The sequence below is a fragment of the Chenopodium album genome, chromosome 21 (assembly GCF_948465745.1).
Source record: "Chenopodium album chromosome 21, dcCheAlbu1.1, whole genome shotgun sequence".
In the NCBI taxonomy this organism is placed as follows: Eukaryota; Viridiplantae; Streptophyta; class Magnoliopsida; order Caryophyllales; family Amaranthaceae; genus Chenopodium; species Chenopodium album.
Genome location: NC_137854.1, coordinates 40,438,759 through 40,510,847, shown reverse-complemented (window position 1 = coordinate 40,510,847; position 72,089 = coordinate 40,438,759). Strand labels below are relative to the sequence as shown.

Sequence of the window (72,089 nt, the reverse complement as noted above, 5' to 3'; positions counted from 1 at the left end):
ACATTCTAATCCCTACGGAAAATTATTTCGTGACATGGTATCGGAGCCAAAATCATACTATGGAAAATTATTTCGTGATACTTTATGTTCATCAAGTGCACAATGAGCGTTATGCACCCAAATACATACTCTAGCGAAAAAAATTATTGGAGATATTGTTATTAACAGAAGAGAAAAAAATTTATGAAGAAATAGCGGGCCATTATATACAGTGCTTAATTACTCCTTATAAGTTATACCCGAGTACATACTCTAGTATTTAAGGACCATTGAATGCTTTGTATGCTATGGGGTAATATTTAATCACAAGGGCGAAGCTCAAGTCTTTGTCAGTTATAATTGGTATACACGACACTTTGATTATTGAAAACAAACAATGCCAAAAACAATTTAAGTTTTGAAATTAAGTACAACTAACAACGAGAATAATTCATTACAAAATTGCCAATATTGCTAAAATTTGGATGGATAAAATAATAATCCGTATGCAACTAAAAGCATAACTAAATCATAAATTAATGTTTGATCAATTGATCATAATCGAACTCATTTTCCAATGGCTTGTGAATAAGATCCTCTATTTCATTTTATGTGAATTATGTCTCGTCATTTTATATAAGTCACATCATCTACACTTACCAATAACTACATGATTGATGTTAAGTAATTCAATTGATAACATACAAAGAGTAATAAAGATAAAAATAAAATAAAAAATGTGATCCCAATTTCCAACCCAATAATTAGATAACTCCAAATATTATGTGATCCCCTTTCATCTAACAAGTCCGACATCTATTTTAAACAAAGCAAGGACTTGCTTCTTTGCTAATTAAGGAATTCTTTAGCGTTTAGCTATCAACTTAATGTGCATCCGTTTTAAATTTTGAGAAGAAAAAAGATACACGAATGTCAAAATTGTCTTCTTCTTTGTTTCAAAAAAAAAAAATGTCTTCTTCCAAAAAAATTTTAGCCTGTAATACTTTTTCATGTCTGCCTCGATGTATATCAAATAATCAATATCAATACTATGAAGCGTTTTTGACCTTTTTGTCAATGTTTATGTATTATGTGCCACTCTTCATCATTTCATGTCATTGACTTACCGAGTATATTTTAAAGATTAGATTTATAATCTATATAAAATTCCAACTTATAACCTCAAATTTCAACAATGTAAATTATCTAATAAGCTATATCATATTAATGTGTATTTTTTACAAAATTATTTAATATATTGAAGAGAAAATATGTTTTATATGACTACTTAATATTCATGTTAGCTTAGGACATCATCTGAATTTAAATACAAGTTGTTTTGTATTAATAAACTAATAATTATGCATTGAAAGGATATCAACTAGTGGTCTTATCTTTTGCCCACCTATTCCATAAGGAATTAAGGAGACTTCTAGTTTAAAAATTTATGTTTGATATAGATTCCCCAAAATTTTAGGTGATACGGCTGTGGTATGGTCATATACTAGTTCCAGTAGTAACTTACATCAAGTTTTCTTAACTAGCTAAAATAATTTTACTTTCTTTTCCAAAAAGCTTTTGTTCAAATTATTCCCTCTAATCTCTCTTTTAATACGTTAAAAAGCGACTGTATGTATGGTTGAAATATTTAGTAATATTGTCCTATTCAACAATTTAGCTCGTGGGTTCGAATCTTTACTTGACATGAGGAGGAATTCAATCCAATTTATATTATTTAAAGTATGTAAGAAGTCGTCGCAATTATACTTTACAATATAATTAAAATAAGTCAATCAAAATCAAATCAAAACCTCAACAAGACCGAAGAAACATCGAAACAATAATCCCAAGTAATATAGAAGATCACAAGAGTACTTTTCATGAATGATTACCAACCATAAACAAAGAATTAGTGGAGAAAAGGTTATATTAGTGGTCAAGTTATTAGCAAAATAAGGTTAGCCTAATCTTAAAGAAGAAGAAGAACAAGGAAGGGAGATTAACCATATCTTACGAATCAAATTATGCCTCGTAGTGGGGTTCATGTGGCCTCCCATACTCCCAATCTGCCACGTGTACACATTTCTCTCCTTCTAAAATTTTAAAAAATAATTTAAAAACACCCTCCTATTTTAAGTAGTAGACTCTGAGACATATTTATTACCTTCTCAACAACAACTAACCCCACCAAACACCCCCCTTATTTCCCCCCATAAACCTTCTTCTTCTAAATCTCACTGCATTACCCAAACCCTCTTCCTTTTTCTCCCACCATTTCTCCCTTTGCTCCCTTTACCCAAACCCATTCATAACCCGACCCAAACCCATTTAAAACCCGACCCGTTTCCTCAATGGCTATGGACTTCATAAGTGGGCCCACCGCCGCTACAACCACCGTCACTCCTCGAACCCCCGACTCCGACACCGATACTCCTCCGCACCCTCCGCCTGCTAAGAGGGCCCACCACCATAGCTACAACATCCACCACGACAACATCAACAACAACAACGAAAACGAGCAACAGCAGCAACAGCAACAACAACAACACGTGTCATACAAGGAGTGCATGAAGAACCACGCGGCGAGCATAGGAGGTCACGCGCTAGACGGTTGCTGCGAGTTCATGCCGGGTCCCACCGCTAACCCTGTGGACCCCACTTCACTGACCTGCGCAGCGTGTGGCTGTCATCGTAACTTCCACCGCCGTGACCCTGACGACCCAACCCCCCTCCACCACCTCATCCCGCCTTCCGCGGCGGCGCGTAGGCCTCACTCGCCTCCCTCCGCGTCTCAGCTTCTCCTCTCCTTAAGCGGCCATACTCACAGCCCTTCCGATCACGAAATGGTTCATAATTCAACCGCCTCCGCTGCTGCCAACACCGGACAAGGGGTCGTGACGGGGTTTTACTCCAACAATGGCGGTAGCGGGGGAGGAGGGCAGAATGGTAATTTCCAGAGCAAGAAGCGGTTTCGAACCAAGTTCAGTCAAGAGCAAAAGGACAAAATGTATGAATTCTCTGAGAAAATAGGGTGGAGATTGAAAAAAGGGGAAGAAAGACTAGTACAAGAGTTTTGTAAACAAGTGGGTGTTGATAGAAGTGTTTTCAAAGTTTGGATGCATAACAACAAACATTCCGGCTCCGCCTCGGGTGCTGCTGCTGGTGCCGGGATTATTTCGGTTTCGGGTTCGGCTTTAGCCTTACCTTCTTCATCTTCGGCCTCGCCGCAGCGGAGAGACAAATCTGGTATAACAATTGCTGATACTACTGTCACTTCTAGTAGTAATGGGAATCATGGAACTGCTAATATTAGTAGTAACAATAACAATACTAATACTAATAATAATAATAGTAATGTGGGATTGAATTGTGGGGGAGTTCTTGGTTCGGCTCTTGAGTTTAATTTTGCTAATTGTGGTGGTCAAGAAGCGAAAGCGCAATGATTAATTTTTAATTACCTAATTTTAATTTAATTTGCTCATTATTATTTTTGACTAGTGTTGTTTTAGTTATGCACTATTTGTTACTTAATTAATTAATTATCATTAAAGTTAATACTAACCAAAGTTTTTGGTTCCATGTTTAGAGAGATGATGATAGAGAGGTTGATACTCTGATGAATAATGTAAAAAGATCTTGAATTTTTTTTAAAATGTTTTAATATTTGGATCGTATGACTCATGAGTTGAAGATTTTTGAATGTAGTCATTATTATTGTTGATTCGACGTGGTTACGTGATGATGAAAACATGGGTTTAACTTCGATATGAATAATGCTAACTTGTTTAGTTGTTACATACTGTGTACTTCAGGATCAAATCTCGTTTACAACATTGTGTGTAGGGAGTGAGTTTACTTATTACGTACTCCAAATCATGTATAACTATTTGGTGTTGGATCAAATCTTGTTTACAAAATTGAGCTTATTACAATACTACAGTAGTTATTATGCTTGCACAGTTGCACTCTTTATTTAAGCGAATAAGTTAAGTTTCATATAAATTGTACAGTACATTTTTTGTGGTGTCATTTTTGGACCGTCATGTCATCTAAGGAATCATGTCTCAACCAAATTATGAGTGACATTATGTAGATTTGTCTTTCTTAGTAGCTAGGTGTGAACTGTAATTTGGTAAAATACAACTGTATGCACAATTTTGCGGCATAATTTTTAATAATACGTCAAAAGAGAGAAAAAATAAAATTAAGTGCATAATTATAATTTATAAAACTGCAATTCGCAAAATGTCCAAAAGATATACGAAGTATATGTACGTTACGGAGTATTAATTTATGTAAAGAGTGAAACTTTTCTTTTTGGGTAGTATTTGATTTCAAAATTCAAAACTAACAACCTTTTGAAATTCAAATATGGAGTTAAAAAAAATAAGAATCACTTGTAGATTTGTTTGATTTACTTCCCTCATCCCAAACAAACACCAACTTATGTTATTTTGAGATGTTTGAAATGATGGCTGCATGTACTAAAATGGAAATAAATTGTAGTTGAATTTTCAAACATACTTCTATTTAAATTGATGAATAGAAATAGATTGTGGCTAATTTCCAAATATGTTTCTATCTAAATAAAGTGGAGCAAGATAAAATTCACGGCTATTACAATGTGAAAATCATTTTGCAATAAGGATGAATATTATTTTGCCATTCGACATGTTAAAAAAAATAATAAATAAAATAAAATAAAAAAATCTTTAAATTATCAAATACTGTAACAATGCAAAAACATTATTTGTAATTAATTTAAATAGAATTATCATAAACATGTTTGAACACTAATTAAAATAACAAATAATTGAATATATATGTACTACAAAACATTAGGGTAAATAACTAAATACACATATCACATGATAGTCATCTCTTCAATAAATTTACCTATTTTTTGTACTTAATATTCTTATAATATGTACATGGGATAAAGCATGATACTGTTGTGTTTAATCAATACCTTTTGAACTTAAGATTAATAACTTGAGTACTTCTATAACGTTAGTATTAAAATTACCAACTACCCATAATAACAACGGAGATTAATTTTTATCGATAATAATCAACCACCATCCTAATGATCTTTGACTATGCACCTTTGTTTCGGCAAAATAGTAAAGGTAAATAGGGCTTTTTTTTTTTTTTTTTTTGACCATCTACAAAATTGAGAGTTGCAACCATTGCATTGATTCAATTTATCTATTTGTGTCTTATTGTACTCTTAATGAAAAAATTCAACAATTTATACAAGTTTGAGCAATATGTTCCACAGTTCCACTTCATGTTAAATTAGTAATATCTAGATTCACCCGTAATGTGTCTACCGAGCGTGAGATACCCTCCACATTTCATTCATCTATTCATAAATATCATTATTTTATGTGTAGCAACTAATTATTTGCGGAAAATAAAAACTTAAAAAAATAAAATATAGTAGGATAGGCTCATATTATTACACCACATTGCTAATGCTATTATACTTAAAATTAGAACTACTATTTTCTATTATTTGTATTATACGCTAATGTAGTGCAATGAACCATTACAACATAAATACATAATGGTTAATACTACTGTAATAAAATGCAGATTCGTCCATAAAATCATCTACTGAGCGTGTGATACTCTCCGCCTTGCATTCATCTAGTCATATATACGGAGTATTTTAAATATTGTAAATTTTTAGGTTAATATTTATTAGATTTCGGGAAAACTCCTTGGGTTGGAGTGTGTACCATTGAATAATATATATAGTGTTACAATACTAGTCCTAATCTTGTTAGGAAACCTAGTACGATAAGAATACAAACTATATCACAAATATATACAAATATATCCTACTCTGTGACAAATATTATAATAATCCTATAATATCTATCACACCCCCGCAGTTGTAGCGGGAGGAGGGCGTACGCTAAGACTGGACCTAAATTCCAGAAATAAATCTCGTGGTAGACCTTTGGTGAAAATGTCTGCAAACTGATATCTAGTAGGAACATGCAAAACCCGAACTTGTCCCAAAGCAACCTTTTCTCGAACAAAATGAATATCCATCTCCACATGTTTGGTGCGTTGGTGTTGTACCGGGTGCCAGGAAGGTAGATAGCACTGACATTATCACAATAAACAATAGTAGCTTGCCGTAGAGGACAATGTAACTCAAGTAAAAGATTACGAAGCCAACAAGCCTTTGAGACAACATTTGCGACGCCTTGATATTCCGCTTCTGCACTCGACTTTGACAAAGTATGTTGGCGCTTAGATGACCAAGACACGAGATTGTCCCCAAGGAAACAACAATAGCCCGATGTGGAACGTCGGGTATCGGGACAACCTCTCCAGTCAGCGTCAGTGTAAGTAATAAGTCGATGAGAAACAGTCGGATATAAATGTAAGCCGTGATTAATGGTACCCTGAACATAACGCAGAATGCGTTTCAATGCCTCAAAGTGAGGTTCCCGAGGATCATGCATAAAAAGACACACCTGTTGTACCGCATAGGCAATATTCGGCCTAGTGAAAGTGAGGTACTGAAGAGCATCTGCTAAACTGCAATACAAAGTCGGATCCCGAAATGGTGGTCCTGCATCTGCACTAAGTTTTGACTTAGTGTCAACTGGAGTAGCTGCAGGTTTACATGAGCCCATACCTGCACGCTCTAAGATCTCCTGTGCATACTTTTCCTGTGAAAGTAGCAAATAAGAGGGAGTACGGGTTACCGCTATCCCTAAAAAATAACTCAACGGACCCAAATCAGTCATAGGGAACTCTATCGTTAGGAAACCTAGTACGATAAGAATACAAACTATATTACAAATATATACAAATATATCTACTTTGTGACAAATATTATAATAATCCTATAATATCTATCAATATTGTTACACAAAATCGATATTATACACTATTCCAGTCAAAATTAAAACTAACTTTAAAAAAATTAAAAAAAAAAAAAAATTCGTCTTCAAATATGCTAACATATCTAGTGCTATGGACCATTACAACATAAATACATATGCTTAATACCAAAGCAATTTCAAGCAAAGTTCTTTTGAAAATTCTTGTAATATACCACTATATGATGAAATTATATTGTATGCGGAACCCTAAAGCTAAATGAAATCATTGACTAAAATAATAGAATATAAAATTTACACTTTTTTTTCATCTATGACGTTGATTAGAGCAAAGCTCCTCAATGATTAGGTGATATTTAAGCTTAAAAAGAAGATAAAAAGTACATAATCTTAGTTGCCTCTAAATTCGAACCCAAAACCACTTTTTTAACAACTTACATGTACTTTAATTTAATTTATTTTTATTTATAATTTTAGAAGCAATAACATAAAATAAATTGTCCTAAGTTCACTTTATTTATTCCTATATTCAGTAAGATAGAAGGAAAAAAACGCCCACCTTTCTCTACCATAAGACCTTATCTTATCAAAAAACTTATCCCAAGGTTATAATTTGGTCCCAAAATAATTCAAAAATAAAAATGGTGATTTAATTTTATTATAGTATTAATATTATTATTGGTTAAGGCACGTCGTTTGCAATATTTGTCCTTTAGCATTAAAATTTGGGTGCAAATCCTGCACAGAAATCTCTCCACTCATTTTTATCTTCTGGTGTCATTTTAGGCTCGACAATTATGACTCTGCCAGAGGGGTAGTTGAACACTTATAATATGAGTAATAATTTTATTATTTTTTTTTTTCATATATAAAAAAATCTATCCATTTCAAAATACTCTGTATTAGTTACTCCGTAAATACGGAGTATTTCGTTTCCTATATAATATTCTTTTCATGCCGAAATATCTGCTTCAGATTAATTAACATACCCTATTAATAAAAAGTCAAATATGTCAATTACTTTTAAATGAAAAAGTAGGTAACTATTAAGGATATCATAGGGGAAAAAAAAACCGTAATAGTTGAATATTGTATTAATAAAAAAGAGTACTAAAACAAAGCAAGATTTATAAATAAGTACTCATAATAAAACAATACAAGTAGTAGAAAGGGTATAGACTTTGTTCTAATCTATTAAGTTGTTACTTGTTTGAATATTTTTGGTCTAATTTAACTTTTATTATTATGGTTTGGTTTATTCTTTATGAATATTGTTTGATTTTGGTCTATTTTTTTCTTGTTCGATTTGAATTGATTTGAAAAAAAATAAAATACTCGTAAATATAAAGCACGTAATAAGAATAAATTGAAGAGGAACGAACAAAGCCTTATCCTATTATCGTCGTGGTCAATCGTCGATATAACTATTACCGAGTAATTTTGAAAAACTGAGGAAGTATCTAATCATAGTCCATATATGATCATCGGTGGAACCTTGATGTATACAATACATGAACATGTACCAAATTACGTGTATATGGAGTAAGCAGTAATTGGTTATGCACTTATGCTGAAATACATTAAAGTATGTGGAATATTGATTTGGCTGCTTGCTGCAAATTAAATACTCGTAAATAAACATGATGGCCCATATTTATTGCATCCTAAATCAATACTCGTACAAGTACTGATGTGTTATTTTATCATAATAGTATATCCTGTTTGCTTCTGTATGTTCACCCCTCTCATGTGAATTATTTGTGATAGTCTTTGTGACATTTTGCATTTTTAAATTTGAATTTCAGTTACCTACCATACATGTTCAAATTTCAGGATTTTAATATTTTACACTATTGGAGTACCTCCCTACTTGTATTGTAGATTGAAGTTTTGGATTTTAATAAAACAGTGGTTATTTCAAATGTTAAAAAAAAATCCAGAGATTTTAATAAAACTATGAGTGAATGTCGGGTGAATGGGTGATAGTCAAACAGGTAAAGAAATGGCCATATAAAAAAGAGGTCAATAGGCAAAAACCATTTATAAAACGTCAACTTTAACCCATTTTAAGGTTTTTTTTTTTTTTTTTTTTTTTTTTTTTTTTTTTTTCAACTGCAACTTTAGGTATTTTACATTTTTTAATGTACATACATAATTATATACTTTGTATATATATTTTTTTCTGATATATATTAACCACAAAAGATGGTCAAAAGCTGTGTATGAATAGTAGAACATTGGAACTAGCCCATTGCAATGGTCGAAAGAGAACTCTTAAGACTTGTAAAATAATAGTCCAAGCCTGGCAGGCCATCTACTAGAATCACCATTATTATTTTTAATAATAATCTACTGTACTTTGGAATTTTCATAACAACTTATAATCTGATCTGAATACAGTGTACGAGCTGTAAACTAAAGTGAATTTATACAACTTAATAAGTTAGCTAAAATAGTGAGGTAAACAGTTAATTTATCATGTGTGATCTAGTACTACATTAAATAATGTACGCGTAATGACCCTTCCAAATAAATTATCTTAATTTCCTTTTCAAATAAGATCAAAACTATCCTACACTTTATTACAAAGTACTTTATAGAAATACAATGTCTCTTTTTTAACCTCAGCTCAAACACACCATAATTAGAAAACTATAAGAAATATTAATTTGTATCATTCTTCTTTTATTCTTTACAAATCGACCATTTAATTAATTAATGTCATTCCCCTAGCTAGGTTGAATTGTATACTCGAGGAGAAAAATTTAGACTCTATATACATAATATGGAACAGTGTCATACCATAAGACCGAATAAGATTCGCTCTATAATTATCTACTATTTAATTTTACTATTACTTATATACGGAGTAATATAAGTACAATCGTTTTCTTATATACGGAGTAGTATACTTATTACTTTACTCGTATCATACAATCGTTTCACACAAGAATTACTCTACGGAAAAAAAAAAAAAAAAAAAAAAAAAAGGAAAACTTAAGACAACGGTTTCCCTTGTAGTGGAAGGCAAAGTGGCCAGTATAGCTAAGAAGCATTATACAACACTTGAAAATAATGAGTATATTTGCATGGACCATAAATAGAGTAAAAAATAAATAAATAGGAATATGCAATAAGCTTACTTATTTCATCCTTGGTGCTCCCTAAGACGGGAACATTACACCAGTAAATTAAAATAATTATTTGGTATCTTCTTTTACAATGGAGTTTTTTTTTTTTTTTTTTTTTTTTTTTTTTTTTTTTTTTTTGCGATATGTAGTGGATTAGTAGTAATAACACAGAAAAAGTGCAATCATTATATAACATTATAAATAAATTATCCAAAAGAGGTAATAAATCAAATTAATATAAATATCTGATCTTAGAAGACAAGTTGCCTTTTTCTTTAATTACGAATTATATATAGTGATGAAATGTGTCGAATTTTTGTTGGTTATTAAGTCGGTAAACACTATCTGATTGCCCATCTAGAAGATTATAATGAAATTTCAATATTGAAATGATTAAATATGAATTCTAATTTGATGATCATTGGTATTGAGCATAGTAGTTGACAACTTGTAAACCAATTGAGGGATATCACTAAATAAAATCAAATTACTATGGTAGCTAGTCACGTCAATTTCTGTCAATCGTGTCATCGTCTTATAATCCTACTCTTTTTTCTTTTTCTATGTTGTCATTGTTGTTTATACTTTCTCTTCTCTTCAATCGGGTTTTAAAGTTTAGTTGTCATATTATTAGTTTAAATATATAAATTTCATATACAATAATCAAGTATAATAATGTGAGTAAGGCAGGGCCGTCTTAAGTACTTTAGAGGTCCTGTGCTACCACAAAATGTTGGCTCTATCAGATATGCTGTTAAATTTTATCGTTACAATAAATTTTTAGCAAAAGGATCCAAGCTTGACTATTCAAACCTCCGAGAACACATACATGATCTCTTTGACTAAATAATATACTTGTACTACCCCTATTTTGCTAAGTGTTACCCACTTGCGTTTTACACGGTTTGTAATCATTACTTTATTTGACTATTAATTTCTTATATTGTGCATTAGTACGAAGTAAAAATTATACAATGTTAATATATTAAAATTTCATATCAATATGAATATAATAAGATCCAACATGATAATGTTTTCATATATACACATGTTTAATCTAACTCAGGTTGTTGTATAAACCAACTAAAATGTAAAATTAACGAATTTTATTAGCTGAAACTTTGGATATCTAAAAAGGTTACCACATTAATGAGAGATTAGAAGATAAAAAGCTATAAATTTGTAACAATAAAACTATAAAGGTTTTTATAGAGAATGCAATAGAGTATGATTAGATGTGAGAAATATTAGTGCTTGGGATTAAAAAACTTTAAAAAAATAAAAATAAAATAAAAAAATAAAAAAAATTTAGGGGCTCTCCATAATGTGAGGCCCTGTGTAGAGGGTCTCTTTGCACACCCTCTTAGACGGCTATGGAGTAAGGGCATGTTCTCATTGACTGAACTGAGCTGAGCTGAACTGAACTGAACTCAGCTGAATTGAACTGAACTGAATTGAAATGAATATTTTATAAGAGAAGGAAATTAGGAGCTAAACTGAACTGAACTCAGCTGCACTGAAATGAGTTGAACTGAACTGAACTGAATTTTAACGTAAGAGAACAGACCCTAAGTGACGATATATGAATAAGAGAGTATCAAGAATAATAATGTGAGTATATGACGATATATACTTAAATTTCTCCCGCACTTTCAAAGTGTCTAATAGCTGATTTAGGTTAGGCCAGGTTAATATGGAGTGTGTAAGGGTTCTGGCCCATTAGGACAATTCCCCTTATCTTTAAAAAAAAGCTAATTTACCATGTGATAGAATAGAAAATAATACAGAGAAAAATAAAAACCATTTTTCAGAATCTAAAGTATCAGTATTCTTAAAAAGCAAGTTAAATTAACCAATTTTATTGATTCAAGATGTGAAAAATATCAAACTATAACTTGTATATAATGTCAGTTTCTAAAGAATCCATGAGACCATGACCTACTTGACAATTAAATTTAGAATACTTAATTTGGAAAATACTTAATTTTGAAATTTAAACACAATCAATTTAAAATAAAGAATTCATGTACAAACATAAAATGATGATCAGTTCTTAGTTATATGATGGAGCTTCAATTACAACACAAACGTATTAAACCCCAAGAGTTAATATTAGAATCAATGTAATTTTATGGAGTAGTACATACTGTACTTCTTAATTAATTTACTTATTAGGCTCCGATTTGCTGTTACTTAATGGGTTTTAAGTGACAAACATTAAATTGTTGATAAATTGCTTAGATGGTGGTATTAGATATTTAGATGCACTTTCTTTGTTGAAGATGTGATGCAATGTACTCCCTCCGTCCCTAAATTACATTCCTCATTTCTATTTTTGGTATTCCAAAATTACATTCCTCCTTTCTATTTTTGGTAAGTTTTTTTTTAGTAAATCAACTATATTTTTCTGTTTTATATTTAATGCTTTCTCACTCATCCTTACCTAATCTCACTCATAATCCTTGTGCCAAATTACAATGAATATGATTGGTTAAAAATTTTCAATGTTGAAGAATAAACCTCTCAAGTGTCACCACATGTAAGTGTCCCACATTGGTTGAAAAAGAGAGAATTAAACACTTTATAAGGCTAAGGGGCTACTCCTCCTATAGCCTTATGGTTTTGGGATGGAACCTCCTTGGACTTGTGAAGTGGACTCTCTCTCTTGGTTTGCGGGTGCGGCCCAGGCCCGCGTTTATCATGGTATCAGAGCAAGGCCCACGGTATGGGACCTCTAATGGTTTGAGTATATTGCCAGGCCCAAAGTTTGGGACCTTTAATGGCATTAAGTATTCTGGACCAAATTGAATGGGATCAAGTGATCCTTGAGTTAAAAAGGACTTTACATGTGAGGGGGAGTGTTGAAGAATAAACCTCTCAAGTGTCACCACATGTAAGTGTCCCACATTAGTTGAAAAAGAGAGAATTAAACACTTTATAAGGCTAAGGGGCTACTCCTCCTATTGCCATATGGTTTTGGGATAGAAACTCCTTGGACTTGTGAAGTGGACTCTCTCTCTTGGTTTGCGGGTGCGGCCCAGGCCCGCGTTTATCATTCAATTAGGAGCATGTGATTGGTCCTTTTTTTTTGCAAAGGATTGATGACATGTCATGAGTAATAACTATTCTATCTTTGTACTTCCCATAGCATTATCTAATTATTGTTATTTGTCTTATTCTTCCCTCCTTAATTCCCGTGTAAATTTTCAAAGAGGAATGTAATTTAGGGACGGAGGGAGTACTTGTTTTTAAAAAGAAATTAGAGCTCAAATACAAGTATACTTGTAGGAGTTATGGTTGGAATAGAGTTAAGTTGCAAGCGACGTTTCTGCATTTATGTTATGTGGCAGTAATCTCATAAAACTGTATGGTGAGTTACAGAGTTCCATCAATCTTTCATAATACGCCAGTTTATTATATTATACTTGGTGCGAAGTATTCCATATACCACCATTAAATGTTATGTGCAACTTTGAAATTTTACAAAAAACCACCTTTTAAATCTTGTTTTTTGTAAATAACCACCTTTTAAAAAAAATGTTGCAAAAGACCACCAATTTCAAAAATTTTGTTACAAATTACCACTTTTTTAGCCAAAGTTATCAATTGTTTTACATTGAATTGGTGGTAAGTTGCAACAAAATTTTTAAAATTGGTGGTTTTTTGTAACATTTTTTTTAAAAGGTGGTTAAATGCAAAAAACAAGAGTTAAAAATGTGGTTTTTTGCAAAATTTTCCTAAAACTTTTTAAAAGTTGTAATGACAATAATTTATTGTTTAGTTCTGGTTACAACTTACAACTATACATTTATACAATCATTTTAGAAAACAACATTACTGTTAATTGCGACGAATTTCAAAATTGTTCTTCCTCGCTTCATCAGTTCCTGTTTTTACAGATCTAACACTGCAAGAATAACTCAAATTCTCTGAAAAGGGGTATAATGCCAGCCACAGATCAGAAAGAAGAGAACAAATAAGACAGAAGTTACATATCTTCAGGAGTTCAGGGCACTTATGGTCATCAAAAAAAGAATGCAGTCTTAGCAGTAAAATCCAGGATAATGAAATGGTATAAATAAACCAGGAGAATCCACATTTAAAACTCATCCACAGCCAACACAAATCAAGTGGCCATGGTCAACGGGTGCTGTCATCTAAAACTGGTAAATGGCTGATACAAAGTCATTCCACAAGACGACGATTATAGCTACATATCGAGTAAAATGTTGGATGACTTGATAATCTTGTGGCTGGTGCCTGAGAACAAAGATGAGTGAGATAACTTGCAAAAGACCAAAAGTATAAAGTACATAATCTTCCTTTTAATAACAGTAGTTACAGCAGTACAGATCTTAAAGAGAGATTTAGTGGGCGCTTAGATTATTATTGGAGGTGGGGGGGGGGGGGGGGGGGGGGGTGTGTGGGGGTGGTTATTACGCTAGGATTAAGGGTACATTACCCAAAGGAAGGACGGGGAATTATTATGCTCATATTGGGGGTTTTACTAGTATACTTGAATTTCCCCAAGGTTGGTAATTTGGTATAAAACTTTTACTTTCAGGGTGACACTTCTCCACCCCTTGCTCCTTCCTTAACTACACAGCCGCCACCACCAACCACCTCTTCAATTTCATAGGCAACTCTCTTACAGAGTTACAGGCACATTTGCAACAGAAAAAATTCCTCAGAATATCTGACATATTTTTTCTATTTTCTGAACATGAACACAGCATCGTTCTTGACTAGAATGTACTACAATTAACAGGTAAAGAGTATAAGAACCTTAGTGAATAAATCAGAATCTGAAGCAAATCTCGGGCATTATGGCAATCCAACAAGGTTCAAATCGAGTATATTCAAGATTACACGAACAATCTTTAGTCTTTCAAATATCTTAGGCAAAGTCCATGGAACATGGATTCAGTCCATCCTGCCAGTGGAAAAACACCAACCCAAGGTGTGCAATGAGAGCAACAATAGACCAATTTAACAAAGAATACTCCTATCAGGTTTATATTGATGAAACCCACTCACATAATCAAGCATTAGACTGTTATGGATCCACATACGGCCCAGACCTAGATGGCCCACAATCCAATACGGGTTTATACAAGGAGGTCCAGGGTTGACAAAGATCATAACGGGAAGTAAAAAAGGGGGAAAGCAGCAAGAGAAAAAAGGAGAGGGACAAGAAGAACAGTAGACTTTGGTAGCCATGGTCACTGCACCTTGCTATGCTTTTGTAGGCTAGAAGACAACTTTAATTAATATTAGGGCATTGTAATTGCTTGAGAGTAGCTGCACTATGTAAGACATTTTGTTTAGCAGTAGCAAGACTAGCAACCATCCAGAAATTGAGTGACTTGATGTGACTATGTGAGATTAGTAGCCTCAAGCTACCATGAGAGTTAAAGCCTAAAGCTATATTTATCTTCCAATCAATACTCAAGCTTTTGCCTTAAAATGTATAAATTAGTGTGATTGTGACTGCGCGAAATCAGGTCCTTAAGAGAGGCCTGATAGAGAACATATGTTTGTTAAGATTTAAGCCTTAAGCCCAGTTAGAATCATTTCCACAATATATACGTTTATTTTAATTTGGTTTAAGAATCAGGATGAGTATATTTGGGCTTCTAAGGAGGAGCACATTAAAAAGATAGAGTTTACTGAAATACGCATGTTAAGGTGGATGTGCGGGAACACTCTATGAGATAGAATCATAAATGAGGTTATCCGCAAGAAAGTGAGTGTGGCAGGCATTGCAGACAAAACTAAGGGAAAATAGCCTACGTTGGTTTGGGCATGTAAGACGGAGACTCAAGGGTACACCGGTACGAAGAGTGGAAAAGTGGGACCTTGGAGGGGTTAAACGAGGAAGAGGGAGACTGAAAATAACTAAATTGGAAGAAGTTAGGAAGGATATGAAATATATGGATTTGCATGAGGATAAGGCATTGGATCGTAAGGGATGGAGGAGGAAGTTTTTTGTTGATGACTATACGGATTAATCACTTTTGGTTAATGTAGCCAACCCCACTAATGGGATTAAGGCTTTGATTGAATCAGGATGAGTATATGCAACTTGGAATCAGAATGAACTTGCACTTAGAACTACTGGAAATATGAATGCCATTTAACATAATAGAAAAACATAGTAAAAATAAATTGAAAAAGAAAGAAAAATTTAATCAAGGAACGACAAAGCAATAACTTAGCACCTGAACCGAGTCACTTACCCATACACAGCTAAGACACTATGGAACCAATATCAAATGCATCAGCAACTGTTTAAATTTGCATTGATGTGAAGAGCATTATTAGATATACAGGCTACACAAATTTGCATACAAGACGGAAGAAATTAAACAGTAGTGAACACGCCTAATAAAACCTATATGAGGGTTATAAGCTATAAATTATCAAAGAAGAAATGCCAAATACTAATTCTTCTAGGAAGATGTACTATAAAGTCTAGACATCTTTTTAGTCCTTTAATTTTTTAGTTCCCTGTGTCTATGTCCAATGAGGTTAAAGTGAAAAGCAAAGGAATTACTCTTGTGCCTTATTGTTATTCTGTTTGGATTATTCGATTGATACTCAGGCAACAGTGTTCCCTCCTCTATGTAAGGAGGAAGATTGAAGTGACTCTGTCGCTGATTTTTTCCTAATCCCCAAGAACAAAAACAAAGAAAGAGATGAAAAGGGAAAAAAAGAAAACAAACAAAAGGAACCTCAAGTCAGCAACATCATTAACAGAAGAAAACAACATACTGCCACCAGGATCATGAAGAAGGTAGATAAGTATCGGCAAAAGAAATAACCATTTGTAAAAAAATACCTCGTGTGCGTGTATGTGTGTGTATCAGTGTATATATATATATATATATATATATATATATATATATATATATATATATATATACACACGAGGTAGGGTTATTACTTGGAGAAGAGGCAATATTGATAACAAAGCAGGCTTTCTTTTTATGGAAACAAAGATCAAACCCAAGCATGAGGCATGACCATAGAGAAATCTATTGTACATTACTCATTAAAAAAAAAAAAAAATTGAGGGCCATTACTCATTAAAATTTGTTAGAGTAGTGTTGCCATACTCCACTTTATAGTAACATATAGATAAAGAAACAACAACAGAAGCAAATACATCCATAATCAATGTCAAACCGCTAACCACCTAAACACATGAAGGGTAAGGGCTGCCTATGAGATAGAAATTGAATCATTTGGTTTACTCGCAATGAATATAACAAAGCAAGGAACAAAACAAATAATATCTTCCACCCACACCACCCCCACCCCCCCCCCCCCCCACCCCGGAAAAAACACACACAATTCACCAATTAACCACCTTGAGCATATTAATGAGTTGAATAGAATTGTATACCAGAAATTTTTGTTGCAAGCCTTGCAGCATTGTCACTATGTCTTGCGAATACAAGAGTCCCAAGTCCATGACTCATACCTCAAAAATCAAAGACTTCTCACTGCTCTTTCACTAGCTAGCAAGCTTCCTTGATTACGGAAAACCTTTATTCACAAACCCAACGGCCTAGAACACACCATAAGTGTTTATCCTTGATTGACACACTGAAAGGGGCTACCAAGAGTCACTGCCCCAGTCTGCACCATGCTGAACCAGAACCATTTATGATTACTGCCTCTTGGTAATGTTGGTATGCTGCAAGATAGCTTACAGCCAGACGAACCATAGCAAAAGACTGTCTCACAATGTCCTCGTGCAGTTCGTGATAATCAATTAATCATCCACCCAAAACCCTACACAACTGTAGCAAAGCTGCACACTTCTGCTGCCTGTTGTACATAACAAAAGACCATCTCAATGTGCACTCACGCAGTTCTCGGATAATTATCCCCCCAACACGCAACACAACTGTAGCAGCTGTGGAAAATTTTGCAGCCTGACCAATCTGCAGCTGAAAGCTGTTTCTCTTCGAGCTTGACCTGCACAAAACCACCCTCACACCACACCTTTTCAACACTAGGATAGTAAAAGACAGCAGGGATATCTCACTTGATTGCGCACACTGAAAATTCTTTTCTAGATATTCATTCTTGTCAGCAAACACTGGAAAATTGTCTCTACCTCTCACTAATGACTGCCTGACGACTCCATTAGCTGATGATCCCCAAAGACCAGCAATTTTTCCCATCAACAAAGAAAGAAAGTACCTCTCTACCACACACACAAAATGGCTGGGCAGACCAAAAATTATATAATAATATTAGATAAATTAATAGATTCATCTTCTGAATCATCCACAGTTTCAACAGGGCCACCAGAACATTTTTCCACTAAACTATGATCAATCCACTTTTCAATCCATCCCAATCTTCTTTCTAGACTGAGCATACCAATATGCATAACACGAATGTCAACCTGGACCACTTTTGCACAAGATCTAAGTAGGATATAGTAATCAGCATGGGCAACGCAACCTAAAGAACCATCACCCCTCTTCCTTGAATAGTGCAGGTGGTCAAGTCTCTTGACTTCCACCCTTGGTGGTATGTAACAGAAACGGTGTTCTTCCATATCTATTTTCAGATATTTAAGAGCTATATCTTCCAAATTTTGAGATGAAGCCTCATCTCTATCCATAGTTGCTGGAAATTGACATGTTTGTGAACTTTGCTGAGTATTATCAGCACTTGGATCCCAGCTACGGCTGTTATAGTTAGACTGATACCCACTATCAGCTGCTGGAGAGCTGAAAATTTCTTTATCTCTATGCTTCTTGCTGTCCTTTGATTTGGTACTGAAAAATTTATCATTGTCCCTTGACCTCTTCTGATTTGATCCAGATTCAAACTCCCCAGATGTTTCAACGTCCTGAAGAGAACTTCCTTGTTAGTAAAAAAATACAATTCTTTAAAAAAAATTATTAAAAAAAAAAAAAAAAAAAAAAGGAAGATGTACAATATATTATGAGTATTTTCATCACAATAGAGGTGACTTAATTCAATAAAGAAACTAAAATTCTACCATCTACCAGTTACTAATGCTAGTTACCACTTACCAGTTGGCAAAAACAAATTCACAGCAAATTCTAAACTACTGAAAAATCTGGACCACCTTACAAATTGTTCCCATATATGTTTAAGCATAGGCAAACAAATCGAAGCCCAAAGCATAACATTGTGGCACACACATTAGACTTGAGGCACCACGTTCTGCAAGAACTGCAAGAATACTTATAAATCATTAAAACCATGTTTGTTTTGACTAGTAAAATAATAGCTACTCTCACTTCCATCCCTAAATTTATTCACACTTACTTAGAACTCCATTAAAACTCTTATATTAATTTGCATACCCTTTTTTTGTTCTTACTTTACACAACCATTTCTTTTTTTCAGCCCACTTTCATTTAATCAATATTCTGGATGTATTTCATTTTTTTGGACGGTTCCTTATGACGAGATTCATGTTAGCTGACCCAAAATCATTTTGGGACTAAGGGCATAAGGCCCTATTATTGTTGTTGAGGTTGTTACTTAATAAGGGTGTCCTAAATTGTTTCACATTTCTTTTTTGGGGAAAAATCACCTATTTAATTCCCCAAAATACCCTTAAGGGCACAAACATTAACTCATATTTATCTCTCTTTCAAAGTATGCCATATGCTCCACTGACCAATTTCCATTTATAAATATTAAAACAATCACATGTTTTACCCTGCCTTTTAATTTGATAGGATACCTCACCCATATTAAAGCTTGAATATATGTACCAAACCCTTCAGCAAATTATTTTTTTTAAAAAAAAAAAGAGTTGCAGGGAGTATTATAATGAAATATTCACATTTATTCTATTGAAGTAATTGAGCTATTATTAATTGAATTTAATAAAGAAGGACAAAAAAGGACTGAAGTGATGAATTTAGATCAGGTAGCTTGTTTTGGTGCACTGAGTCTTGCACTTCACCAAATACACTATGTTGCTGTGAAGAAGTCAGTGCTTCCATGTTAATTGTTCCTCTTTGTAAAAACTAAGCTCTAGGAGAATTAACCGCTAAATTGATGTTGTTCAGACTTTTCCAAAGAATTGAGTTCTTAGAAGTATCCAACACAAATGCAGAAATCATTGCATGTTTCCCTATTGTGTTTCAAAGATCCCACCCAAGCATCCATATATTAGATGTATGTTAAATGAAAAAGAAGGATTTGGCACGACATTGGAGTGTTAGAGTAACAAAGTATTCAAGCCATAGCACCAACCACTTCATGAAGGCATCAATCAGGTTAGCATTATCTATCTAAATAATAAAAATCAGTAAATCGAAAATAATAGCCAATGCAGATATATATTTTGATTAAGAAAGGCTATGGCTTATCAGAAAAATTTATCAATGTACCTCTCGATTTTTCTCATAAAAATCCCAAAGTTCTTCTATAAATGTAGGATCCTTGTATAATGGCTCAACACCAGCGAATACGACATCCTTGCAATACTGAAGATAGGTAGGTAAATCTTTGGAATATTCTGCCAAATCGAGAGAATAATAAAAGGGCAATGAGAAAGAAACAAAGCAAACAACACAACACAACAAAACATACATATATATTTGGAAGTAGATAGCTAGGGCAGTGAATATTTTTTCATTTGAAAAAAGTGCTCCAACATTACCAAATTTATCACTCAAATCATCGTATTTCTTTTCAAGGTTGCGCAAAAGCTCAGTGCTATCAGATTCAAATTTATGAACAGACGACAAATTTGTCTCAGGTTCTCCACCCAAATTTGTAGATGCTTCTTCAGCCCCCTTCTTTGCATTGGACTTGTCAAAACTTGCTGCCTGACCATCCTTTGAAGAGACAATTGGAGGAGACAGAGTAGATTCCCACTTGCCAAAACCATTGAGATTATATAGAATCCTAATTGTGACAATCAGTATTGACATCACACAAACACGAGACGGAAGCTTTTCCTCACTTGCAGACAACCACAAATCAGGAGGCATGGACCACTCTTGTATGCGGCAGGCATATGGAAGAATTTTTTCCACAGGAAGAGACAACTGCTTTAGATAACGGTAAGCTATTCGGTAAAAGTTGACCGGGGGCAAATTCAGGCCTACAGATTGAGCTATAGATGCTGCCATTGACTCCAACTTCTGTAAAGGAAGTTGTTTAGGCTTAAACATAGAACTTGCTTTTAATGGACATACAACCGAAGCATGTTGATGGTATTTCTCAATCTGTATGATGGATTCAGCAATCTTAGGAAAAGCACCAAAATAAGGAAGCTTCCCTTCAATAGACCATTTAATAATGTCGGTTGGAAGAACCGGTTCTTTAGCAATATGACAGGCCAAATACGAAACAGCCAAGGAGCGTGATAAGGGTATCGTTTTTTTTAAAGATTTAATCCATATGATTACCATGCGTTCATTAAGCATATTTCGAGGCTCCTTTACACAATGGCTTCCGACTTGTAATCTCTTTTCACCTGAAAACAAAAACAAGGCCCTCTGCTTGAATACGCAGGCCAAATGACTAACTAATATATGGACAAATGTTGAAGTGTTTGAGAAAACAAAATCTTCAAACAGACTGGTCTCAAGTTAAGCTTAATAATACATGATATACCACCTAGCAGGCTAGCATATCAAATTACTCTACATTCAAACCGCAAAACCAAAACTCTATTTACTCAAGCAGCACTAATCGACACTTATGCAACCATACTCAATTTAACTTATGCATCCACACCCAAAAAATCAATCACTACACTACCTTCAGCACAAGTCAATATTCTAAGACATTCTCAAGATAACCAATGCAGTCATACCAATAAATCGATTGCTACACTATATTTGCACGAGCCAGTAGCACATAAAATTCTCAAGATAACAAATTGCAACCATACCCAATAAATCAATCACTACATTAGATTCAGCACAAGTCAATAGTATAAGACATTCTCAAGATAAATCAATGCAGCCATACCCATAAATCAATCACTACACTATATTTGGCGCTCAGTAGCACATGAAATTCTCAAGATAACAAATTGCAACAATACCCAATTAACTTCTCATAATAACCAATGCAACCATACCCGATTTATCAATCACTTAACTACATTCAACACAAGTCAATAGTATAAGAAATTCACTAAATAATCAATTGCAACCATACCCAAATAATCATCAACAAAACAAAAACATCAAAAATTCACAAATAATAACAAATTTATTATACCAGTTTCAGAATCCATGATAGTTTTATCAGCCCAATCATCATCAAAAACCCGAGTAGAAGCAACAAAACGCAACCAAACAGAAGCAGCAATCCCACAAATCAAAGGAGTAACACCAAAATTCTGCACAAGAGATTCACACTGAAACTGGACCATCAACTGAAGACCCAAAACATATCTCTTACGAATAGCATTGTAGTAATCTTCTTCAGTGAAAACACCCCTTTTACGGGTCTTCCCAAAATCAGCAGGTTGAGTGGGACCCAGATGGGTTTCGTGGGGTTCAGTGTCGGGGGCAGGAACAGGGGCAGCGCGTCTGTGGGCGGCGTTGTAGGTGGCGCCGCCGCCATGGGTGCGTTTATCGATGAAATCTTCGTCGGCGTTGGCGTTGTCGATGATGTCGGCGGCTTGAGAGTTGCAGTTGGTGCAGTAGAAGCGGCCATCGTCGTCCATGAAAAGGCCGAGGTAATCGCAAGTGCTGCATACCAATTTGCTTGGGTCGGTTTCCGCCATTGTTGGTGATGAATTAGATAAATTACTCTAAAACCATGCAAATTCTGCAAATTTGAGAAAGGATTGCTAAGGTTGGAGAAAGGATCTCTGTTGACTGTTGGTAGTTTGAGAGAATTCAACAGACGAATGAACTTCTGAATAATTTGGCCTGGTTTGAGTTTTTAAGCTGGGGTTTGGGGTTTATAGAAAGGTGTAATTTGGACCGGGTCGAATAAATTGGTTTGGTCTTCTAGCCAAGAAATTTATAGAAAGGTATTCGGTTCAATCTAGTCCAAAACCCTTTAGCATGCAGTCTTATTTGCTAGGAGTAGTTTAAAATTATGAATTTAAAGTTATAAACTTTGTACCCATCAAAAAAAAAAAGTTACTCCGTATAAACTTTGTGAAGTTTAATTTTTACTTTCAAAATGTTTACAAATATTTTTAAATCATGTGTTATTTCGTTTTAGACGTTTAAAATAGATCTTATATTAAATAATCATTTTCTTTTTTTACTTTCAACGTATTTTATGTGCGATTGGTCATATCATATGACCACATAAAAAGAACTAAATAAGCCCTATAATAATGACTGAATAACCTATGTAATATTGAACGAGTAAACCATAGAACACTGATGAATTTCCCCTATAACATTGACCGAGTAGCCCCTATAACACTAACGAAATAATTTCTATAATGGTTGTCTACGCCGTATAGCTAATCACATATAAAAATTGCAGAAAATAAATTAAAGATGAGAATGATGATACGTTAATTAGCCATATAAATAGCTTAAAGCCTTGAATGAGAATAGAGGACATCATGATTCATTAAAATAGAGAAGAGCCAGAGAGGATCTACTTAGAGAATGAGGAGTGGAAGCCCGGTTAGCCTTCCATCTCCCCCAGTGTGATGGGGGTTTGATTTCTCATCCCCCTCCTATGATATGAGGGGGAACCCTTGTATCTTACCATTTTTTAAAAAGAAAAAAAAAAACTATTTGAAGTACAAAACATTAACTACCTCTGCTTCAAATTACGCGCAACAAACATGTTGCGCGTGGACTCCTAAAAAGATCTTTAAGTGTAGTTATTGAAAAATAAGGGCATATACTTAAGTATTAATTCATCAACCCAAAAAAAACAAATTTAACAATATTAAAATAATTAACCCACCACCACCAACCCAGCAAATCCACGAAAACCACGATCACCAACACCACCACCAATCCCACGAAAACCACACATTTGGAATTAGAACCGACAAAACCCACCAACCACAAAACCACGAAAACCCTTGAACCCACCACCACCACAACCAACCCAGAGAACCCGTCGATCCCAGCGAAACCACTCACCCTTGAACCCACCAACCCAGCGAAAACAACTCACAACAACCTCCAACCCACAAAACCACGAACCCATGAACCCTTGAACCCAGCGAAACCACTCACAACCACCACCACCAGCCAGCGAGCCCACCGATCCCACAAAAACACCAAGCTAGTGGACCCACTAACCCAACGAACCCACCGATCCCGCGAACCCACGAAACCCTCAAATCTGGAAAAACCTTGAGAATGGGGAATAATGGGAATGAGGAAGAAGATGAAGAAATTTGATGATGAAGGAAGAGTGAAAAATAATGGGGATGAAGAAGAAGATGAAGGATGATGAAGGCAAGTGGCTGGGATGATAGATGAATTTAGATGGAAGGGGATTGATTTTGGTGAAAATAGATAAGTTAATTAATGTTAGAATTTAAGTTAATAAGATAAAATCAGTTTTTTTAATTAGGTTGTTTTAAAAAAAACAGGGAAATTTGTCAAAAAAAAAAAACCTTTTAAATGTCTCATTTTGCAAGAAAAAACCTTTTAAACGATTCTTTGCTAAAAAAAACCACCACGATCACTTTTTTTGTTTAATGAAACCTCATCCTTCTTTTCTGGCATTGACTCCAAATTTCAGGCGTTGACTCCAAATTTTCACTACTTACACCCAATTGTAATTATATTTGCACTACCTCTTTGTTTTCCCTCTTAAGGGCCTGTTCATATTTACTGAATTGAGCTGAACTGAACTGAACTAATTGGAGCTGAATTGAACTGAACTGAACTGATTGGAATTGAACTGAACTGAACTGAATTGAGCTGAAATGAATATTTTATGTGAGAGGGAAATTAAGAGCTGAACTGAACTGAACTGATTGGAACTGAACTGAACTAAACTAAACTGATTGGAGCTGAACTGAACTGAAATTAAGTAAATGTGAACAGGCCCTAAGTCTTTCCCCTGCATTCTCTTTCTCCTTTCTTCAATGAATGCTCTGCAACACCATACATCAAATTGGGTTTCTTTCTCTCTATCCTCTACTGCGCCATTAATACTTCAACCACAACTTGAGGTAAGTGTAAATTCATCTATTCTTGACTCGAAATCGTAAAAAAAAATTGGGGCTTTTTTAGACAATTGAAAAGCTCACGTTCTTGTTGTTGGGTGGTGGTGCTTAAATATAACACAAAAACTTGCTTGGATTGTTGAATTTTTTCACTAGAATTGTTCAATTGTTGCCCTAATTTATTTGTTGAATTTCTGCAATTTTGTTTGTGTTGGAGTGTTTGTCAGGTTTAATAGTAGAGTGAATTAGAGAAGACAAAGGAGAACTAGAGTAAGTGCTACAATGGTGAATTAAGCACTACAATTGCTGAACAAATTGTTGAAGAACCCTAATTTACCTAACAATTGATATGATTTGGGGGAGATTTGCACTATTTTTTCGTTGGAATGATTTACCCTAATTTTTCGTTGCACTGATTTGGGGATATTATAGAGGAAAAAACGCCTAAAAATGGCTGTAAGTAGGGAAAATTTGGAGTCCACGCCTGAATTTTAGAGTCAACGCCGGAAAAGAGGGGTGATGTTTCATTTAACAAAAAAAATGATCGTCGTGGTTTTTTTTTTAGCAAAGAATCGTTTAAAAGGTTTTTTTTTTTTGCAAAATGAGGCATTTAAAAGGTTTTTTCTAACAAATTTTCCAAAAAAGTAAGGGTAATTTTTTAAAATAAAAAAATTACTACAAAAGGAAAGAAATTATTTTGTTGCGAGTAATGTGAAGCGACCGTTTTAGGAAATTGTTGCGAGTAATATAAAGCGGAGGTAATATATCTAGTGGCCAATTAACTTTTTTTAGGAAATTTAGTCTAGAACTACACTAAAGATAGAATCATTTGTGAACAACTACCCGTTTTTTTTATATGTTTAGAACTAACTACCCATAAGGTATGAAACTTTGGGCGGCACTACCCAGTAACGTTTTTCGTCCAATTAAGACATTACTGGGGCCCACTTTTTCACTTTTCCTACCTAATTAAAAGGGAGTTAAAGTTAACGGCTCTCACAGAGCAGCAATAGTACCAATTTTTAATTTTTCTTTTATCTTTTAGATTTTAATTCATATTTAGTGAGTTGACACAAAAGCAAGTACCTATAATCACAAGTTTGCCATTGAGATTAAAACAAAATGTTTATCTAGGAGATTAAGGGTCTGTTCTCATACATTGAAATTCAGTTCAGTTCAGCTCCTAATTTCCTTCTCTTATTAAATATTCATTTCAGTTTAGTTCAGTTCACCTGAGTTCAGTCAATGAGAACAGGCTTTAATGGACTGCCTCTGAATAATTTTAGCGTTTTCTTGACTGTTTATACCAAATCTTTATTTTTAATTTAAAGTGATCTAATCAAAACACCATTTTTATACATGGGGCTCTTGATCGGTAAGAAGCAAGAAGCTCAGCTTCACAAAACAAAAACATATAATGATATATTCACAAAATCACATGATGCTTGCAATATGGTCTCATAGACGGGACAGTTTTAAAAACAAATATTATTTGATTGGATTGTGTTTAATTGTCATTAAATGTTTTATAAAACAAATCTCTGTTGCTAATAACTTAATATTAGTAAGTGACTTTTGTTGAATTATTAATTTCCTTGTAAGTTCGATGATACTGATTGCACACCTTCCTTGATTCCCTTAGCTTGACAAGAGTGCCAACATCTTGTTTGGAATAACTAAAGAAATTAGTAGGAGGAAATTACTCCGATAGTGTCAAATGAATGATTCGTGTAACATATATACATTCATACTTGTATTTTCAATCATTTAAAACAAAATCTAGAGATGATGATGTTCATGCATCTTCCAATTCTTGCATCATATATGTAACTCAATTAATGCAGGCTAAAAATCTTTATAAACGTTTGGACAACCGCGGATTGCTACAACATTAACTGGTTTGCATATCACAGTTTAAGATATTTTCATTTGGGAATCTTAGGGTATTTTATCGATCAAATCATTCTAAAGCTTGATTAATTACTCTGTATATTTTTTGTGTAGAGACACTATCGGATATGTAATGATTTAGATGAGATTTAATCTCAAGTCTTGAGTACCACTCTCCAATACTTTAATTGAACAACTAAACTAGTTGATTTGATCATTTACTTAATTGATTACTCTGTATGTAAAGTTTGAGGTTTTTCTTTCGTACGTATCTAATAAAGTACTACCGAGTAAGATATGGTGGTAGATGAAGATTAAAATGTGTTAGAGTTGACTTTTGCAATTAGTTTTGTTATTTTGTTAAAAACAAATTAAAAAAGCTCTTAATTCGTTATTAATTGCTAGATAGAATAAATTCCTAACAAGTATGGAGTGGAGTACTAGTATTAGAGGCGTAGAGCCCTTGATGATAATAAGTTACTCTCCTAATACTTAACAGAGTACTAATTACCAAATAAGTCATCAACGATGGAATGCAAATTATGTGTACTTCTGAATTCCAAAATACTAAAAAAGAATAGTTGATTAAACGACATACAACCTACGTAGTAATATTTATAAAGTTGCTACAAAACATAAGACCTAATTAAAGTGTTAATCAACCAACATTGCGTCATTAAATTAGTGTAATAAGTCAAAAAAGTGAGGTCTACTTCCGATAATAATAAAAACGTTGTATTTAAGCTTAGCCCAGTTTAAACTCCACCGACTCGGTTGGACCCTCCTTTCCAATACTTTAGAAGGCATTTTCCCACCACTACCCCCAAACACACTTCCTTCTCACCATGCACAATATTACTACCTTTTAACGTTTTAAAAAAGCCAAAAATGTGTATGGAACTATGCATGCATGTATGGAATATACATTAATATTGTACTCCGTATACTTGCATCCTTGTACTTCATCCTTTTATAATCTTTTAATATCTATTTAAAAATTTATATATGAAAAAAAATAATACAAGTATTATATTTTGAAAAATACATATTAATTATTTAACAATTATATTATGTAGTGATCATAAAGAAATTACACTACTACATTGATATTGCATGTTCCATGGCACCTACATTAAGGGTCTATCTCATTGACTGAACTGAAATGAATATTTTATAAGAGAAGGAAATTAGGAGCTGAACTGAACTGAATTTCAACGTAAGAGAACATGGCCTAACTCCAATTTGTAAAAAGTGAATTTAGAATGAAATACACTATACTCCGTATTAGTTAGTGTGGTGAAGGCTTTTTGTCACCTAAAATAAAGCGCTATTATTTGCATTTTTTAAATTTACTTTAAATATTTCAAAATTTTCTAATATGTGATTTATGAAGTATTTTTTTTGTTACCTAAACATGGACTTTTTATTAGACTAATATATAAGAAAGAAAAACACCACTATATCAAGTAAAATATTATTGGTTCATGTATGGAGAATTTACCAACTTTTACATTACCATAATTTATAAATAAACATATCAATAATTTGGATTTTTAAAATAAGTAAATGAAAATTGACAACTACTAGATGAGTAAAGTATGGCCAAAACCTTTCAGACCTAGTCTAATACTTGTATGACCTTTGAGAGTGAAGGATAGCTCAAGTGGTTAGAGCTCTATCCCGGTTCCAGGAGATCCCGGGATCGATTCTCACCCCCGTCCTTGTGGCTCTAAACATATGACCTTTGGTTGATTTTGTTGCACCTTTTTATAAGAAAAACATTAAAAAATGTATGCTTAGGACATCTTGCAATAAGTGTGTCAAAATCAATTTTTGGTATGTCAAAATTAATTAATTTTATAGGAAAAACATCGAAAATTTTATTTTTGGTAAACTAAAAATAAATTAGTTTTAAGGGCCTATTCACTTCAGCTTAATTCCAATTCAGTTCAGTTCAGCTTCAATCAGTTCAGTTCAGTTCAACTCCTAATTTCCTTCTCTCATAAAATATTCATTTTAGCTTTATTCAGTTCAGTTCAGTTTAGCTCAACTCCAATCAGTTCAATTCAATTCAACTTCAGTTAGTTCACTTCAGCTCAGTTCAATGTGAAAAGACTCTAAGTTCGTAGCATACAAAATATACGATACAACCAATGTCCACCCGACCCCATCGAAAAATATAAAAAAGCTTATAACGTGTCCGTAGCGGGAAATTTACATGCCCAAACAATAAATCAAAATATAAAGAAAGGTCCTCCAATGATGGCATAAAAAATCTCTTCCGTCTTGTTTGGGTCAGAAAATCACTAACATTTCCCTATTTATTTCTCACACTTGTTTGGATACAAAAACCTTTCATTTTCATCTTCCTTTGGAAAATTAATTAATTTCTCCTCCAACAATCTCGGCATATTAAGTAAATGTCCAAATTTTCCTACATTTTCTGCTCAAACTTCGGTTAATTACCACTTATCACTAATCAATCAGATTCTACTAAACACCAAATTTCCAATGTCCTTAAGTCACTACCTTTCAACTTTCTCTTTGCTTATAATGGAGAAATTTCTTTGCTTTTTTTAAAATTATGGGAATTTTCATGGGTTTAAACGCCAAAACCCAGTCTTTTTCTACCTAATTTGTCCTCAAAAAAAACATGCTGTCTGTCGGCAATTCTAGCTGGGGTTTTCTCTGGAGTTTAATTGTTCATGTTTTTCGCTTCATTTTCCGATTTTTTTGGAGGTAAGTTTGTCATTATTTGATGAAATTTGTTCAATTTGAAGAAGAATTTGTATTTAATTTTCTTTCTTTTAAATATTATAATTGCAGGTGTTTTGATCAGAAATCTGTGGAAAGGGAAAATGGATTAATTTCGGATGAATTTGATGCAAAATCTGATATGGGTATTTTAGAAAATTGCGAGAAAATGGATTTTGAGGAAGTTAATGAGGAAAATGAGATTCCTAAGTTGGAGTCTAAGGTAGAAAATGTGTGCAATACTAATACAAGCAAGTATCAGTTTATAACTGGGAATAGTGTTTGTGCATTTATAGAAGAGCCTCAAACTATGAACTTTACTGTCCAACATATGTTTGTGATATCCCATGATGAGCCTCATTCTACTCCCCTAAGGCTAGAATCACTAGAAAAAGATGATAGTTCAATCGATGTCGATTTTCGTGGAGTTTCGATTAGTTCGGATGATGATTTGATAAGCCATGATGTTGTGGGGGTTGTTGATTTTTGTTCATTGGAGCAAAATGATTGTGTTGAGTTGAGTGAAGAAGAGGAAGAGGAAGAGGAGGTTGTGAAACAGGGGAAAACAGAGTGCTCTGTAATAATACAGGGGAAAACAGAGGACTCTGTTTGTGATTATAGTTGTAATGAATTGGCAGTTTTGAGTTTTGATCAAGGTGAAGTTGTTGAAAATGAAGAGAGTTTTGTTGATGAAAAGGATAAAGTCGCGGAAAAGAGTGAAATTTGTGATGAAATTCGTTCTTCTTTAGCAGATAGTAATGAATTTTGGGCTACCATTTATAATTATGATGGGTTTTTAGGTGAAAATGAGAAGTTTGATTCAAAAATTGATGTTATGTTGTATGATAAAGGTTTTAATGATTCATTAGACCCTGCAACTCCAGTTGGTATAGGTGATATCAGAGTGGATTACGATCACGATAGTCCAAGTTCGACAGATGATGGCTCTCCAATTGATCATATAAATTCCGAATTAGATGATGTTCATATTGGATTAGTTGAGCAAGAAAGTGTTGAACCTTCTTACATTGAACTAGACCCTCAATCATATTGTTCAAGTAACCATGTTGAACAACATGTGATAAAGGATGATGAGTATTCGGATTCTGAAGACGACGAATTTCATGAAGAAAGATTAAAGGCAAGTGACTTGAAAGAGTTGGAAGGTGTAGACAATATTGAGGTAGATGAACAAATGGGAACAGATGTACTATTGGAGCAAAAGGAATTGATCCGGCAAATAAAAAAGGAAATGAGACAATTGAAGATCAGTGGACTTCCCACTATCTTAGAAGAATCTGAGTCTCCTAGAGTGGAAGAAGATTTGAGGCCATTGAGGATCGATGAACGAATCGGGCATAAAGATCGGATGGACGAGATTCAAACCTTCTACAGGAGGTATTTGGACAAGATGAGGAAGCTAGACATTTTGAGCCAGCAAACAATGTATGCAATTGGTAAGCTACTACTACCATGTTAGTCATTTTCTTCATGTTTTACTTTGGTTTATCTTAGGTGATGCTTATTCTATTAAATCTTTCTTGCAAAGTATAGATTCATATGCTACTATCTTTGAATTGATTCTATTACACCTAATCAATGTTATTCCATGTTTATCAAGATGATGAATTTATATCATGATTAATGGAAATCTACAAAAATTAAGACTTGGAATTTGGAAGGGATAGGCTAGCTATGTTGCTTTTTAAAATGCTATGTAGTATGTAATACTATACACTTGTTGGATTGCTAAGTAAAGAAAATAAGCGGGTATCTTATAAAAAAAATAATGCTATTTGGTTCAAATTGTTAGGTTTGGAGGCTAAAGTTCAACAATGTCAAATTTTAAAATACTTTTCAAATTTTTTAATTTTTTGTGAAGAAAATTACTTCTCAATACAAATGCGTGTTATTAAGAAAAGTCTTGTTATTTAATATAAGTCTTGTTAATTAGTTATATTTAGAACTGTAAAATAAAATTCTTACAAATTAGTTATATAAAAGTAGAAATTTTTTCCTTAATAACAAAATATAGAATTTTTTACGAAATTTGTAGTTAGTTTCCCATTGTGATAAAGTGTGTCTTATAAAGAAAAAATTTAAAATAGAATTATTTGTTATATAGATTATTAGATTGAAAATTGACCCAAATTAATGATTTATCACATAAAAAGTTATAAAATTAAGTTAAATAGCCCATGAAAAGTTACTTCAAAGATGCATTTTAAATTGGAAATTATAAAAGAACTAGTAAAAATTGCCTAAAATTCACATTTCTATTATAATAGTCAACTCTTGGTGTTTGAATTATAATTACCTTAAACACCATCAATAAACAATTTCTCATTCTCTTTAGCGTAGATAAATGATGTTTATTCCATTAAAAAAATAAGTAAAAGATGTCTTGTTATGAAACAGTGGGCATGAGTCAATCCTAAAAAGATTACTTTGCATTATACAATTACTTCACATATTAGGTCCATCCACATATATTAAGATTAGAGATTTGAATAACTGAACTCAATCTGGCACATAATTGAACTTGAAACTAAGTTGAGATGTTGAAAAAACCATGACAACTTGGACAGAAAATTGTATTTCAAATCAAGTAGTTGATATAACCCAATTGGAATCCAACCAATTCAAGTAAAATAGTCTAAAACATATACTTCGTATATTATAATTAGCTAACCTCATCCGTTCAAGATCTAAAAAAAGTAAAGCAATTATCTCAAAAGCCTAATAGAGATTAATACCAAAAAGCACTTGAAATCCGTTAACGATTTTTTTTTTGAAGACAAATCTGTTAACGAACTTAAACCTTTATCATTTCACTATTATCTTCTCATATTCTAACGTAAATTTATATGGAACAAAATTCGATTCCTAAGTCATCATCAATGTATCAATTTAGGAAAATTTAAGGGTGTTTGGAACCATTCTCTTCTAATACTACGTATTACCTATGTAATTCAATACTCCGTATGTTGGCAAACAAATTCTGTTAAAATAATACTCCGAATTGAACTATTGACCGCATAAATATTTAAAAACGGAGAAAATATTGTGCATATCATTTTTGTGGACAAGAAATCTTTGTTTATGAATGAACGAGTGAACGGCCCACAAAAGATCAATCATGTGTAACCCCAATTAAAGGGGTAGGGGTGGGCTGACCATTTAATTGTCCTTAATTAAATCTCTTTAATGACAATTGAACTGAAATTTGTTAGTCCCACCAAACAATCATGCAAATACTTGTACAATATTTTTTCATATATACTTGTATATTTTTTATTTTTTCTCATTAGACCTTCTTTTAAGAGAAGTATCACATATACAAATGGGTCTACATCATTCTTTCTTTTTCTTTCCCACCAAACTTTGCTGATCAAAGTGTTTTTGTATGACTTTGCATTTCCACTTGTCTACTCTTTCCTCCATGTATATATGTCGATGTTGTTACAAGTCCTATTTTCATGGATTTAATGTGAGCCTTCAAATACTTTTTCCCTCTCTTTTTTACCTCATATGCCTGAATAGTGTGATGTACTGATACTTGGTACAACCATAGGATTTATTGTCCCGATTAAAGTAAGCTTTGGACGGAAAGCATAGGATCAAAATTTAAATTGACATCGATGGCCAATTAATTGTAAGTCGGTAATAGGTGACAGTACCATGTACTATTATTTATGAATGAATGCGTACATAAACTTGTTAGTCGATATTGTGACAATACCTTTAGGCTTTAGGCTACATTATAACATCTTGATCTACAAATTTGTGTTTATCTTAGTAGAATCACTTAGTAAATAACATTAATATGGACAGTTGGACATTGTAATAGACTTTTAATTAGTAACAAACTAATTAATGACTTCATGTGTGTATACGTTTATAAATTTTGAAACCTTACTTATTTTTATAATATAATTTGATTCAAACTAATATAGAATTTGTATTTAGCACTAGCTTTACATTTCTGTTTAGCCTTTTAACATCTCAACAGTCATCAGTGGGTATTTTAAGCATCTTTTCAATCAAAGTGTGGAATTACATGCAAAGCCCTTGATCTACACTAAGAGGCATGTTACATGTTAATTAAAAGGATGGAATCAAAATTAAAATGACGTTGAGTTTTGCTCCAAAGTGTACAAGTTGCACAGTAGCACCCCTAATATGACTTCATAAAGCATAATTTGATTTAAATATCATTTGTTACTGATTATATTATGACTTATCTTAATAGCTTGCGCTTCTAATTTACTACTTGTATTAAGTAGCACACAATAGTTGTGTCATGTATCATTAAGTGTAAACCGACCTTAAATTAGAGGTATTGGGATAATGTTGACATTGTTCAAATTATTTCGTGTCAATATTGTGACTTTGCGAGCATGTTTAATAAACTAATGGACATCTACTTGGTGTTTTAGGTCTTCTCCAGTTGAAAAACCAAGATTTGGCCCTGAACAAAAAGGTTTCAGTTCCAGCAATAAAGTCCCTTCTAGCTCAAAATTTCTGGTCTAACAAGCTAAGAAAGCATGATCCAGTTCAGAAGTTAATTCGAGATTTGCAAAGGGACTTAGAATTGGTGTATGTTGGTCAGCTGTGCTTATCGTGGGAGATGTTAAAATGGCAGCATCATAAAGCCGAAGAGCTGCAGGCTCATGACCCTGATGGGTTTCGTCAGCACAACCAAGTAGCCGGAGAGTTTCAAAAGTTTCAAGTGCTCTTGCAAAGGTTCACCGAGGATGAGCCCTTTCATCAAGGCCCCCGAGTTCAGCACTATGTCAAGAGTCGTTGTAGTCTTCCTTCTCTTCTTCAAGTCCCCCTTATAAAAGGTAGTCCTAATAACTCGATGTTGAAATAACAAGTAGACATGTTTATATGTTCCATTCTGAGCGACTCTGTAAATTTGCCCTGCAGATGATCCTAAGAGTGATTGGAGAAAAAATAGTGACAGCGGAATTACAGTTAAAATGCTGAAGGATGCAATTGGGACATCAATGCGCGTATTTTGGGATTTTCTCCATGGTGATAAGGATGAATTCTGTGCTATACATCTGATGGGTATTCACGGTGTTCATCAAGTCGTACTACAAGATCCTTCTGATGCAGACTTACTAACAGAAATTCGTTCAAGTCTCCAAAAGGTCTATGACTTAAACATATCTTCTGTTTTTTTCTAGTGTATGCTGTTATAATTTTCTAACATAGGTTTTTAATTTTTCTTACTTGCAGAAAGAGAAGAGGCTTAAGGACCTAGTAAAAAGTGGGAATTGCTTAGTAAAGAAGTTCAAGAAGCATCAAGATCAGAGAATAAGCCACGAAACACTCGTAGCACAGGTAGAACTCCGGTTAGTCTCTCGGGTGTTGAGTATGCCGAAATTGACTAGTGATCAACTCTTATGGTGCCATAAGAAATTGAACAAGATTGATATTATTGGTAGGAAGATTTACTTAGAGTACTCATTTTTGCTCTTTCCTTGCTAATTATGGTCTAGCCCTTTAGTATACAGTACATTACTAGTAGTATATATTAGAAGAAAGCTTTGCTTAGTGCAAAGAATAGGGATTACAACAATGTATAGAAAATAATACTTAGCTTTTGTCATATACCAAATATGTATTATGATAAGCACATGAGTTTTGTATAATAGAGAAATTAAGCATCCAAATAATGGTGCTGAATGCATCTTGCTGTACTTGCCTGTTGTAAGTTGTAACAGAGATCTACTTTTTTGTTCATGATCATGTGCATAATTAAATTAAGCAAAAAATAAATTAACTTAAACCACTGATCATTGTAGACATTTTCATTTCCTCTCAACTTCTGCTCCATCTCTTAGATGTATATAGTAAACATTTTCAGGGGAAAACACATCTTCACATTCTACATATTGTGATAATATGTGTTGATTTGTGTCAAACTCCTCAAAGGCTCAAATCAAGAGTGTATTCCATTGATACTTATGTATAAAGATAACTATAATAACTGTTGTAACTATGTAATAAAACCTAGCATAACAAAGATCAGGAGTGTCTTTACGGATGGGATGAGTGTGCTCGATCAGGAGTCTTGAGTACTATCCTCATGACTTTAACCAACTAAGGGCTTGTTCACTTCAGCTTAATTTCAGTTCAGTTCAACTCCAATCAGTTCAGTTCAGTTCAGTAAATGTGAACAGACCTTAACACAAGGGATATCTACGTTCTTTAATGTATGTATATACCTTATGATCATTAATTAAACTTGTGTTTAATGATATTCTTTCTAATGTGTATTTCAATTTCTACCCACCTCAAATGAGGCAAATGGGTTGCAAAATCAACCAAACAAGTTAATAGTCGGTGAAAAACTCACCTTATAACTTTAAAGTCACAAGTTTAAACCCACCAACATTTGTTTGGGAGTAGGGGGATTTTCTTATCTTTCGTAACCCCTATGCGTTGACGTTTTTTTTTTCCAATGCGTTGACTTAACTCGTCAAAAATGATGATTCAATAATAAAAAAAAAACCTTATATAGGCCCACCCTGGCTAAGTCTACTGATCCACCTCTAAATGGGCCATACTAAACTCACCCCATATATTTACAGCCCATGAAAACAAACAAAACAAACTTTTAACCCAAAACCCAATAAGATTGGGCCGGGTAAAGAGATAACAGCCGTTAGATCTAGGGCAAAACAAGATTAGTTCCTTCCTTTATATGATAACCTCCAAACCATCGTAAAACCCCTTCTTCCGCTTCACCCCAAAAAAATTCTAGAGAGAAACCATAGACTGAGAGTTTAGAGGAGAGAGAAAATGGCGCAGAGGCTTACTTACCGTAAAAGGCATAGCTATGCCACTAAATCTAACCAGCATCGCATCGTCAAAACTCCTGGTATTTTTTTCAATCTTTTTTCTCTTTTTTTTTTCGAATTTTTTGATGTGATTTTGGGGGGTTTTTTTTTATGTTTTTTTTGGTGGTTGTTTTAATGGCGGCGGATGAATTTAGGTGGGAAGCTAGTTTATCAGACTACCAAGAAGAGGGCTAGTGGTCCTAAATGTCCTGTTACTGGCAAGAGAATTCAAGGGGTAATTTTCTCCATTTTTATTCTTTTTCAGCTTTTTTTTATTGTTGATTTTTATGTTTTGATTGGGTATTTTGGTATGATTTCAATGATATGTAGATGGGCATTAACTGTTATTAGTTAATTGATGCAATTTCTCTAATTTTGATTAGGGGATTTAGGATGTAATTGGTTATATTTGCTGTAATTGTTGACACATTTCTGAAATTGATGTTAAAGTTGTAATATTGCTTGTTTTTATGATGCATTTTGCTGGGTTTTTTTTTTTTTTAAATTATTGATTAATGTTGCTGAAATGTTATATGCATTCCTTTGTTGTGAAATGTTGTCTAATTCTCAGCTGTTAGGTCTCATTTGCTTGATTTCTATTAATCTTAATGTGAATTTCTTAGTTTCAGTGGAGTTATTGTTTGAATTTAGGCTTGTTTTTATTGTGCTACTGGCATGATTGGATTTCGTTAAACTTGGAAATTGTAGTTACTTTGTCTTTATCGAATGTGACGTGTGGTATTATCACTCGAGACTTGTTAACAAGTGATTGTGGAATTGGGGTTCTTTTTATGAATCATGTTGAATTAGAAACAATTTATCGTGTGTTTGTGGAAGGCGAATATCTTTAGCTTTTTAATGCCTGCCCAATGATGGAAAATCATAAATATTGAGTAGCTGCATTTGGTAATTTGTCATTAGGCTTTCTTCACCACCACTTATTCCTCTCCTTTCCATTCCTTTCATCTCATCTCCTCACTTATCTCCTTTCTCCCACCTTTCTCATCATTCGTACTTCTGTTCTCCACTTACTACTATGTTTTCTCGGTGGTGGTAAAAGCCTTTTGATAAGTTCCATATGCTGATAGCTGCATATGATCTACTAAAAGCTATGAGATCTGAGGGCACTAACAGAAAATATTTATATAGAAGATGTCATTTAGCTCTTGTGGTGACATTGCCTATTCTGTTTCAATACATGTAGAATGGTTCTATGATTTTGGAAACTTTATTGGAATACCTTTTATAGAAGCATATTTAAATTTGATCAAAGCTATACTTCTCTGTTTATGCATAGTTTTTCAAAGCAACTTCGTACCTCTTTAACCAAAGATCTACGCATGTTTTTCATCTCTTGACATACAGTGTGTGATACGAATTATGCATTTTTTTTTGCAATATGATTGCCATTTGTACTTTCTATTGATGCTATAATTTTATATGATTGTGGTACTTCTAAGCTTTTATTATGTCTGTCCTCCCCTGAAGCTTACTAATGGAATTTGTATGTCAAATACAATGCGTGAAAGCATTGCCCAATGATGGAAATCTATGTACTTGAGTAGTTGCATATGGATGTCTGTCGCTATTAGCCTTTACTTACCACCATTACCATTCACTTCATGTAACTCTCTTTCTCTCCATGCATATATACTCACGAACACACACACACACACATTTATCTATCTATCTATCTATCTATCTATCTATCTATCTATCTATCTATCTATCTATCTATTGTGATGGTGGTATTTATATGGTTTTTGTGATTGCCCTGTGCATGAGCTGCACATGATTTGTTAAAGCTATGAGATCTGAGGGCTTTTGAGAAGTAGTATGACGGCATAGTTTGTTTTGTACATTTTGATATTAGTTTTGTTCTAATTAATTCCATTCTTTGTACCTGTTCAGAGGTTTGGGTTTTGTTACTTTCTCCTCTTTCTAGTGGATTAGGAAATCAGGAATCAATTATTTGTAGGGTGTTACTGCTGTGGATAAGCATTAGAGTAGCATTAAACTTTGCGTGCAATCTCCCTGACTCCCTCCTTAATGGTGGATATTATTGTATCTTTGAATTTGTATATCCAATCTCGATGTCAGTTACTTGTCTACTCCATAGTAGTTAACTAAACATTTGAATCCCCTATTTATTTAGTGGGTAATTTTAATTTATGTAATCATATCGTGGGATTTTTTTGGTAGTCATTCAAGGAAATTTATGGATGTACTCCCTCCGTCCCCGAAAGAACTACCCATTTGGGTTGATTACGTGGGTATTAAGAAAGTTAAATAAAAAGAAGTAAAAGTATATTGGAAAGATAAATTTACTTGAGGTTTGTAAAAAATAGAGAGAGAAGGTAATAAGATTACATGGAAAATCAAATTTTTATATGGGGAAGCTAATTTTGCACAAATATTATTGCAAATTGGTGGATGTTTTAATGCAAATGGGTCATTCTTTTTGGGCCAAAAATTAAGCCAAATGGGTCGTTCTTTCAGGGAAACGGAGGGAGTATTATTTATAAATGTGTTGAATGCTATTTTTTTTTTATATCAGGTTACCAAGTCATCTTATAATGTTATGTAATCTGCTGGTCAATTGGTTAACTATACAGTAAAACTAGTCACTCTTCACAATTTCTGAAGTTCACCTAATTTGTGCACTTGCAGATTCCTCACTTGAGACCCACTGAGTACAAGAGGTCTAGATTGCCCAGGAACAGAAGAACTGTTAACCGTCCCTACGGTGGAGTTCTGTCCGGTAGTGCTGTTAGAGAGCGGTATGGTTCTTCACACCTCAATTCATGAAATTTTGTTTGTGATGGATTGATGTTTGTTGGAGGAAATTCCTAATATTGGTTTTATATCGCAGGATCATTAGAGCATTCCTTATTGAAGAGCAAAAGATTGTGAAGAAGGTTTTGAAAATCCAAAAAACCAAGGAAAAGCAGGCTGGAAAGAGTTGAACTTAGAAGCCATTTATTCTGATGGTAAATTTTGGTGCTTCAGTGAAGCCAATCATGGGAATGGGGAATGTGATGTGAGGTGTCTTGAGAATTGGATTTGTATCTTACAGTTGGATACTTTCAGCGTAGTTTCTAGTAAAACTTTGTCGACAACTCTGCTTTTCTGTGTTTGTTCCCTTGAAAATTTTCTTGATTTTATGTCAAATACATCTAAGATAATTGTTTGTGCAATATTAGATGATTTTTTTTACCTTTAAAACAGCATTTATGAGTAATTTTCTGGTGTTGTGCTCTCTAGATGTGCTTTTAAGCCTTGAAGACTTCCGAGAGGAAGTTTAATATCCATGTTGTGTTGCTGTTCTATTGTTCTATTACACGTCTACATGTAGCAGTAATATGCGGTATGTATATTAAAATGCATGAATATGAATGTTAAAAAAATGTGTATAACTAGTGAAATTAACTAATGACGTTTATGAAGAATTTAGAATGTATCAATCTAAACACGGTATTGCCTTACTGCCAGAGATTTATTAAACAGTTTCACAACTCATTACACTACTTTTCTTAATTTTAATATTTCAACTATTAGCAGCTTCCTAATCTTCTTACTCCCACGAATCTTCCATCATCTCCCTCAATTTTAGTTGGTCAACTTCCAAAAAAACACCCACAAAATATGATTACTAGTCATTCTGTAATCCCAGCAATCTTCCTCCTGATCCTCTTTCCCCCTCTTGGCAATGCTGTGCCTGCTAACAATGTCGTCTTTGACACTAAGGGCCGGCCACTCCGAGCTAAGTCAAGGTACAACATCCTTCCGGTGGCTCAAGGCCAAGGTGGTGGCCTAACAATGTCACCTAAAAACAGAACCTCATTTTGTCCTCTTCATGTTGTGCAGGAGGATCAGGAAATTTACCCTGGCCTTCCTGTATGGTTTCTTCCCAAAGACTCAAGCCAACGTGTGGTTACTCTCTCCTCTGACCTCAACATCCTCTTCAATACGGTCAATGTATGCCTGCAATCTGCTGGGTGGCAGTTAATCGTAGATGATGCCACGAGGAGGAAGTATGTGACAACTGGAGGAGCCATTGGAAATCCAGGGGAGGAGACGATAAGTAGTTGGTTTTACATAGATAAGGCTGGGAGAGGGGGTAATATAGATGATTTTCACTATATGATTGTGTATTGTCCAAATGTCTGCCAATTTTGTATGGTAATGTGTGGACATGTTGGTGTTTTTGTTCAAGAAGATGGGAGTAGATTGCTGGGTCTTACAGATCGCCCTCTTCATGTCATGTTCAAGAAAGCTAGGAGCCGCTCAAAGTCTTCGTGAGTATATATTGAACTGTTGGACTGAACTTATGTTTTCCCTTTCCTCATTTTGTGACTTCAGCTATATATACTAATATAAACCAGCTAGTGTATATTTTATGCTTCTCTGAACTCTCTGATAATTCACAGAACTGCTGTGATTAACAGCAGTTCACATTGATGCTGCGGATGCAAACTCAGAAATAAGCAATTAAGGTAATTGAGTTCAACACTTAAACTCAATGTTGGTGTTTGGATGAATGAATGTTCATTGTCTAGTACCTACTGATACAGATTCTAGTATCTCGTACGCGATCGTGAGAATGTCTATCTTGCATCAGAGTTATTTATTTATTCATTTTTTTAGTTCCAAATATAAGGACTAATTTGATTGCGGTCAATATGTACAGATTTACAGAGAAACCTTACATGTCCATAACTTTATATGTGTTTCGTGGTTAGGAATTCTATACTTGGTTGGCTTTATTCCTCTCCCTATCCCTCCTTTATACTCTCAGTGTATAATATGTTAATTCAGTTTGCTTTGGTCTTTTTTAACCTTGAAGCTCATCTAAACTAGACCTTATTATCTGGCACTTCTATTCTTCCCTGTTTTATAAGTGAATATCAGTCGAGAAAGACCTACATAAAGTACATACATGGAAAAATTACTACGTATTTGAATTTTTTTCCCGTCTGTGATGCTGCAGTTCTGATTCAAATATAGAAATAGTCCGACAATTAGTAAAAACACAAGAAATCAATCTCAAGTTGCTGCACAATAATGAAGTCCACACGTCATAGGGCTGTCTATGTATCATAATTATTGTGCAAACGTCGTAGGGCTGTCTATATAATATACCATCAGTTTCTGAGAGAACTGGAGACTGATCCTGAGAAAAGGATTACGATATCCTTATATAGTAGTGGTATAAATGATGAATGTTAACAGGAGATGAAATGTATTGCAGCTAGTTGGGGATGTGGTGTTGTAAGTCCCATTGGAAAATTTATTTGCTGATCTAGCCTCGAGTACGAGTGACACTGATGATGATGCATTGATGCTTATATTACTGATGCAGAGTGATACAGATAAACATGTTGAATAAGGTAAATTATTTCAATCAGCACCTAAAGTACGTCATATGAGTAGGATTTTTTTTATAATTAGGACTTACTGCCCTTATAAGCATCCCCTGGGTGGTGTGTACGTTGTGCCCTTATATATATATACTTTTAATTTTTATTGTATTTTTTTTTTAAAAAATAATTATTAACCTTTTTTTCCTTCTAAATAATGTTTATGTCATTTTATTTAACAGCTTAGATTAGTCAAATTTAGTAAAGGGCTAAGATTTGAAGTAGAATAATGCCAATAATGGTCACAATCTTTGTGTAGCCACTCAAAAGTCGTCATAACAATAATTTGAAGAATCTATTTGTTTTTCTGATTTTCACTTAAGTTTCTAAATGACAATTTAACATTACATATAAATATTGTACGTTCTCTATCACCTTACAAACTTTTAAATAGATCTGATTCACATTAATTTATTGTGAATCACTAATATTAGGGACTATGCTTATTGTCGTCGACCATTAATTTAATGTTGCTTTTTACAAAGTAAATATAAAGGTGGTCATTATATTAATAAAAAGGTTATTATGTTAAAATAAAAGTAGTACTCCGTATTATGTTGAAATAAAAGTCATTGAGCTAGTTATAATAAAGATTATAAGAGATTAATAAAATTATATATTGGAAGTTTTAATGTGCTGGTTAAATGATATGAATAATAAAAATCACTATACATTAAAATTAGGGTCACTATATTCAATATAGTATTGGTTGGATCTATGATACACAATATATAATTTTTAATAAAGATCACTATGTTAAAATTAGTGTTACTATATTCAATATACGTAGTAATTTGTTGGCTCGTGTGGCCTTGGGTCTATAAATTGTGAGTAAAGTCCACCCAAGTTTTTTCCCTATTAACTATTTCATCCACACTCTTTCTACAATATTTTCTCAGGCCTTACTTTTATTGATTGCATTTATTTTCATTTCAATTCAGTATATAGAATGGGGTATATTCTCTAGTTATTTTTCTTCTTCTTCTTCTTATTTTTTTTTTTAATTTTTAATTTTTTTTTTGACAATCAAATAATTACTCGACTGTTTTTATATTTCCCTATTGTTAAATGTTACAATAGCGACAAATCTATGTTAGCCTTCTAAAATGTTCCAAACATAAAAATAGCCAAGTAATTATATCCTCCGTACATAAAACTTGAATGGATTATTGAAAATGATTCCCATAATACATTTATACATCGAATATGTATTACAAGAGTACTCATTATTCATGACATAATATGGAGTACATTATGTACGGACTACGGAGTACTCATTATTCATGACATAATATACGAAGTACATTATGTACGGACTACAGAGTACTCATTATTCATAATATAATTTTATACATTAGGTACGGACTACAGAGTACTCATTATTCATCGCACATAATTGATTATGTCGTTGGTACTACATAATTGATTTCCCAAGACTATTGCCAGGATTACTAGCTCTCTTAAACTGAACAATAAGTGGATCCTCAATTGTGACACCCAACAACCCAGTCTCCTTGATAATACCTAAATCACCACAATATTTTTCAACTCCACTTTCTAACGATGTACAATAAGTCCTTATCTTGTAAGTATTCTTCTCTTTCCCGGCCACCTCAATGGTGAATGGGTAGTAGAAATTACCGGGCTCAAAAACACTAGCGGTCACATACGATTGCCCGCCGGTGGTCACTTGCCACATCCGGCCCTCGCAAAGCGTAATGTTCGCTATGAAGGCAATATTAATAGGTGAAGAAGACGGAAGAAAGGGTATTCTAAGAGGGGAAGACATCCTCACTGGTACGCCAAAAGAGTTGGCTGTACGAGTTATATAGAGTGGGCATGGTGAGCTCCCTACTCTTTGCGTAAGGCTGAGACCTCCATTACTGCCGTATGGGACGACATAGTAGGATCCACCAGCGTTCCGTACTGGATTACCGTCGGTGTCTGTGACACCGGCGGTGAGCGTTGGGAAAGGGGAGAGACATACAAGAACGGTGAGTGCAAATGGGATGAGAGTATTCATTTTTTGCTACTACTTTGTGTGTTATTTGGAGGATGGATGGGATAGTGGGAAGGGAAAGGATGTATTTATAGAACGTGTTGTCTGATTTTGTAAATGGATAGTTTCATTAATTAATTCAAATCGTCCATAGTTTTGATTATTTGTGGTGGGTTAAGTACGGTCTTTTGAGTAGTATATAAATACTATCTCTATTTCGAATTTTATATTTTGTAATGATTAGACATATTTTATTCACAATTTATGTCCAGAATTACGTTTTTTATTTTTCACGTTTATAAGACATATTTTATACTTACTCTTTTTTATTAAAACATGTCAAATATGTACTACTCCCTCCGTTCCGTTTTGTTCTTTACGTTTCCAATTTAGGTGTTCCTTTATATTCTGTATATTTAGTACATTTCCTTTTTAGTCATAAATTTTAGACAAAATTACCCTTGTTTTATAATTTCAATAATCAAATATCCTTACTTTTCTTGTACTTTTAGTACTATTTTAATGGTTTTCAAATGCTCATTATTACTTTCTTTCTCTTGTCTCTTCTTTTTCTTTCTTACTTTAATTTTGTCACCCTACATGTACAATATTCTTTTTTTAAAGTAAAGTTGTACTTTCAATCATTAAATTATTCTAATGTATCTATACTTTACACAATTTCTTAATAACCGCGCATAATTCCAAACGTAGCAAACAAAAGGGAACGGAGGGAGTACCTAATATTATTTCTACGATCACATTCATGCAATATTAGACATGTTTTATTCCTACTCATTTAACCTGACATACTACATATTTTATTTCTACTCTTTTTATTAAACCTTGTCAAATGAAAAGAGATGAAGAAAGTAGCTTAAATAAATATACTCCGTACCAATTCTTGTAGTAAACATGCTCCTATTGTTTTGGTTACGGATAATAAATAATCGACCCCTAAATTATCCTCTTTTAGATTTCAAAGGCATGTACTTCTGATATAGAAGCTCAACAAATTATTGCTAAAAATTAGAAGCTTCGTTTCACTGGTTCCCGCTTTTACTGTATTCTGCAAAAGCTAAAGCATGCTAAAACCGAGTTAAAACATTGGAATCATTCTAAATATGGGAATTGTTCAAATTAAGCTAAAACTCAATTAGACTAAATTGCTCTCAGTGGAGGCTCAGTTGCTTCTTTATCTAAATAATATTCATATTCGCTAACACCTTACTTGTCTTATTCGTCAACGAGAAAAGCTCCTTCTCTTTGGTAAAAAATTTTGGGTAAGTATGCTATGGTTAAGTAAAGGTGATCGTAGTTCTAGGTTCTTTCATGAGACTGTGAAATTTCGTTCAAGTAAAAAACAAATTTTCAGACTACAAAATGATGATAACCAATGAGTTGATACTTCTTCCGACATTACTAATCTTTTCTATAAAGAATTCTCCATTCGTTTTAAGTCTGAACATCCCCAGGGACGATTTATCTCACTTCCTTGGATTGAGCCAGTTATTACTCATACAGACAATCTTGATTTAACACGTCCCATTACGAATGAAGAAATTAAAGATGCCTTTTTTGACATGTCACCCTATAAGGTCCCTGGATCAGATGGCTATGGCCCCAAGTTTTTTCAACATCATTGAAATATTATAGGACAAGATATATGTAAAGCCATTAAAGGCTTTTTCTTTAATGGTGTTCTTTTAAGAGAGCTTAATCATACGATTATTACATTGATTCCTAAAATTGATTATCCTTCTAAAGCTAGTCAATACAGACCTAGTCTTTGTACTAATATGTATAAGGAAATTTCGAAAATTTTAATTGCTCGTCTTAAGCCCTTTCTTAAGAAAATTACTGGTCTTTACCAAAATGCTTTTGCCCCTGACCATGCTATTCAAGATAATATTTTGCTGGTTCATGAGATTTTAAATCTCTTTACTAAGTCTAAAAATAAGCAAGGATGGCTAGCTCTTAAATTGTATATGGAGAAAGCTTATGACCGTATCGAGTGGGATTTCTTGTGGGCCACTCTTGCCTCCTTTGGTTTTAGTCATACTTGGATTAGTTGGATTAAAACCTGTGTTACCACAGTCTCTTACTCACCAGCGATCAATCATACAACTACTAACCTCATTAAGCCTTCCCGTGGCTTGAGGCAAGGCGACCTCCTTTCCCTCGTTTTTTTTGTAATTTTTTATGGAAGTTCTTTCAAAAATATTGCTTCTACTTAGTCAGAATAAGTCACTTGGTATTGGCATTAAGATTGCCCCTTCAGCTCCTCTTATTCCTTGTTTACTTTTTGCAGACAATAGTCTTTTATTTTGTAAAGCTACTCCTACGTCTTGTAATGCGTGCCCTGTGAAATACGTTAGCTGACTTTACTTCGCTATCTGGTCAACTGTTTATTTTTTTAAATCCTCTATATATAGTCTTTTCTAAATATGTTTGTAGGTGTCGTTCGAAGTGCGCCTCCGGTAAGCATGTGGTGAATATGCTTGGCACTCATAGGAAGTGGGAATTGACATATACGATTAGGGACAACGATTAGGGACAAAGCAAAGTAGGGAGCCGTCAACAAGTTTTTAAGGAACTTGTAAACCGTTCACGGATCATAAAAGGCAACCACGATTAAGGGACAACGAAAGGCAACAACGATTAACCCGTGAAGGTTACACCCCATTCATGCTGAATAATATTGCTGTCCCTAATTTTGTAATATTTTAGCTTTCTTCTCGTCATACTTTAGCTTCACGTAATATTGCTGTCCCCACTTTTTGTGCTCTTTGTTCTAATCATGCTGAATCCCAGGATCATCTTTCTTCTCTTGCCCATTTTCTATGGCACTTTGGTCTTCTTCTTCTGTCCTTCAATGGCTTCGTTGCATCCCTCAAATTAATCATTTCCATGATTTATTTCGCTTTCTCAAAGTCAATTTGCCTAGACTCCTTCCTAAGATAGCTATTTTATTTTGTAGCATTTGGAAACATCGTAACACAGTTATTTTTAAGAACTCTTCTGCTAATATTCATAGTCTTTTTATTCGAGCTTTCTCTATGTTTAAGGAATGGGAGCCTCGATTTCTTCTTGACGCTATCCACTTTCCTACTACGATTCCTCTACCACCACCTCCTCCTAACCCCCCATCCATTGTCTCGTGGCCCCCACCCCCGGCCCGTTCGATTTTTGTAAACTTAATTTTGATGGTTCTGCCAATCAGAATTCTGCAATTGCAGGTGTGATCATTCGAGACCACCTGGGTAATCAAGTGGTCAGTGGTACTTATAATTTAGGTTCTTGTCCGGCCTACCTTGCAGAAGCTATTGCCCTTCACAATGGCCTCCTTCTTGCTAGAAATTTTAATATTTATGATATTTTTATTGAAGGCGATAATCTTACTGTTATTAATATTTTACAGGGTCATTTTAGCTGTCCATGGAAACTTCAGCTTCTTATGGCGGATGTCAAGACTATTTTGGATTCTTTTTCGAGTTTTCAGGCAAGACACATCTATCGGGAAGGAAATTGGACAACAGATTATGTTGCCTCTCTCGGTTACTCTACTCCGACTCATCAAGATATAGATCCATTTTTAGATAGTAAATTTTCTTATTTTTTACTACTTGATAGTTTAGGTCACGATCTTGTGAGAAAACGTACCTAATCTCCTCCATGTATCTTACTTTTTTTTAAAAAAAAAAACAAAAAAATGAACTATTATTAAAAACTTTTACGTTCACATTTATGCATCCACATGTATGTACACAGTACACAGTACACATATATCTGTTCTGAATAGATGACTCACATGGACAATGACCTGCATTATCCTTTGTCAACTAGGCTATGAAACCTTGCGCGCGGCCCGTGGCTTGCGTGATAGATGGCATGCTTGTACTCAGTCGAGATTCCTTATTGACTACTACTTGTATTGCTCATTTTTTTTTTTTTTTTATAATTTTATTATTATTATTATTATTATTTTTTTTTTTTTTTTTTTTTGAGGAGGAAAACTTGCATTGGTCTATTTAGATTAGGCAAAAGCTAATACTTTCTCCATTTTTTTTTATTAAGTGCATTACTTTCTATATATAATGCAAGTTAAATTTAGATGAATCGCTTTTTAATTTAGTCAATTAATTTCCCATTTAAGATATTGCTAGATGAAAGCCCATTTGATGCACGGATTTTCAACACACACACACACACACACACACACACACACATATATATATATATATATATATATATATATATATATATATATATATATATATATATATATATATATATATATATATATATATATATATATATATATATATATATATATATATACTTCCTCCGTTTTTTTTTTACTTGCAACACTTCTCTTTTTACGCTTGCCGATGCATTATTTCAATCGTTTATATCTTTAATTAGCAATATGTAAAAATTATAAATGCTAGATATTAAAATAGTATAAAACAAAACGAATCTAACAAGATCACACATGACTATATTTTTTTTAGCTGTAAATCGTCAAAGCTAGTCAAAGTGGAGTACATGAATAGTGTAAAAGTCAAACTGTTGCAAGTATAAGAAAACGGAGGAAGTATATATATATATTAGACTATAAAAATTTATATAATATCCCATTACAAATTAATGAATAAATAAATATCTTTTTTAAGATTTATCTTTTCAAATATTTTTTTGGATTTGTTACATCAGTATAGTATGAAATGGTAAAAAAAAAATTACTATGTTTATCTTTTTCCTTTTTTACAAAACTGAAGGTTAAAACAACTTGTGTTCATTAAAATTGAACAAAATGTTCTTTTCTACAACCATACACCTTATTACACAACATAATGTACATTCCGCGTTTTTTTAAAAAAATACAAGACCTGCGTTTTATTTACAAATGAGTGTCGTTTTGTGGCAGATGCACCAGCACCATGCGGATTGCGCATCCGCCTGCAGGAACCATCGATTAACACCAATTTTAGTACATCAATTTTTACGTATTATTAAAAATTTCTATGGTCACATCAATGCATTATCCACATGATACACACATGTTTTCAATAGACGACTCACATGGACAATGACATGCAAAAGCTTGGCGTCAACTAGGCTACGAAACCTTAGCGCGAGGCCCGTGGCTTTCTCTGAGTATTTAAAGATGATAAGTGTGTGTGACAGGTGGCATACTAGCTTGTACTCAGTCAAGACTTCATATGACTTTTTGACTACTCGTATTACTCTGTCAAGATTAGGCAAAAGTGACATGAATGGAACACGAAAAAAATAAAAATAGTGTTAATGCTTTACATATTGACTAATCGTATTACTCAGTCGTTGAACCTAAAAGACAACTTCAACTTGTCTTTCAAGAGCCATCTTATGCCAATTTTTGTATATAATTCGATCAGTACCAAGAATAGTTGACAAATTCTCTGTAGCATAATTGCTTGTATCATGCTCTAGATCAGATGACACATGGTTTTCAGCTAGCAGGGACGTTCTTGATATATTATCGGTCTTAGGCAAAATTATGTACTACCTTTGTTTACATCTTTTGCAATTTTGAAGACTGCACGGACTCTTAGGCAAAATTTGTTTGTGAGTGTAAGATAGAAAGAGAAAAATAGGAATGCATGTCATAAGGAGAGAGATAGAGAGAAATAACAACCTAAAAGAAAAAGAAAACATTAGTTCGTTGCAAATAATGTGTAATTATCCACTTTTAGCAAAAGTTGCAAAAAATATGAAACGGAAATAATATATGGGCTCCATATGTGAAACAGTATCGTCTATAAAAAATATTAGCTTCAACTAAATTAATATACTACCTTCTTTTAAGTATTAGTTGTAACTTTAGAATAATTTTTACCTCACAAATAAAACCCAAAATTTCAATCAATAATTAATGAAGGTACGTAGTATATAATTTTTGTATAAGTGAAAAGATCATAACCTCCAAATAGAGATTTAAAGTTTTTATGAGACATACATAAAAATAAAAATAACATGGGTAACAAGTCTTGTCCGTAACCTTACTTGTCCATAACTCCATATATGATTCGTGGTTAGGAATTAATTCTATACCTGATTTGCTTAATTGCATTACTCCTTTCCTTAAACGTCCTTTATTATATCATTTGGGATCAATATGTTGATTCAGTTTGCTTTTGGTCTCTTTTTAACCTTGAAGCTCATCTAAAATAGACCTTATCATCTACCTCTTCTATTTTTCTCTGTTTTATAAGTGAATTTCAGTCGAGAAAGACCTACATAGTACATATACAAGGCAAAATTAATACGTATTTGAATTTTCTTCCCATCTATGATGCTGCAGTTCTGATTCAAATACATTGAGTACGGACTATAGAGTACTCTTTATTCATGACGTAATTTTATACATTGAGTACGGACTATAGAGTACTCTTTATTCATGAAGTAATTTTATAGTACATTGTGTACGGACTACGAAGTACTCATTATTGATTACATAATTGCGCACACATACTTCCAAGGCAACTATAGAAGTATAGTTTATTTACCATGTCGTTGGTGCTACATAATTGATTTTCCAAGACTATCATCACCAGGATCACTAGCATTCTTAAACTGAACAATAAGTGGGTTGTCATTTGTGACACCCAACAACCCAGTCTCCTTGATAATACCTAAGTCACCACAATATTTTTCTTTTTCATCTTCATCACAAAAAACCCTTATCTTATAAGTATTCTCCTTTTTCCCAGCCCTCTCAATGGCGAAATAAGAAAAACCGGCGGTCACATACGATTGTCCGTCGCCGCCGGTGGTCACTCCCCACAGCCAGCCCTCGCAAAGCGTATTGTTTGTTATGAAGGCAATTCTAATAGGGGAAGAAGACGGAAGAAATAATATTTTAAGATAGGAAGACATCCTCACTGGTACGCCACGAGAGTTGGCTTCATGAGTTATAAAGAGTGGGCATGGTGAGCTCTCTACTCCTTGTGTAAGGCCGAGACCTCCATTACTTCCGTATGGGACGATGTAGTAGGATCCCCCACTGTTGTATACTGGCCTACCGTCGGTGTCTACGACACCGACGGTAAACCTGGGGAGACATACAAGAATGGTGATTGCAAATGGGATCAGAGGATTCATTTTTTTGCTACTCCTTTGTGTGGTATTTGGAGGATTGGTGGGAGAGCAGGAAGGGAAAGGATGTATTTATTTATAGAAGTATAGGACGTATTTATACACATGTATGTACACACATATGTTTTGAATAGATGACTCAATGGACCATGACATGCAATAGCTTGTCGTCAAATAGGCTATGAAACCTTTGCGCGCGGCCCGTGGCTTTCTCTGAGTATTCAAAGATGATAAACGTGCGTGACAAGTGGCATTAGGACAACGGATCGGATTCAGGTTGGATAGAGCTAAATCTGAATTCGATATGCTTTCTCATCGGATCATGGACTCGGATCCGAATCCGAATCCGTTGATTCGAGTCTGAATCCAATCCAATCCGACTCATTATTAATTATGTTGCTTGATATATTATTGTTATTTTTTTATCACGCATTTTCCAGCAGGTTTAAAGGAAATTTGTATTTGAAATCACGCATAATAAGATAATTAATAATATGGTTTAGGCTAATATGATTTTAATTCAAGTGATCGCCAATAATAAATATATTTGTGCATTAAAAATCAACCAACATTGATTAAACAGGTTTAGGACTAACCCAATGATTGTATATTAGTCAGAAAGCGCACATGAATATGAGAATAATAAAGCAGAGGCCTATTTTAGGGCGGGTTCAATCTCTTCTAGGTTGGATTCGTACCTTCATCCTCGAATATCCAGTCATGGTTCTAAACTGCTATATATGGAGTTAGCGATCTCTAGGATCGTGAAAGGGTGTAACCTTCACCTTGTGAATGGTTTTCAAGTTCCTAAAACTTGTTGGTGACTCTTTTACTAGCTCTAGGTTCCTTCCCTTTGGAAGCCACCATGCTTTAGTGCATGATTACAGTGGGCTCAAGTTTGATATGCTTGAAAATATTCCCTACAAATACCATGTTAAAATATGAGTAAATATTTGATTGTTTGTATTTCTCTGTGTTGCACTTTAGTTTATTACATGCCTTGTATATACTGCATAACTACAGAGCCCTAGTATACAATGAGGAAACAATAAGTCATACCCAATACATAATATGGGCTTTTTCTATACATCCAATACTCCCACTTTGTCTCAGCTGCGCTATGTATGTACATACTGCTCTAGAATGCAACGCTTTCTAAGCAGATATATATGAAGTATATGTTTGTAGCATTCACATCACGACGCCTTTATGTTTACTTGTGAGCTAATAAATGATAATGTAAAGCAAAAAAATACATGCTGGGTTAGTGTAGCCCAAATTCCAAAAGCCCAACTTATCATGTCTAAGATTTATAGAAAATTCTAACACTTGAAAAATTGATGGAAAGACCTAAATTGGTCAATGCTTAAGAAGGTTCTAGATTCATGTGGAAAATTTAAAGAGCATGCATATGTGTACACACTTTTTTTTTTTTTTTTTTTTTTTTTTTTTTGAAAGAATACACACTTTTTCACCTCCTTATATCAATTATTATATATAGTGGTGATTTAAGACGTCATTTTTTTATCGGAAATTTTTGGTCATATTTGGGAGATGTATCCACATGCATCCATTATTAATTTATTAATTAACCAACAAGAGTTGGCTCAAATGGTAAACAATTTGATGTCGCTTAAGGAAGGTCAAAGTCTTGTAGGGAGACTCACCCAGCTACCCGAGTCGGATCCAGATATAGTTGGAGCTTAGCTCCGATGAACCGGGAGGGTGTCCTAAAAAAATAAAATAAATTATTATATTAATCAAGTAATTATATATATGTATACCTTGTATACAAAAACTCGAATGGATTATTGAAAATGATTGCCATATTACAATTATACATTGAGTACAGACTAAGGACTCATTATTCATGCAGTGGGTTTCTGGTGCGGCTGGCCGCACCATGCGGCAGGTTGTCAAATCAGCAAGTGACAAAGTAACCCCCAGACAAAGTAACCCCAAGACAAAAGTAACCCCTGACTGACTTAGTAACCCTTGACCAAATAACCCTGACTGACCTAGTAACCCTTAACCGACCTGGTAACCCCCGACCTAGTAACCCCAAGTAACCCCTAACCGACCTGGTAACCCCCGACCTAGTAACCTCAAGTAACCCCTAACCGACCTAGTAACCCCCGACCTAGTAACCCCAAGTAACCCCTGACCGCCGACCTAGTAACCCGAAGTAACCCCTAACCGGTCTAGTAACCCCCGAGCTAGTAACCCCAAGTAACCCCTGACCGACGACCTAGTAACCCGTAACCGGACCACCTAGTAACCCCGGATCTAGTAACCCCTTACCCACCACCAACAAAAAACTACCACCAACAACCACCACCAACGAACCACTACCAACCTAAACGCCTTGCCACTAGCCCCTAACCCACAAACAAACTCCGATCCAACCAAACCATTAAAAAAAAAATCAAATCAAACAAATACCTTTAAATTTAACAATGGTTTTGAAAATCACTTCAAATATGGCTAAAAAGGCCAAATTCGACCATGAAAATTCTAGATATAGAGTTTTCATGGCCGAATTTGGCCTTAAAAACTTTGAACTTGTTTTCCGACGACGGAGTCACCAAACCACCATTACCCTCCCAGTGAAACCACTATTTCCGACGAACGAATCACCGACGAACGAACTATGAAGACGACTATTGATGACGATTGCGAATTTTGTGTTACGTTCTCTAAGAAAATGAGATGAATGTTCTAGCTTGAAGAAGAAGAAAAGAGGAGAGAGAAAGAATTTTAAAAAATAAAAAAAATTGTGGTGTGGCCAGTCACATATGAAACTTTGTGTTATTCATGACATAATTGCGTACACATACTTCCAATTAAGGCAACAACTCCGTAGAAGTTTAGTTTAGAAATTAAACTATATCGTACTACATTATTGACTTCCCAGGATCGCTAGCTTTCTTAAACTGAACAATAAGTGGTTTATCATTTGTGACACCCAACAACCCATTTTCCTTAATAATACCTAAATCACCACAATTTTCTTCCAACGATGTACAAAAAGTCCTTATCTTATATGTGTTCTTCTCTTTCCCAGCCACCTCAATAGCGAATGAATAATTGAAATCATCAGCGGTATTCACATACGGTTGTCCGCCGGAGGTCACTCGCCAATCCAGCCCCCCGCAAGTCGTAACATTGGTTACGAAGGCAATACTAACACGGGTCGATTCTAGAATATCGAGTATTCTAAGAGGGGAAGATATCCTCACTGGTACGCCGAGGGAGTTAGCTTTACGAGTTATGTAGAGTGGGCAAGGTGAGCTCCCTACTCTTTTTGTAAGGCTGAGACCTCCACTACCGTCGTATGGGACGACGTAGTAGGATCCGCCACTGTTACGTACCGTCTCACCATTGGTGTCTAGGACAGCGGCGGTGAGTGTGGGGAGAGGGGAGAAATATACTAGAATAGTGATTGCAAATGGGATGAGAGGATTCATTTTTTTTTCTACTACTTTGGGTGGTGTTTGGAATATTGATGATGAGTAAGAAGGAAAAGGATGTGGTTTTTATAGAACGTATTGTCTAATTTTGTAAATGGGCAGCGTACGTGGTACTTTCATTAATTAATTCTAATCGTCCTTAGTTTTGACTATTTTGAACAAGTTAGGTTTTAGTGATTTGACTTATTAAATAAAAAAAATTAAGCGAATACTAAATTGTAATGTATATATAGGAAAATTGTGCACCGCTTAATTGCGTTATCATTAGTTTGTTAATAGTTAATATTCCTCATACAAGTGACAGCTATTAGCACAGCTGATGATATACCCTAGCAACTATGTGACTATGTGCCTAATAAGGCCATATTATATAAGCTTAGTTTAATTTGTTGATATACACTCCGACTTGGTTAGTAAATCATGCACTCAACCTTTAATTTATTATTTTATTTCGTCTCAAAAATTTCTTTATATTATTATCCCTTCAATTGTTATTGTTTGATCAATTTTCATTTCCAATGTGATATAGAAAAAGATGATGGAAGTATTTTTATGCGAATATACCAATTTTAATACATTAAGGTTTATTGCTATTAAATATTTTTATGATCATGCATCCACATGTATGTACACACATCTGTTATGAATAGATAACTATATCACAAGGACAATGACATGCTATAGCTTGTTGTCAAATAGGCTACGAAACCTTTGCGATGGCTTTCTCTGAGTATTATTCAAAGATAGTAATCGTGGATGCATGACAGGTGGCATACTAGCTTGTACTCACTCGAAATTCCATATTCACTACTCCATATGATATGAAATAAGCACCGGAAAATTGGAATAGTATTAGGAGTTTATACATGACACGTTTAATTAAACGATATACAATATGATAAGATTAAATGGGTGGGGTTAGTACATGCTGAGAATCCAACATCATGTTTAGATTTAACAGGTTAAATCTAATTATGATAAAAGTTATTGGCGTTTTCGTTAAATTATATATGTGCGGTAAGAATTATCCATTATTGATGTATAATCATAAATTTTTTTTTTTTAAAGTCTAGTGCACTTTTGAATGGAGTTGAAGCTAAATGCAACTATTAACTTATTACAAATAATTTTCTACAAATAACTTATTTTGGACGTTTTCATTTTTATTTATACTATGCATTTTTCCTCATTCCTTCCACAACTCAAGATCTCTTAGGAAGTCAAACATCCCCAAAAGTCAACGATAATGACTCATTTTATCCTCCTACTAGCCACCTTCCTCCTCTTCTCCCCTCCATCCACCACCGCCATAAAAACAACTCCCATCCTCGACATCAATGGCCGCCCTATCGAAACAGGTTCCAACTACTATATCCTCCCAGTGATCCGAGGCCGAGGGGGTGGCCTAACAATGTCACCTAAAAACGCTAAAGAATCATGCCCACTCTACGTAGCACAAGAAAACCACGAAGTCTCTAATGGCCTACCCGTTAAGCTCTACACGACTAATCCAAATGACAAAAGAGTCCCTCTAGGCTCTGACGTAAACATTGTATTCGATGCCGCCTCCATCTGCGTACAATCCACGGGTTGGACCCTAGCCTTCGACGAGGCCACTGGAAAGCAACATGTGGGAACCGGAGGAACCATTGGAAACCCGGGGGTCGATACCTTGAGCAATTGGTTCCGGATTCTTAAGGGTGGGAATGGAATGTATGATTATAAGATTTCGTATTGTCCCGGTGTTTGTATTTTTTGTACGGTGATGTGCGGGGATGTTGGTGTTTTTATCGGCGATGATGGTACTAGGTTTTTGGGTCTTACGGATGATCGTCCTCTATTGGTTAGGTTCAAGAAAGCTTAAAGATTTCGACTTGTTAGGTACATGTGTGAGTATGTGTACCGAAATATGAAGTTAAAATAACTTCTATGACTACTTTATAATCATCCTTCTTCCAATTTCTTAATACTTTGTTCTTAAAAATCTATTTGTACTACTACTAATCTTAAATACTTGTTACTCAAGGATTAATTATGGTTCACCTATATTTGGGTTTTAACCTTTTAATTAATCTGTATAATTTGTATGCACCAATGCACGGGTCGGTATTGCCATTAACGGAGTACTTTATTAATTGATCATTTTTTTGTACTTACGTTGTTTAGGGTTTAATTTGCATGAATCATTGTTTGTTAAATACCTTCCTTTAAGTGGGAAAAAAAAAAACCGAGAATACGAGATACATACACTCAATAAAAGTAATAAAAGCTTAAACTTATGGTAGAAAATCCAATTAGGAATATGTTATATACTCCATTAGTAAACTTGTGGATAATTTAAATTAATTTTATGAGTTGCTGCAATATTCAAATTCCGATTGTTTGTCAGTGAATCGAAATAAAGGTTTCTCTTAGGCCCTGTTCTGTTCACCTTAAAAAAATAATATTAAGTAAAAATAAGTTCAGTTCAGTAAAATTAATTTCAATTCAGTAAAAATAATTTCAGTTCAGTAAAATTCAGTTTTCTTAAAGAAGATTTATAGTAGAAAATCAGTAAAAATAATTTCAGTTCAGTAAAATTAAATTTAAGTTCAGTTAAAATAATTTAAGTTAAGCAAAAATAATTTTAGTTCAATAAAAATAATTTTCAGTTCAGCAAAATTAAGGTGAAGAGAACGGGGCCTTAGCTTCTACCCCAAGAGGCCAAGACTCAATATTGCCATTCAAACCATCAACGTCATCACTTAGATCATTCAAAAGGATGTAACGTGCATTTTTATGCGGATACGCGTATATTTGTGTGAGTGCATCGGTCAACTAAGTTTGTGATCCACTTGATCTTATTTGATTCAAATAACTATGTAGATTTTAGATGTGGACATAAATATTTTATCTTTAGAAAAGTCAATGATGATTAATATAAGAGATAATAATCCCGTTACATTGCCGTACATGAGAATATTCAACGCCCTAATTACCAAATCATTACACTATTAAAAAAAGCATTTATTTCTAAACAAGCAACTTACTTAATAAAAAAATAACAACGATTTCCTTTAAAAAAAAAAAAAGAAAAAAAGAAATAACGATTGTCCAAGAGAAAAAAAATGGTATACATACATATAAGTTACACTCTAACTTGTCAAAAAAAAAAAATAAATAAAATAAAATAAAATTGTTGCACGCTATCTTTATGCACAAAACTTGTATTATACTATCAATCACTTTTGTATACACCCGGTTTTCAGTAATTTACTGTACATCGAGTTCACTTTTGTCAAATTTAGTGTCACTTTTGTCAAATTTAGTATCACTTTTGTCAAATTTATCAATAAAACATAAATAACTTTTATATATGTCAGAGTAACTTTTGTGTGTTTTAGTGTAACTTTTGCGCCTTTTATTGTCACTTTATAACGGATGTTCAGTAATTTACTGAACATCCGTTTTATTTAAAAGTTTGTGTTATCCTATATCAAAAAGATAGATTAGGACAAATGGAGCACTTGAATTCCATATACTTCGTAAGCATTGCAAGTTGCAACAGTTTCTATGTTTCTTTTTTAATTACTTCACATTTTTTGTATCATGTTTGTTATGTATATATAATTTCAATTATAAATACATTAATTATCAATAAGTAAAATTTTAAATAATTTATTTTATGAAATTATAAAACAAGACGAATTTGACAAGATCTCGCATGATAATGTTTTTGCTTAACCATAAATCACTAAAGTCGATCAAACAAAAATATATACTTAGCTGACTTTCGGCTTTATAACAAAGAAAGTTAGAGCAAAGCCTACCGAACTAGGAGGAAGCGTATAAGGAACCAATTTTCTGACTTTCTAGCCACATTGACATAAGAACCAATTCAATTAGAAAATCTGTATGATAAGTAGGACAATCAAACTAAATACTTTCAAATTAAAAATAATAACAATCACTACTAGATGTAAAACATTCAATTTGTTCAATCTAAATACATACCTAAGCTCTTGTAGACTGTAAATAGGTTGTGTGATGTGTTGTTTTAGACAAGAGTCAAGTAAGCATAGGCATTAGGCACACTGTCTAATACAATGTGATATGTTTTAAACACTTTATTATTATCCATATTACTCAATTTAATTCAATATACATATAAAAACATTAGCACATTTTGATCACTTAGGTTTACATAATAGCTTGACTTTAAATAGTAAAATTTAGATAACTTAACACGTGCACAAGATAATATGGTCCAACTTAGATGACATTGACATGTACGACTAAGTTGTTATCATTTACTACAACTCAACTACTCTGGTACGTGAATGTTGTTATGTTGTACGAGTAGTAGTACTGGTCGGGTAGTAATTGATAAGTATAGTATATCTCATACGGAGTAATATTTTTAGCTCAATCAATTTTCAATAAAGACACTTTGGATTTAGTTATTGTCTTCTTTTAGCCTTTTCCAAATGGACCATGCTCGTAACACAAATTGAGGGCCTATTCACATTTACTGAACCGAACTGATTGGAGCTGAAATAAGTTTGTCCTCTTATATTAACATAATTAATCAATTCGTTAGCCTATTATATATCTTTGTCAATAAACCCTACCTACATGGAAAACTTTGCAAGTACTTGCACGTTATATATTACCTCTGTTTTATATTATTAATATAATAAGAGTGAAGAGTGTATATTCGTTACAAATAAAATGAAATGGAAGTAGCATTACGAGTACAAAGAAAGAAGAGCAAAGCCTAGAGTGCCAGTTGGAGAAAGCGTATAAGGAACTAATTTAATGACTTTCTAGGCGTATTGACAAGAGAAGAGGACATAAGTTTGGAAGAACATGCACGTAAGCTAGTTATATTGTAATTAAGGGCTTAAAGATTTTGTGATAAGATAAATACATTTATAAAAAAATAAAATTAAAAAAAAAAAGAAGAAAAAAAAAGAAGAAAAAACCAGAGAACAAGTGATGCAGTTAAATAAAAATGGCTACTGAAGGAAAGTGATGCACTAAGGACTAAGGAGTATTTTGTACCATGAGATTATGCATATGGCTGGATCAATCACCACTAAAGGAGCTTTGGTGATAAAAAAAATATTAACCTAACCTTTTACTTCTCTTTTAATAGATGACACTGGAGGTTTCTGTCAGATAGGATACATTTTTTTAGTGCTAAGAAAAATACACCTAACACGTAATCGAGTACGTGTCTATTAGACATTCACGTAGTACAGTCGATCTATACATTATAAATTGTCACTCTTCTTCATTCTAAACTCACAACAATTTCAATCTCAATAAAGTACACAAAATATGACCAACTTAATCCTTTCAGCAGCCACCATCTTGATCATCCTTTATACCTCTCCTCTCACCACCACCGCAGCCAACACGGCCGTCCTCGACATCGATGGCCACCCTCTTCAACCAGACACAAACTACTACATCCTCCCAGTGTTCCGAGGCCGAGGTGGTGGCCTAACACTAGCACCTAAAAACACTACTCAACCATGCCCCCTCTACGTAGCTCAAGATAACCTCGAACTCTCGAAAGGCCTACCTCTTAAGTTCTACCCCGTAAACCCTAAAGACCGTCGAATCCCTCTATCAACTGACCTCAACATCGTGTTCGACGTGTCCACCATTTGCATTCAATCCGGTGGATGGAGCTTGACAAGTTTTGATGATGATGAGACTCAAAGGTTATATATTGGTATAAGCGGAGTAATTGGAAGTCCCGGGATTAAGACGATTAGTAATTGGTTTAAGATAGAAAAGGCAGGAAGTGGAAAGTATGATTATAAGATTGTGTTTTGTCCTGGTGTTTGTGAGTTTTGTAGGCCAATTTGTGGGGATGTTGGTGTTTTTATTAAAAAAGATGGAACAAGATTTTTGGGTTTGTTAAGTGATCAACCTCTATTGGTTAAGTTCAAGAAAGAAGCTTGAAAATTATGTAACAATATTATCTTGAAAAAGGCTATATTGTTTAGAGATCAATAGATCATGATCATTAAAATTGGATGTGTGTAAAAATAAATGATGTATACATATGATCAAATTACTCTTGAATAATAATGTTCCATCTTCATTGTATGATAAAGTTCCTTATAAAATGATTTATAAATCTACAGTCTAAAGTTAACCGCTCTATTCGTTTGGTCAAAGTTGATGGCTTTGAACTTATTTTTTGTACTTAGCTACTTTAATTCGTACTCCCTCTAAATGTTATTAAATTACAAGCTTTTTCGAATAAATGGAGCTTATGTGACAATAAGAAAATACATACGATTATATTATTATCATCAGTCATTTTTGAGAACAATAATTACTTGGTCTATTAGTAAGGAATGTATCTCATTTTGAAGTTGTGGACCAACCTTCATTAATTAAGAGCATTATAGGAATGATTTTCCTTACCTTTCTACCTTAGTCACAATAAGCGTTACCTATTAACTTTGACCGAGTTGACCTTTGATAATTGCTGGCATTAATTGCCTAATACACATGCATTGCATGCACTACTTTATAAATTGCCACTCTTCTTCTTTACTCTCAACTCAGACCCTCTAAACTTGTCAAACTAGCTAGCCTCACTCTCTCAAATATGTCCAACTTAATCCTCTCATTAGCCACCATCCTCACCATCCTTTATCTCTCTCCTCTCACCACCACCGCTGCCAACACAACTGTCCTCGACATCGATGGCCAACCTCTTAAAGCCAACACAACTAACTACAGCATCATCCCAGTGAACCGAGGCCCAAATCATGGTGGCCTAGTTTTGACGAGTAAACTCGTATTTCAACCATGCCCCCTCTTCATAGCTCTAGACAAAAGGGGATATTTTGATGGCTTCCCTTACAAATTCTACTCCGTTAACCCTAAAGACACTCTAATCTTTCTCTCCACTGACCTCAACATCGAGCTCGAAGTGCTTAACTTCTGCATGCAAACAAATATATGGCAGTTATACAATGATGATGAGACCTTGCAAGTATTAGTGAATATACACGGAACACTCGGAAACCCCGGTGCTGAGAGCTTGATAGTTGGTTTAAGATCGAAAAGGCCGGAAAAGGAGAGTATGATTACAAGCTCGTGTATTGTCCTAGTGTTTGTAAGACTTGTAAGCCACATTGTGGTGATTTGGGTGTTTTCCTTAGGGAAGATGGGACGAGAGTGTTGTATTTAACTGATCATGATCCTCTTTTGGTTAACTTCAAGAAATCTAATATTACAATTTAGTTGTATTAGAGTTATTATGAAAATCAATTTGGATGTAATTTGAAAAAAATATGATGTGAATGATTTAATTATGAAAAATAATAATTCAAAATTTCATTTGAATTTTTATTTTCTAAAGAAAGGAACAAAACTTATTAAGGTAACTATTAATTGCAAATTAATTATTCTACTTGTTATAGGTTTACTTTGACCATATTTTATGTACTATTATTTTCTTGTTTTTCCCTTTGAATTTTAGGAAAATTTGCAAATTGCAGTCATTTAAAGTAAGTATTTTGCAAATTGCACCCCAAAAGTTCTTATAAATTATAAATTGCAGCCCGATTTAACTTTTTTATCGGTTTACGTGTCGAGGAATATTCAGTGAAGGTTTTAGGGCGATTTTAGGCTTTAAGGATCTGAATTGAGCTCAGAATTAGTTAAAAAATAACGTAAGTTCGTCATTTTTGTAACAAAAATGTATCGATTTGTGGGCAACTATTTTTGTTGTAAAAACGAGACACTTACGTTATTTTTTTTTTATAATTCCGAGCTCAATTCGGATCATTAAGGGCTAAAATGACCCCTAAAACCTTTACCAAATATTTTTTTTTGACTTTTTAACCGATAAAAAGTTAAATCGGGCTACAACTTACAATTTATAAGAACTTTTGGACTGCAATTTACATTTTTTTTAAATGGTTGCAATTTGCAAACGACAAACTTTTAATAGCTGCAATTAGCGAATTTTTCAAATTTTAAATGGTTTTCTTTGACCATGCTTTATGTCTTATGTACTAATGTTATTTTCTTGCTAGTTTAAAGTATCCTAATTTAACTTTGGCATTATTGGTATACTCTTATTCGACACATGGTGGTGATATATGTATATGAAAGAAATTTTTATTTATATATAGGGTCTTCTTAGGCCCTATTCACCTCACCTTAAAAAAATAATATTTAGTATAAATAAGTTCAGTTCAGTAAAATTTAGTATCTTTAAAGAAGAAATATACAATAAAAGACAATCAATAAAAATAATTTCAGTCCAATAAAATTAATTTCAGTTCAGTAAAAATTATTTAATTTCAACAAAATAAATTTAGTTCCGTAAAAATAATTTTAGTGTAGCCAAAATAAGGTGAAGGGTGAATGAAGCCTTAATAAACAAAACATCTCAATGTATAATTTTCGAATGTTGCTCATATGCTCACTACCCATGAATGTATCTTAAATGCAAATCACCGGTTGCAATTCAAGTTGGCCTCGGACTCTTGACCCTTATATTATATAATGTATTTGGTCTAATTAGGTTACATGAAAACATATACGAATATATTTCAATCATCTAATCCATTATATTGATTGGGATGGTTTATTATTGATCTTATTGAATTATATTTTCCATATTTAAAATAGGAATACCAAAATGAAACGAAATTGAAGATTGAGAAAGGATGGACTTTGCTACACGAATACGTTATGTTTATTCTCTCTAAAAAAATGAATTTAATGTATTCGATAACTAGATCTAGTCAAAGTTGCTGACTGAAAAAATAAATTATTGCATATAATTAGTTAATCATCCTTGACAGCTCATCTTGTCTTTATACTTTCTATAAATACCACTCTACATCTACCCTTCATCTCACACATCAATTAATATCACTAAAAGTCAACCCTAAACCCAAAGTCAACAAAATGAACGATTTTATCTTCTCATCAGCCACCATCCTCCTCTTCATCTTTCTCTCCCTTCACACCACCACCGCAGCCAACCCGGCCGTCCTCGACATCGATGGCCACCCCGTTCGTCCCAACTCCCCCTACTATATCCTCCCGGTTGTCCGAGGCCGAGGCGGGGGCTTGACAGTAGAACCAAAGAACATCACTGACCTTTGTCCTCTCGCCGCAGCTCAAGAAACCCGGGTACTCAACAATGGAATACCTCTAAAGCTACACTCGGTCAACCCTAAAGACAAAAGAATTTTTGTCTCCACTGACCTTAACATCGTCTTCGATGCCGTCCCCCTTTGCGTGCCCTCCGGCCCGTCCTTTATCTGGCAGTTAGCCATCGATGAAGAGATTGGGAGGCGGTACGTAGGATTCGGAGGACAGATCGGCAACCCGGGTGTTAAAACGGTTAGTAACTGGTTTAAGATAGAGAAGGCGGGAAGTGGTACGTATGACTATAAGATAGTGTTTTGCCCTAGTGTTTGTAACTTTTGTAAGGTGATGTGCGGAGATATTGGTGTTTTTGTTGATAATAATGGGAGGAGGTTATTGGATCTTAATGATCAACCACTATTGGTCAATTTCAAGAAAGCTTAAAAAAATTTGGAAGATTAGATTAAAAGATTATATATAGTTGTTACAAAATTATATATTGTAGCTATTGTACCAAAGACTACCCTGTTAATTAACAGCATGAACAATCTTGTAAAGTTACTGAATCTTTGGGTTGGAGTATAATGCATGATGACTTGATGAGTGATTTTTTGTTTAATGTTTATTATATGATATTGTAATATTAATAATATGAATAATGTTGAATCTTGTAATATACTTTGCGTATGGATATGTCGAGTGGTTTTATAATAAAGAGAAAAGTTTTTTGTTACGTACTTTCTCCATTTTGTAATTTACAAATTAAGCTGTTTCATTTTTTTGCTCTTATTTATTCTTCTGCTGTTTAGTTTAGATAACCTCCTAACTAGCCTATGTTGAATCTTTCGATTATGTTTTTTTTTTGATGCAAACGAGGGCAAGGCCCGAAACACACAAAACAAAATTACACCACCATTCGTGGCAAAGCCACCCCCACCGTATCCTCCCAAAGAAGGTTCTTTATTTTGATTGGAGGATCATCGAAATAAACCACCTTCTCTTGAAGAATAACACCCATATTAGCAAGTTTGTCTGCTACTCTATTCCCTTCCCTAAAACAATGAAACATAACAAATGAAGAACCAAAAAAATTACAAAGATTACGACAATTATTAACTAGGTGCACGTATTCTCCCTGCTGCTGGTTGGCATTTGTAATTGCTTCCACACATGCTTTATTATCCATTTGTACGACAATGCTTGTAATTCCCAGTTGTCTTGCTAGCTTGAGGCCATATTCAGATCAAGAGCTAAAGGTTCAGCTCTATATGCGTGACAAATCCCGAAGTTAGCAGCAAACCCCTTCACAAAGCGTCCTTCTGCATCTCGGATGATACCTCCACCACCAGCTAGTCCTGGAGATCCCTTCACAGCCCTATCAGTATTTAAGGTCCACCAGCCATGAGGAGGGGCTAGCCATCGTACAAGAATTTCAGACTTTTGTTTAAGTACTTGCCCCTGCTGCATCAGATGTGTCTTCGGCTTGGTGAATGTTTCCCAAACTTCATCAACTTGGTGAAGAATAAAAGCCCCTGTTTCCTTAGGAATTTCAGCACTTCTGTTAAAAACATAGCAATTTCTCCATCTCCAAATCCACCATAGTGTGGTAGCAAAACAAGTCGGCCATTTTTCAGAAACATTAGGACTATTTGCATCCAAATTTCGCACAATCCAGTCATTGAGGTTACCAGAAAAGAAGGCAGGAAGACGAGCCATACCTCCAATATTTTTCCAGATATCAATCGCAATTGGACAGTCTCGAAGGAGATGTATCAAAGTTTCATCCATGGGAGGAGTGCACCTTGGGCAACGTGGGTCATCTGTAAGCTTTCTTTTCAATCTATTCGAGTTGCAAAGAAGCCTGTCATGGAGAACAAGCCATAAGAATGTGCGCACTCTTTGCTGGGCTGGAATTTTCCAAGTAAGGTCCCATCTAGGGTCTCTTGGTATCACATCATCATCTCGCATAAGCTTTAGAGCACTTTTAATGGAAAAATTACCACTAGCTGCACCCTTCCAATAGCGAATGTCTTCAACGTCTAAGCTATCCACAAGAGAATAAGCTGCAATTTGCTTCAATTGTTGGTCCGGAAGAAGATGAGAAAATAAATCCCACCTCCAACCGCTTTGGTGATCCCACATTTCCTCAACAATAGCACCCTCAACAGAGCTAGGGATTGTAGCAGTGGCAAAGTCACGAAGAGGTTTTTCTGAGGCCCAATTATGATCCCAAAAAAGGGTTCGCCTACCATTTCCCACTGCAACTTGCGAGCCTTGTTTAATCCAAGCAGCATTATTAGTTATACCTCGCCAAACATTCGACATGTTAGAGGTGGGAATAAACATATCAATGTCGCATCGGCCTTTACAATACTTGGATTGAAGAAACCGAGACCAAAGGGCTTGGGGTTCCTTGAGCACACGCCAACCAAGCTTCATGAGGGAAGCCGAGTTGGCTTGTCTAGCAGAGCGAAGGCCTAAGCCTCCCTTATGTCTCGGCAGTTGCAATGTTTCCCATGAAAGAAGGTGGATTTTTTGTTTCTCATCTGAGCTTACCCATATGAATCTCCTAGCTTTTCTATCAATATCATCGCAAATTGAACGAGGCAATTTCGCGGTTTGCATTGAGTAGTTCGATAGAGTGGTAAGGGTCGATTTGGTGAGAGTTATGCGGCCTGCCAAAGACAAATATTTTGTCTTCCACCCTGTCAAGCGTCTATCTATTTTCTCACAAAGATGAGCAAAAGTTTCTCTTGAGACACGATTGGTTAAGGTCGGCATTCCCAAGTAGAAACCCAAGTCATCAGTAGATTGCATCCCCAAGGCAGTGTTCATATCATCTTGAATTGCAGGCTGAATATTTCGAGAATAATAAACCCGAGACTTTGGAAGACTCACCTTTTGCCCTGATGCGTGACAGAATCGATCAAGGCAGTCTTTGATCACAAAGGCTTGCTCCACCGAGGCTTCAGCAAATAAGATCAAGTCGTCGGCAAAGAAAAGATTTGAAAGTAAAGGACCTCCTCGACTCGCATAAATAGGTTTCCACTTATCTTTGCAAATTGCCTATTCGATTATCTGATTAAGCCTTTCCATGCAAAGAACAAAAAGGTAGGGTGAAAGAGGATCACCTTGCCTTATGCCCCTTGAAGGGTAAAAAACATCGGATTTTTTTCCATTCCAAAGGACTCTCATCGAGGGGGAAGTGACACACTCCATGATAACCTCAATCATAATTTGCGGGAAGTGCATTTCGAGTAAAGTGTCTCTAATAAATGACCACTTAAGCCTATCGTAGGCTTTTTCGAAATCAATTTTAATGGTCATATATCCTTTTCCACCTTGCTTTCGTTTCATGGTATGCAAAACCTCTTGCACTATCACAATGTTGTCCGTGATTTGTCTCCCCGGTACAAAGCTAGCTTGAGATTGAGCAATTATTTTTGGAAGCACCAATTTAATTCGGTTCACAATGGCCTTTGTGATGATTTTGTAAGTGACATTGCAAAGATCAATTGGGCGGAATTGGGAGGGCATTTCGGGATTGTCAAGCTTTGGGATCAAGACTAAGAAGGTTTCATTAAGAGTACCCGGGAGACCCTTGCCCTCAAGCGCTGCCAAAACCATCTCATAAATATTCGGTGCCACCAAGTTCCAATTTTTCTGGTAGAAGAGAGCCTGAAACCCGTCGGGACCCGGTGCCTTAAGAGCACCCATATTCTGAATAACAAAATCAATGTCAGCTTTAGTGTAAGGTCGACAAAGCTTACTCCAATCTTCCTGGGAAAATTGAGAGCAAAGTCCCCTAGGAATATTGTAGCTGCTATCATCCTGCTCGGCAGTAAACAAATTAGCAAAGTAATTTACTACAATTTGTTTAACTTGATCCTTATCATGAACCCATTCTTCATTCGAATCCTTGATAGCAACAATTTTATTTCTCCGTCTCCGAATAATTGTACTAAGGTGGAAGAAAGTAGTATTGCGGTCTCCATCTTGAATCCAATCAACCCGGGCTTTTTGATACCAAAGAATTTCTTCATGGTTTAGTACCTCGTCAAGATCTTTTCTCAACTGAGCTTCCAATTTTATCAAACCCGAATCACGCCCAAGAGCCAATTTACTTTGAATTCCTTGAATTCGAGCCATCAGGGATCTTTTCTCGCGAAAGATATTATGAAAAATCTCTTGGTTCCAATTTTGTAAATCCTTGGAAAGAGAATGTAGTAAAGGGACAATTGGAGCTGTAGGTTGCCACTTTGATTCCAAAAATTCGGTAAACTTTTCATGAGATAGCCATGTAGCTTGAAACCGAAAAGGTTGGCCAATAGCATCCATTAGAGCAAATCCATTCGAAGAGATTAGTAAGGGACAATGATCGGATTGAAGAGCTGGTAGGTGTTTAACACGGGCTGTATTAAACCGGAGTCCCCAATCAGTGTTGCATAGGGCTCTATCCAACCTGGCACTTCGTCTAGTATCAATCGAATTACCACGAGCCCATGTATGCAAGGGGCTTGAGAATTCGACCTCGATGAGATGATGGTCTTGCACCCAGTGACTGAATTGCCTACTCCTTCGAGAGGTCTCTGCACAACTAGAGCTTCGTTCTGAATCAAAACGAGATTCATTAAAATCACCCGCAAGTAGCCAAGGTTTATTGTTCCTCCTTGCAAATTCAGAAAGATCACGCCACAAGTCTCGTCTATTGGAGGGGTCCGGGCTAGCATAAATCGTGGAGAAGTACCAAGGCTCTTCTCCTATTCTAGTGATCTCCATAGTGATATATTGGTTAGATTGCTCAATTGGGTCAATGGTTACAAGTTCACTCTTCCAATACACCCATATACCACCACTAAAACCTTGTGCATCAACACGAGTGTGTCCCGAATACCAAGAGTGTTACCAATTTGAGTAGCACGCTCACCTCCCATATGAGTTTTAACAAGTGCAAGAACAATAGGCTTATTTACTCTAACTATTTCACGAAGGACCGCAAGAAATTCACGGCTCCCTGCTCCTTGCACATTCCAGACCATACATGTGATATGAAAGGAATTTGCTACAAGATTATGTCCACTATTCATAAGATCTAGTGATTGAGGAAACTTAAACTGATAAGCATTAGACAGAGCTCGAAAGGCTTGATTAACCTTCCAAGGCATCTTCAGAGTTACTATTCCGGCATCATTTGTTCCGATACCGTCCATGAGTGTATCTCCATTGTGATCTTGTGAATCAGGGGGTCTACCGTGCCCAAAAAGGTCTCTGTCATCGGAGCTGTTACACACAAAATTTTCTCCGGAGGAATCCGGACTGAGATTGGGTTCAGTGGTTGGAGAGACATGGGTGAAAGGTAGGGAATTTTATGGCTCGGGGATTTGCTTTGTCACGGCTTTTTGAGGGGCTGTAGAGATGGCTTTTTGGTTTGCTTGGAATATGGTAGTAGAGTTTTCTTTGCCAGCTAGGTCGAAAGGGGTAGAAATAGAAATATTGCTTGGGGTAGGAATATTGGTAGAATCCGATAGAATATTTTTTGGCTTATTCTTATCTTTTCTTTTGATTTGTTGCCATTGTTTAGCTCCTCCTAAAAATTGTCCACCAATTAAGGGATCTTCAGAAGATTTACCTACATTAAAGGAGTTATCTTTTTGTGTAGAATCTCCTAAATCGGTAGTCAAAATAGATGAAGTTCGTGAGTCAAGGCTATCATCAGCAATATCCACCAAATTATCCTCCTAGATGCTAGCTTCAGTTTCCTTATTTTGCTCTTCCAAAACCGAGAATCTCGATCCCTTGGACTAATTCTGTGCAACACTAGCTTCATGAACTTGCCCCTGATTGGGTACTACATTCTGCTTTGGTTGTTCAGTGGTTGCCGGAGCTTTTTCAGGCCTAACTGGACGCCTCCTTGGTGGCGGCTTTTTGATTAACATCCACGATCCATAGTCTTGTTGTTCTATGGTTGGTGGAGCTACATCCTTAGACAGCTCTGGGACAGTGACATTATGAGGTTCAGGGTCCTCAACCATCAAAGCATCTTTTAAAGGACAATGTTCATTTTGATGACCAATCTTTCCACAGTGAAAACAGATCATCCTTAAGCCCTCATATTGAATTTGCCAAATTCTCCCTTTAAGCCAAAATTTGGATAGCAAAGGCTTATTCAAATCTAACTCCACACTAAGCCTTGTGAATTGACCCCTTTGAGCTAACTCTGTATTGTTATCAATTCGAACAACTTTGCCAATTTTTCCCCCAATCTTTTGGAGAAATTCTTTGTCAAAGTATTTGACAGCAAGATGAGGGATTCTAACCCAAGCAGTGAGGAACCTTAACAGAGCATCGTCCGAGATAAAGTTCGGAATCCATTTGCGGATTGTGAGATAATTATCATCAAGCATCCACGGGCGTTGGGTTAACACATGATTATAATCACCTAGGTTTGAAAACCTTGCAATGAAATAATCATGGCCAATATCAGTAAGGACTAGTCCTCCTTTTAACTCCCTTTTCTTCTTCAACCTCTTCATCAATGCCATATAGCCTATTTTGCTATTAAACATCTTGATAAAGAGGGTGTGCTTCCATGGTTGTCGCATTCGACGCTTTTTCTCTTTGGAGAGTAGTATCACTGGGCATTTTGGATCATCTTGGATATCATCAGGGGGTTCATCGTCATCCGAGACATCATCATCATCTAATTCCAATTGCTGCAATCTAACCCTCTCCATTTGAGATTCATTGGCTAGCATGTCTCGAAAGGACATCGAACTCCTAGGGGCTTGAATCATAGGTTGATTTTGGATTGGGTTAGGGGATGGTGTAGTTTCTTTAGAAAAGATTACATTGGTAATCTTTCGTTTAGGTTTTTTGTAGGATCGAACAAGTTGATCTTGTTCCTCAGTTGAGGTTTCATGGGGGAGAGAGTTTTCTTTTGTCGAGAGCATGTTGTTACATAAAATCCGAACAGTGAGACGAATCCAATAAAATCCCACATGAAAACGTTATCTTTGATTAATTAATGGATTTTGTGCTCAAAAGTTTATACTCAAATATTTGCAACGAACGGTACAAATAAATAGTGACAAAAGGAATAGTTTATCCAAAAATATAAATGTTACACTAAAAAAAAGGTGAGGGGGTATTATAATGAACTTGTAATAGAAGAATATAATCTCTTACGTTTGTACCGAGTGTATATGAAGATTATCTATACACTCGATACAAAGGATATTTGCCAGTGAGTAGTCATTAATTGAATCAAACCCCTCTTTTCATGAAGGTGTATACAAGCCAAATAATGGTATCATCAACCATTGAAGTTGTATATTATTTCAACTTTTCTAATCAAGTATTTTATTTCTCATGCAACTTGCATGTATCACTACAAGAATGCAGCTAATTACCGATGGCTACAATCCATCGGTAACTTACAGAAAAACCATCGGTATATAGTTTACCGATGGCTGCCATCGGTAAAAAGCCGTTGGTAGTCTATTCGTCGGTAAATCTAAATTTACCGATGGCTAATCCATCGGTAAAATATATAACGATGGTTTTGCCATCGGTAAAATTTGAAAATACGCATCGCCATATCTTGTATATACCGAAGGAATATACCATCGGTAATTATTTACGATGGCCAATAACCATCGGTATTTATATTTTACCGATGGTTTATGGCTATCGGTAATAATAGTGCCACCGATGGTATATAGCCATCGTTGATGATCAACAATTACCGATGGCAGAATACCATCGGTAGTTGTAATTTACCGATGGCCTTTGCTGTCGGTATCTGGCAAAGCAATATTGAGAATTTTTTAATTTTATAAACTACCGACGGCTGTTGGCCATCGGCAATTTTTAATTTTTTTTTTCCAAGCTTATTTTTTTATCTTCTGCACCACTACTTTAAACCTGTTTTAATTACCACCATAATCTAATTTAAAACCTGTTTTTATATCCTGCATTGTAATGAAACATACCACATTCACAAAAGCATTGTTCACATCGATTCAACCGGATTAGTGTCAAAAGTACCTAAGTTTTCATGCACTACTAATAAGTCATACTAACATAAAAGTCATACTAACAATTACAAACCAACTAAAAGTCATACTAACACCTTCAAAAAAAAAAAAAAGTCATACTAACATAGTCTAGCAGGAGGGGCAGGCCTTAATTAGTTTTTCTTGCACTACTAATAAGTTTTCAGGTTAAGGCAAATAACAAAGGCCTATACACAAGCAGCCCCTGAAGCACCATTGCCGTCCGGTTCACTATCGGGATGCATATATATTCCAATTTTAATTACAAAAAAATTG

General features: G+C 34.6%; 6 protein-coding genes and 4 pseudogenes across 6 annotated transcripts; 7 read left to right on the top strand and 3 right to left on the bottom strand.

Moving 5' to 3' along the window:
• The first annotated feature begins 2,156 nt into the window (after window positions 1-2,156).
• Window positions 2,157-3,473, top strand: LOC145601634 (zinc-finger homeodomain protein 6-like). Its single transcript, XM_081657687.1, has one exon. It carries the CDS (start codon window positions 2,331-2,333, stop codon window positions 3,420-3,422), a length of 1,092 nt encoding a protein of 363 aa, XP_081513813.1. The 5' UTR covers window positions 2,157-2,330; the 3' UTR covers window positions 3,423-3,473.
• Window positions 3,474-13,871: 10,398 nt separating this feature from the next.
• On the bottom strand, window positions 13,872-22,867 carry LOC145602157 (TATA box-binding protein-associated factor RNA polymerase I subunit B-like). The gene is made up of 5 exons (XM_081658324.1): window positions 22,226-22,867; window positions 20,649-21,470; window positions 20,377-20,504; window positions 17,385-18,851; window positions 13,872-14,236 (listed from the first exon to the last, which is right to left on the bottom strand). Exons 1-4 carry the CDS (start codon window positions 22,734-22,736, stop codon window positions 18,231-18,233), a joined length of 2,082 nt encoding a protein of 693 aa, XP_081514450.1. The 5' UTR covers window positions 22,737-22,867; the 3' UTR covers window positions 13,872-14,236; window positions 17,385-18,230.
• A 6,379-nt stretch (window positions 22,868-29,246) lies between these two features.
• On the top strand, window positions 29,247-35,513 carry LOC145601640 (uncharacterized). The gene is made up of 5 exons (XM_081657691.1): window positions 29,247-29,744; window positions 29,832-31,216; window positions 34,199-34,606; window positions 34,692-34,918; window positions 35,007-35,513. The coding sequence occupies exons 1-5, from the start codon at window positions 29,659-29,661 to the stop codon at window positions 35,256-35,258; spliced, it is 2,358 nt and encodes a 785-aa protein (XP_081513817.1). The 5' UTR covers window positions 29,247-29,658; the 3' UTR covers window positions 35,259-35,513.
• Window positions 35,514-36,496: 983 nt separating this feature from the next.
• On the top strand, window positions 36,497-39,810 carry LOC145600952 (large ribosomal subunit protein eL34). Its single transcript, XM_081656833.1, has 4 exons — window positions 36,497-36,654; window positions 36,769-36,848; window positions 39,284-39,393; window positions 39,486-39,810. The coding sequence occupies exons 1-4, from the start codon at window positions 36,576-36,578 to the stop codon at window positions 39,577-39,579; spliced, it is 363 nt and encodes a 120-aa protein (XP_081512959.1). The 5' UTR covers window positions 36,497-36,575; the 3' UTR covers window positions 39,580-39,810.
• Window positions 39,811-40,258: 448 nt separating this feature from the next.
• LOC145600841 (kunitz trypsin inhibitor 5 pseudogene) lies at window positions 40,259-40,915 on the top strand (annotated as a pseudogene).
• Window positions 40,916-43,447: 2,532 nt separating this feature from the next.
• Window positions 43,448-44,056, bottom strand: LOC145600840 (trypsin inhibitor BvTI-like). The gene has a single exon (XM_081656700.1). The coding sequence runs from the start codon at window positions 44,054-44,056 to the stop codon at window positions 43,448-43,450; it is 609 nt and encodes a 202-aa protein (XP_081512826.1).
• Window positions 44,057-55,697: 11,641 nt separating this feature from the next.
• On the top strand, window positions 55,698-56,791 carry LOC145602742 (kunitz trypsin inhibitor 5 pseudogene; annotated as a pseudogene).
• A 3,127-nt stretch (window positions 56,792-59,918) lies between these two features.
• Window positions 59,919-60,797, top strand: LOC145601879 (kunitz trypsin inhibitor 5 pseudogene; annotated as a pseudogene).
• Window positions 60,798-63,573: 2,776 nt separating this feature from the next.
• LOC145602805 (kunitz trypsin inhibitor 5 pseudogene) lies at window positions 63,574-64,492 on the top strand (annotated as a pseudogene).
• A 488-nt stretch (window positions 64,493-64,980) lies between these two features.
• Window positions 64,981-68,538, bottom strand: LOC145600839 (uncharacterized). The gene is made up of 2 exons (XM_081656699.1): window positions 66,891-68,538; window positions 64,981-66,725 (listed from the first exon to the last, which is right to left on the bottom strand). Exons 1-2 carry the CDS (start codon window positions 68,536-68,538, stop codon window positions 64,981-64,983), a joined length of 3,393 nt encoding a protein of 1,130 aa, XP_081512825.1.
• Between the last annotated feature and the right edge of the window lie 3,551 nt (window positions 68,539-72,089).

Bases quoted from the DNA above. Each gene is read 5' to 3' on its own strand.
- LOC145601634 (XM_081657687.1), top strand. From the start codon at position 2,331: ATGGCTATGGACTTCATAAGTGGGCCCACCGCCGCTACAACCACCGTC.
- LOC145602157 (XM_081658324.1), bottom strand. From the start codon at position 22,736: ATGGCGGAAACCGACCCAAGCAAATTGGTATGCAGCACTTGCGATTAC. The intron at 21,471-22,225 runs GTATAATAAATT...TTTTGTTTTCAG, and splicing joins TATCATGGATTCTGAAACTG to GTGAAAAGAGATTACAAGTC. The intron at 20,505-20,648 runs GTAATGTTGGAG...TCGATTTGGCAG, and splicing joins TGATTTGAGTGATAAATTTG to AATATTCCAAAGATTTACCT.
- LOC145601640 (XM_081657691.1), top strand. From the start codon at position 29,659: ATGCTGTCTGTCGGCAATTCTAGCTGGGGTTTTCTCTGGAGTTTAATT. The intron at 31,217-34,198 runs GTAAGCTACTAC...TTGGTGTTTTAG, and splicing joins GCAAACAATGTATGCAATTG to GTCTTCTCCAGTTGAAAAAC. The intron at 34,919-35,006 runs GTCTATGACTTA...TCTTACTTGCAG, and splicing joins TTCGTTCAAGTCTCCAAAAG to AAAGAGAAGAGGCTTAAGGA.
- LOC145600952 (XM_081656833.1), top strand. From the start codon at position 36,576: ATGGCGCAGAGGCTTACTTACCGTAAAAGGCATAGCTATGCCACTAAA. The intron at 36,849-39,283 runs GTAATTTTCTCC...GTGCACTTGCAG, and splicing joins CTGGCAAGAGAATTCAAGGG to ATTCCTCACTTGAGACCCAC. The intron at 39,394-39,485 runs GTATGGTTCTTC...TTTATATCGCAG, and splicing joins GGTAGTGCTGTTAGAGAGCG to GATCATTAGAGCATTCCTTA.
- LOC145600840 (XM_081656700.1), bottom strand. From the start codon at position 44,056: ATGAATACTCTCATCCCATTTGCACTCACCGTTCTTGTATGTCTCTCC.
- LOC145600839 (XM_081656699.1), bottom strand. From the start codon at position 68,538: ATGGAGATCACTAGAATAGGAGAAGAGCCTTGGTACTTCTCCACGATT. The intron at 66,726-66,890 runs GTGATCCTCTTT...TATTTGCTGAAG, and splicing joins TTCAAGGGGCATAAGGCAAG to CCTCGGTGGAGCAAGCCTTT.